This window comes from Lissotriton helveticus, chromosome 1_1 (genome assembly GCF_964261635.1).
Source record: "Lissotriton helveticus chromosome 1_1, aLisHel1.1, whole genome shotgun sequence".
NCBI lineage: Eukaryota > Metazoa > Chordata > Amphibia > Caudata > Salamandridae > Lissotriton > Lissotriton helveticus.
In genome coordinates, this window is record NC_136057.1 from 933335024 (window position 1) to 933407112 (window position 72089).

Consider the following 72089-nt stretch of genomic DNA (forward strand, 5'->3'; position numbering starts at 1 on the left):
TTGCTTAATCTGTGTATATTTGTTGATCATCTTTGTCACCCAGGTTATCAAAAGCGTAATTCGTACACATTTATTGGATAGCTCTGCTGTCTCCTGTATCAAACTGCACAAGCTGTCCACTAGTGTAGTGATAGCTTCATTGCATAAAACTGCATCACTCAGCAGCACCACTGTAGCAAAACCTAAGCATCAATAAGCAGTACCTGAGCACCACCACAGCACCTCAGAACCAGCAAAGCACCACCTTAGCATCACTCAGCCCCAGCGCAGCACCACCTCAACACCAGCGCAGCACCACCTCAGCACCAGTGCTGCACCATCTGAGCACCAGCGCAGCACCACTTCAGCATCAGTGCGGCATCAGCTCTGCACCAGTGCAGCACCACCTCACTACCAGCACTGTTTATGTCCCGTCCCAATAACAACAACAAAACTTTACCAAACAACTATTAGAGCAGGCAGGAAGATGTTGCCAGCATTGCAAGGACAAAAAAACTAGAAGACATGTTTTAAGCTAATTATTTTCGTAATAGGGTCGTTCAGTTGTGCATAATATCTTTTTGGTTATGTATAAGGTAACAAAAATTCTTATAACACCTTTTTATTATAACTTTTCAACATGCTGCGCAGCAGCCACACTGCTCTACAACATAGGTTAAAGACATTGGTAAAGCCAATAACTCTCGTTAAAGGCATATAAGGTCACAAAAGCGAGACCTATTGGCTATGTCAATGCTTGATTATTCTCCCACTGCTCCCTTTTCCAATATCTCCCTCTCATCGCCCAGGCTGTTTCTCTCTGTCTAACATTCTCTCCCTCTTTGTCTGTTTTCACTTGTATAAAGTAAGAACAATGCAGAAGCCAGCTGCTGAGTGGCATATGGGAGCTGTGTTCTAAAGTTTGAAATGTGCTTGCCTCTTTGGCCTGCCGTCTTGCAACAGCCAACCAGACATACGCATTTTAAACCTCTCTAACCCAGCTATTTTAGACAGCTGGGCTAGAGAAAGCACAGGCCTCCAGTGCTCTTGAAAGCGCTGAGTGAGGGGGCGTGGCTTGGACGGCAATGCGGACGGACGTCTAGCTCTGATGCCTCCAGAGCCCCGAGGTTTTTAACCGCGTCTACAGACAGCCAAACAAGTTAATCCCAGGACAAAAACACAGAAAAGGAAGTCGGAACATCGCGGGAAGGAAATGAACATAGCGATATCCCGGGCAAATGGCCAACGGCGCAACATCGGCAACTTTCCCCTCCCGAAACGAAGAAATTAGAAGCCCAAACAAGATGGCGGACGGCAAGCGCGAGTAAAGGAACTATGAGGTGAGCGCTGACCCAGCGGAAAAGAGCCCCACTCATCCCCTCCGAACCTCCAGCAAAGCCTTCAAGGGCCCACAAGGGCCAGCGACCTATACGCAACCTTAGCTAGAGCGCACAAACTAGCTCCTGCAACCGCCCGACTATACCGGGCTACCGAAGCCAAAACAAAAGTGAAACTTAACGTAAGGCGTGGCCATTTTAGAGCCAAACAACAAGGGGCGGAAGAGGGCTGGAAGCGGAAAGTGGGGAACGCCGAGCGAAGCAGGGCAACCCTGCCGCAGGGCACCAACTCCCAAGCAGCGCTCACGGTCCACGCGCAACAGGCGGAGTTTGCACGAGCAGTGCGCCGCAGCCGAAGGCAGGGAACCTAGCCACCAAGCTAGGAACGAAAACAAAACTCGGCGCTGGGCGCCGCCATTTTAGGGAGCACCACATAAGGCGGATCAGAAGTGCACTCATAACAAGGAAGCGCCGAGCGCCGAGCGCCTGCAACCCCAGCACCTCGCCAGCCCCAGGCAAAAGCACCGGAAGTGGCGGCCATACGCAGGCCGGCGGACCCCACACGTACGTGGCCCCGAAGCCACCTGCTCACACCGAAAGACCGGAGCGAGGAGCGGAATGACTCTAAGCACAAAGCACCACCAGCGAGGGACAACACAATAAGGAGGGAAAAGAAAGGCCACCCCACAATCACAAGACAAGCGAAAGTACTAAACCAAGGACCGCCCAGGCGGGGGACCAGCAGACGCGCCGCCGACCCGCGCTAAGGGGAAACAAAGGGTACAACAAAACATACTGGTAGCAAAACAAGTAAGGCCCAATAACCACCACCAAGGGAAAAGGGGGCACTACAATAAACGCGCTGGCAACGAGCAAAAGTGAAAACGAGGACAAGGAACATCAGAGAACCTAGCAGGTACAGAACGCACCACACAGTCCCCACACAAAAGACTGAACCAGCCAAGGCCCTAGCATCAATCCAAAAAGAAGGCAGACTAGGAAGCCTCCAATCCAGAAGAGGTATCTGCAAGATGGCGGGCAACGAAGGAAAATCCACTAATGATTTAAAAAAGCACAGGAAAGAGTTGCCGGAATCACCGCTAAAGCAAAAAAATGAAACAACTACCCTGGACAGGATCCTAAAAAGGGTCAACGAAGGCAACGCAGTGGCCAAACAAACAAAAATAACAATAGATAACATTCAGCTGGAGCTAACAGCAATAAGAGCGGACCTACACAGCACCAACACCAGAATAGAAGCAGCAGAAAGGCGCATAAGAGATATCGAGGATGTAACCATCAAGAACAACACAACTCTAACAGAAAACTCCAAGACCACAAGAGCCCTACAAAAACAGCTGGCCGAACAGGACGATCGGGCAAGAAGGGGGAACATCCATATCCTGGGGATCCCAGAGGGCGCAGAGGATAAAGCTGGGACTTGCACAGCCATGCTAGAGGAAATGCTGCCACAGCTGACTGGCTTGAGATTTGACAGGCAGTTTGAAATTGACAAGGCCTATCGAGTGCCAGCCGCAAAACCACTACAAGGCAAAGGACCAAGACCGATCATCTGCAGCCCGCTCAGATCAAACCACCCAGAAGCCATCTTCACCTTTGCCCGGAAAAACCAGAATCTGAAGTGGGAGGGCAACAAAATAATCCTCACACAGGACTTCTCGAAACCAACGGTGGAAACCAGAAAAAGGTTTCTATCGCTAAGAGACGCTCTACGCAGGAAGAACTTCACCTTCAGCTTTGCAGGACCTGCACGCTTCAAAATCACAGACAACTGGAAGACACTGTTTTTCGATGACCCGGAAGAACTAAGGAGATACTTGCAAGGACCACCAGCAGAAGACATGGAAACCAAGAGCCCAGGAGCAGCAAAAAGAAGCGCATCACCGGACAACGCAGAGAAGTCAGACTAAAACTGTATAAACGCTTACTACGATACAAGCCTCCAAACAACATTGCTACCTCATTGACTATCTACCTCAACTTTTTATCGTTTACGGCCACCTTCCTTAGGACACACTAATCTATACACACAGGTGGCCTCTATCACAACAACCTACCTCGGATACACCAAGAAGCCCGGAATAATGAACAACGATCAACGAGTGGAAGTAAACCAACCATGGAAAGCTGCCATAAAACCAACCATATCCTTTATGTTTATGATTATGTTTATACCCGCCATCATTAACGAGGCATTCTGGGACACAAAGCGGGAAGAACTTAACACTAAGCCTCGGGGACTCCTTTGGAGCAAGGGAACTTTGCTGTCGCACACCCACTCAGCAAGAGACGGGGGAGGGGGGAGGGAAGGGAGGGGGCAGGGGAGTCGGGAGGGGGGCGGGTGCAGACATATGGGGAGCTCTATATCTTCTACTCTTTTTCTTTACTTTCTTCATTTCCTGAACACTACCCTCCACTAAGGGGAGAACACACGCAGCTACTAACAAGCACAGACGGCCAACAATGCAACAGAGGAGATGACACTATGACAAACGGAGCTCGGTACATGAGTCAGACCCAAAACACCACCAAGAAAGCACCAAGCAGAAGGCGAACCCCACAACACATAGAATGACACACAACCGGCAAAGCCATTTCTTAGCCAATATCAAAGTAGTTTCTTTCAACGTTAAGGGTCTCAACCATCCGGTAAAAAGAAGGAAGGTCCTTGAGTACCTTTCCAAACTAAAAAGCGATGTGTATGTCCTCCAAGAGACAAAACTCTCTGCGGATGACATAGGCCGGCTCACAACAAACTGGATAGGGAAGGTAATAGGCTCGCCAGCACGCAACAAAAAGAGTGGGGTCATTACTCTAATTAACAAGAGGGCAAAGCTAGCAATAAAGACTCATACGCAGACGAGGACGGGAGAGTCCTGATAACTAGCCTATCCAGGGGAGAGGAAACAATACACGTAGCCAACATCTATGGGCCTAACACGGAAGACAAACACTTCTGGGAGAGGGTAGAAGACCAACTGAGCACACTGCCGCAAGAGGACCTCCTAGTAGTGGCGGGCGACCTAAACCAGGTCCTTGACCAAGCCACAGACAGACACCCACTAAGACATAGCCACAGCTCACAAAGGGGTAATACTCTGAAAAACATGTGCGCCAGGCTCAAACTCAAAGACCCCTGGAGACTCCAGAATCCAGACGCCAGAGACTACACTTTCTACTCGTACCCTCATAACTCCTACAGTAGGATTGACTACATTCTAATCTCAGAGTCACACACCCACCTCATAGACCAAACGGAAATAGCCCCGAGGTCCATCTCAGACCACTCACACATCAGCCTGACTCTCTCAGGCAGACATAACGAAAGATTAACGCGCAGATGGAGGTTTGACGATGACCTCCTCAAAAACATATCCGTAACGGCAGAAATAGAAGAAGCCATAAGAGAGTACCTCGAGCTCAATGACAACCCAGAAACAGATAGAAGCCCCTTTTGGGACGCCCTAAAACAACGATCAGGGGTAAAATACTCTCCATCAAAGGGTGGATAAATAGAGCGAGGAACAGTAAGATCTCAAACCTAGAAAAGGAGATAAAAGGCCTGGAGACGGGCCACATAGCTAATCTAAGAGACAGGAACACCCTCACAACTCTGACGAAAAAGAAATATGAGCTGAACAAAATTCTTAGCGAAAGAGCGGGAACATGGCTAAACAAATATAAAGCTATCAACCTATGCACCGCCAACAAAGCAGGGAAAGCGCTTGCCTCATACCTTAAAAGCAAGCAAAGACAACACGCAGTAGCGGCAGTGACAGACGCCAAGGGCAAGTCACAGACCGCCAACAAAGAAGTCCTCCAGGTGTTCAAAGACTTCTATGAGCAGCTCTACAAGGAAGACCAGACCCTAAGCAAAGACGGCGAAGCGGCTCTCCTAGATAAGATCACAATGCCCACACTCACAGACACACAGAGGGAGACACTTGAATCAGATATCACAGGCGACGAAATAGAAAAGGCAATAGCAAGCCTCAAAGACAACAAAGCCCCAGGCCCAGATGGGTACACAGCAAGATTCTATAAGCAATTCCTACCGTTAATCAGACCCACAATGACAGAAGTCTTCTCAAACTGCATCCAAAAAGGACGCATGACACCCACAATGGCAGAAGCCAACATCATAGTAATCCCAAAAGAAGGGAAGGACACACAATATCCCAAGAACTACAGGCCCATTTCCTTGATAAATGTAGACTGCAAAATCTATGCGAAAATACTAGCGACCAGACTCAACACATTCCTACCCAAACTCGTACACTGCTCGCAGGTAGGCTACATCAAAAATAGGATGTCCCACGACAACACCAGACTGCTCTGCCACCTAATTAATCATGCATCCAGAAGCAGCAACGCGGCAGTCATGATCACCTTGGACGCGGAAAAGGCATTCGACAGAGTATCCTGGCCATTCCTGGACCGCTGTATGCAAAAATTCGGTCTGGGACCTAACTATAGGAAGATGGTGCTAGCACTCTACAGAGAGCCAAAGACACGCGTAGTAGTCAATGGCGGCACATCAGAACCTTTCACTTTGGAACGAGGCACCAGACAAGGCTGCCCGCTATCATCGGCCCTCTTCCTATTTGCCCTTGAACCACTCCTAACTATGATAAGAGCCAACAAAGACATCACAGGAATCCCGATAGGGGGGGACACAGTCAAGCTGGCAGCATATGTGGATGACATCCTAATCACAACCGAGAACCCAGACCAGTCAATAACCGCACTTATGGCCATCATAGAGCTGTACGCGCGCGCATCAGGATACAAACTCAACAAAGATAAATCAGAGTGCAAACCCCTAAATGTGCACACAACCAGAGTGGTGCTGGGGAACTCGGGCTAGCCTGGCAGAAAAAATCCCTAAAGTACCTAGGCCTGCTATTTGGAAGAGACCTCAAGACCACACTCGATCAGAACGAATCGACGCTACTAAACAAACTGAAAGAAAAAATAGAGGCTTGGTCACCCAAATTCATCACATGGTGGGGCAGAGTAGAGACAGTCAAAATGATGCTGACTCCTATGGTGAACTACATGCTCAATATGCTCCCGCTGACCAACACAGATGAATTCCACAAGTGACTAGATAAACTAATAAACAAGTTCTTATGGAAAGACAAAAAGCCCTGAATTAGCCTACAAAAACTCAGGCTGGGCAAAAGCCTAGGAGGCCTAAACATAACAAACTTTAAAACCTTCCAAACTGCCTGTATAGCTAACAAAGACTGTACTGGCTAACCCCCGAACAAGAATACACCCCAGCATGGCTCTCACTAGAGAAGAGACTATTGAAAGGGCTTGAACCCATCGCCCTCCTCACGGCGAACAAACACCCCGAGATCGCCAATAACCCCATACTCAAGAACACCAGGTCCTCCCTCCTCAAATTAGATAAGAGAATGGACACAGGCATTAGGAATACTGAGTGGGAGTCTAAATTAAATCAAATCAAATCAAATCAAACTTTATTTCGATTGAATTTACAATTATAAAAGTTCATTATATAAAAATAAAAAAAATTTGCAACAGTTAAAAAGACAATGTTGACTGGTATATACAGAAACATAAATTGAATCATTCTAGGAGTCATCTGTACAATGATATCCTGTGTGGCGAAAGAGTACGAGTTATACACATAATAAGCAGAAAATTTAAGATGCAGAAACAGTAAATTGAGAGCGAATTTTCAGGCAAGCCTTTAAAAAACATGCTATAGATTTGGCAACATATGGGGTATCTAAAAACTGTAATGCCAAAAGTGCAGGTCTGCATCTTCTCAGCCCGAATTGTCGAAGTAGTGGGACCAACCAGCGTTTCCGCGGAGTCTCATACAGGCTACAGAATAATGTTACGTGCAAAGTAGACTGAATGGAACAATCGTCACAGGGACATCTACTTAATTCGTGGGACCAATCTAAGGGCTGACAAGACGATAAAAACAGTCGAACCGAAATCTGGTTAGGACATATCTATCATAGTTTGATAAATAAAAAGACAGATATGGTTGAATACCATAGGAGGATTGTGCCATCATTAAATGGATATTTGTTTGTTTGCCGGTTTCAGAACACAGGCGTAGTTCTCTTAAATGGGTGGCACATAGGTTCTTCAGAGTCTTTCTTGATATGGCCGTTAGTGAGACAGGATTAGTGGAAAACGCTGGGCAATTCAAATCATTCAAAAAGTTAAAAACATACAAAAGCCAGGGAATCCTTTTCCAGTGAGCCAATGTCAGGCAATCGGTGATTAGCAGCCGAGTAAGGAGACATTGCTCCTTAGTCCAAATACGATGCCAGAGGAGGATCGGTTGGTATCTAATGGTGTCAGAAAGATAATCCCAACCAAGCTCAACATGGCTACCGTAGTTAGGGGCACTGCGAGGAAGAGCTAATACATATTTCAGGAAATCATTTTCTATTACTTGGAGTTCAGTAACAGGAGCATAGCCCCACACTCCCGCTCCATAGGTGGCCACACTCAGGCATTTAGCTTGATATATTTTCATTAATACAGCAGGAGCGGGTTTACCCAATTTCCTTGAAAAAGAGGTCAGCGCCGTTGTAGTGCGCTGAAACTGCAGTGTCTTACTGGAGGTGGCAGGTTTCCAGGACATACGGTCGTCGATAAGGATACCTAGGTATGGATATTTTCTAGCATTTTCTAGCCTAGTGTTGTCAATGTAGAGAGGTTTGCATTTTTGAGCTTTCTTACCGATTTGCATAACAAAGGTCTTGGACTTATTAACTTTTAGACCAAGAGAAAGCATATATTGACAATACTTATCCAGTTGGAGCTGGAGTTGAATTGGTGTTCTCGCTAGAATGACTGAATCGTCGGCATACAGTAATGCGGGAATTGGCCGGGTGTTTATGCAGGGAAGATCCTTATTGTCTACCAGCATCGCTTGCTCCAATCCATTTGTATAAATATTAAATAGAAATGGAGCAAGGACACACCCCTGCCTAACGCCTTTTGTGATGTTGAAAGAATCCGATAGCTCACCTTTTATGCCGTACCTCACACATGCTTTGGCATCCGAATAGAGCTCACGAATGAAATTCAGGAGTGGAGGATCGATGCCCAAATTATTCAGAATCTCCCATAATTTAGTGTGAATTACGCAATCAAAGGCGGAGCTTAAGTCCACATAGACCAGGTAAAGCTTGCCGCCTTTAGCCCAAGCATATTTGCCCATGAGTAGTGTCAAGTTAAGGGCCTGCTCAACAGTACCCAATCCCTCTTGGAACCCGAACTGTAGGTCTGTTAAGATCTTCTTCTCTATAGCCCAATCCTGGAGACGTTCCAAGATTAGTCTTCCAGCGACCTTACCCAGCGAGTCCAAGAGGGAGATGGGTCTGTAACAAGCCGGGTTGTCGCGTTCTCCCTTTTTAAAAATGGGTAGGAGCACAGAAGAAGACCATGAATCAATAAGACCGATTTGTGAAGCTGCAGACATAACTTGCATGACAATTGGAGCCCATAAGTCTAGATTGCTCACAAAGATATCAAGAGGGACTCCGTCCGGGCCTGGAGCTTTCCCGGTCTTAGAGGAAGTCAGTGCAGCGGTCACCTCCACAAGGTCGAAGTGGAGGTCAATAGGATAAATATTATCCTTAGAGATGACTGCCTCCTCGGAACTGGTGGAGTCAAGTGTTGAAGGGGAGTCCCCAAAGATCTCTGTATAATGTGTTACCCATTTTTCAGCGGGAACAGCCACGTCTAGGTGGCGGACAGCTGTATCGTTCGCTGGACCGGACGTCCAGCTTCCGGTCCGCTCTCCCTGCTGGCCCGCCCCCCGCCCTGCTGTGGTTTTAAAAAGGTCCTTTGCCACTTTCTCTGTGGGACACGAGTATAACGCACCGAGGCACTTTCCTTGTCCAGGACTCCAGCGGCTTCTCCCTTCCCGCCCACATCTCGCCGCACCCGCTTCGCGGGTGCCGCATCGCCGGGTGAGGCTCAGGGGGCAATTTTGGAAGAACTTGCTGCAGGGCGGTACCGGGTGAGAGGTGCTAGCGGGGCTGCGAGCGTGCAGGGACTCCAGGAACCAGGAGTCCCTGCGAGACCGACGTCCAGCTTCCGGTCCGCTCTCCCTGCTGGCCCGCACCCCGCCCTCTACGCCCCTATATCCTCCCACATACCTCCCGCAGCGCGGGACGCAGCTCGGGGTGAAGACCGGGCTAAGACCGGGCCGTTTGAGACCGTTCGAGGTCTGAGTGGTCTGGTCTGGGCCCCTTCTCTTTCGCCCTAGCTCTGCCTAATATAATTTTGTATTGTTTTATCCCATTGCTCATGCAAGATGTCTACATCCTTAAATATGTGTACACGAGCCACTCGAAGCAGGGCTGCTAAGGGGGGGTTGGTTCGCAATGGTCCTATGGATGATTTTATCACACGCACAAATATTGCCATAGACCAAGAGATTACCAAATTGCAAACTCGAGTTTCCCTTGACTTGGCGGCTGCTAGGAAATTGTCGCTAGAATTTGCCAACTCTAAGAAATCGTCTCTAGGGCACATAGCATCAGCCATTACTCCGAAGCGTTTGGATATTCCACACTGTGTAACAACGCTGGCGGTTGTTCAGGACTCCCCGGTTTTGCCCATCCCCCCATCATCCTTGTGTCCCCTGCCTTTCTCCAGAAGCCCGTTTCCATCTGGGGCTAGCCCCTCTCACCAACATGCCCCCACTCCTCCTTCTCCAGATATCTCTGATGCGTCCACTTGTTATGGCACTCTCAATAGTATTACTGACAACCCGCTTAAAAGAAAGCGTACCCCATGGTCGGCTTCCTCATGCAAGAAGGCTAAAAATGTCGGGGCACACCTATCTAATGTTGCCAACATCATTGTGAAGGACGCTTCAGGAGGGCATGTCTCCTCGTTACAGGCTTCTTGGTGCACTGATAAAGATGGCACAGCACCTACAGCCACTAATGATAACACCCCCGAGGAGAAAATAGATTCATATTTAAAGGACCAGGAGGGGAGGGAAGGGGAATTTATAGGAGTAGTCTGGGAAACTTTAAAAAGACTCCTCTCTCCCTTGGATTTAAGACTCTCTCGAATTGAGAACCATCTATTAGAGATGGAAAAAAGTATTATAGCCTTGGCTACTCTTGGCTTACGAAGGCTTGAAAACCAAGGTTTGTTAGAGAATAATATAGTCCCCCAGACTTTAAACCCTTCTCCCACAGCCCAGCAGAGCCTTACCCCTCACCTCACTGTGTCAAACTCCACTCAGCCTATCCCTAAACCGCGCACTAAGTGAGTCGATATTAAAAACCCTGTACACCCGTCTGGAGCTACCAACCCAAAGGCACCCACCTTACAAACTCATACCCGTACCAATATGATAGCCCCTAGGAAGCAGAACACTAGCAGCACTTCTCACCGTCCTACTCAGGGCCCACAGAATAATTCTACCTTCCGTCCTATCTTGGGCTCACATAACAAGAGCAACTTTCGAGGGGGTACATTGATCTCCCTCCAGAAGCCAATGACTACGTGGTGGTATTGACAGGTGTGCCGGAGGCAGCGAATGGCCACCAGGAAAATCATTGGTCCTTAAGGAATAAGGTCATGCATTGGCTTAACACGCACAGACCGATTCCTAATGGCCGGATAAGTAGAGTTAAAATGGTGCGTAGAGTTCCCTGGGTGGGTTCCTCACGAAAATGTATTTCCGGTGACTGCATAGTCGTGACGTTTGAAGACGCTCACACGGCTAATTATATCTGTTCATGGGTCACTGAGGATGAGGGTTTGTCTGTTGCCCCGAGGCCTCTGTCCTTTTTCTATCCACCTCGAGATGTTCATGCCCACGGGGGAAATTGGACCATGGTTCACCATCAGCACAGAAGGGGGTATCATACTAAAGAGCACAACCAAACTAGAAGTTGGTTTGGGATACCAACCTCGAACAGGTTCAACTGTCTCGAGGATGTGGATTGACTGCCCAAGCCCCCTGTTCCGGCATTACCTCCTTTGATATCGATTTCTGCACCCCATGTGGAAGTCGGCTTCCTTCCCTTATTGACTACAGATGTTGTGACTAACCCTCCCACTTCTACCGAACCTAGGGAACAGGCCCTGTCAGTAGACGGTGCGCTTCACTCTCTCAACACCAATACCATTAATGCAATTGTGTGCGAGACAGTCCCTGTCTCGACGTCTCCCACACTTCCTTCCCAGCGGTCCCTGCCTGTCGGCTCTAACCTTGACCTACCTGTCCTGGCCCCTTCGACCTGTCAGAGTTCCATAGATAATTTCTTGTTGAACATCTTAAGCTGGAATGTGGCAGGGCTCGCGCGTAACATCGTTAAGCCTGATTGGAATTCTTTTGTTGACCCGTTTGGGATCTGCCTCCTACAAGAAACTTGGTGCTTGGAGCCCCTCCACAGGGTAGGTTTCACGACCTACTATGTACCAGCATCCAAACCACAGGGCAGTAAAGGCAGCCCATCGGGTGGCCTTCTTATTTGGGTCAGTATTGCACTAGGATTATCCATAAGGCACATCAACACCCAATCTCCTGACCTCTTGAGACTCACTATACAGTGTCCCGGGGGCAGGAAGTTGGAAGTGTTTAACCTGTATTTAAGGGGGGTTGGGGGGGGGAATTCGTTGCTATCCTCAACTGGTGTAGAAGAGGAGCTCAGAGCCTGCAACATTGACTCCCTTGTTATCTTGGCTGGTGACCTCAACTGTTGCTTTGAACCGTTGGCCAGTGAGGACATCCTGGGCATCTGGGAAGATGACGCTAAGAGAGGCATCCCTTTGCTCGCTCTGGATCCGATTAAAAAATGGACCCAGAATGTCATTGATCTCAACTCACTTTGTTTAGAACATGACCTTAGAGCCACCAATGGTCGATCGAAGTCAGACTCTAGGGGAGCGCACACCTTTAACAGGGTGGACCATACCTCTAGAATCGATTACATATTGTTAAACCATAACCTATGGCAGTACTTCCGTGATATGGAAGTCCTGCAAACATTCGATAGCGACCATAATCCCTTGGCCCTAACCCTTACCCTTCCGTGGGAAGTTGGGAATCCATCTTTGTCTCGACACATTTGGAAATCGTCCCACGATGTTGTTCCATCTAATTGTGGTAGGCGGTTAAAATGGGCTAAGGTTGTTGCAGACGAGGGGAGAATGGCTCAAGTTGAGATCATAATGACAAATGTAAAGCAACACCTAGGCACTTTGGATCTCTCTAACGATGTTCTTACGGCATTTACTGAGACTGTTTCAGCCGTAAGTAATTTGTTTATAGTTCCACAGGGTAGGGCTAGGGCTTTTGGGAGAACGGCATCCAGGGGTAGAGACAAATGGTACTCTTCTGCTTGCCGTGCTGCTAAAGGTGAACTTGTCCGGGCGGTTGAAATCAAAGATCCAGCCCAAATTAGACTTGCTAGGCGAGGTTACAATAAAATCCAAGCTGTGGCAAGGGAAGAACACAAAACCAATTTTTGGAGAGACCTAATGGACGCCAGTTCCAAAAAGGACTCAAAGGGTTTCTGGGATTTGCTCAGAGGTAGGGATAGGCCTGTTGATTCACAACTGACTTGTAACATTACAGGGGAGGCCTGGTTTGCACATTTTTCCAGCCTGTATTCCATTCCACCAGGGGCTTTAGGACTGAACAGGGACCTCAGGCATAGAATGCTAGCCACACATTCAGATAATGGCCACATCTTTACGGCCATGGAAGTTGAAGGAGCAATCAGGTGCCTTGTTGTTAACAAGGCTGCAGGTCCAGATGGCGTCCCGGGTGATTTGCTACGGCTCTACCCAGAGGTGTGGAGTGCACTTATTGCCCTACTATTGAATGAGGCCATGTTTGGTGGAGGCCTCCCGGACTCTTGGAGGGGTGCGGAAGTCGTCCCGATTTTTAAGAAAGGCTGTAGGGACGACCCTGCTAACTATCGTCCCATTAGCCTCCTCGATTCCACCCAGAAGGTAGCAGGCAAAGTAGTTTTAGGAAGGATTTTGCAGTGGGCGGAAGAAAACCAGGTTCTGTCTGACTTCCAGGCCGGTTTTCGGACAGGAACTGGCACTATAGAACAGACCTTCCGATTATTAATGCTCTATTGGAAAGTGGTCGTACTGGGCAAAGGCAGTCTGTATCTCGCTTTTATAGATCTGCGGACTGCCTTTGACCTAGTCCCACTGGACCAATTGTGGGACGTCTTAGAGGGTTTGGGTATTCCCCCGTATTTGTTGGCTTTACTTATCAAGTTCCACGAAAGCAACTTTGCACAAATCAGATGGGGCGATCAGGGCCAAAAAACATCTCGCATCTCTGTAGATAGGGGCGTCCGCCAGGGGTGTGTGCTAGCCCCCACTCTGTTTTCACTCTATCTAAACGGAGTGGTGGAGCATCTTCTTAATCAACCATCAGACGCACCCTCCCTGGCGGGCAGGAAGATACCAACTCTCCTATTTGCAGATGATACCCTGCTGATTTCAAAAACCCCGGTAGGCCTTCAAATGTTGCTTTCTAGGTTTGAGGACTTTTGTGTCTCCAGGGGCTTAGCCATCAATATAGGTAAAACCAAATTCCTGGTCCTGAATCCACCTAGGAAGTCTGTCCACCCTCCAACCCTAGACTCAGTCCCACTTGAAAGGGTAAGGGAATTTGACTACCTAGGCATTCGACTCAGTGACTCTATGAGTTGGAAGGCTCATCATCAAAAAATCATTCTGACGCATAGGAGGGTCACAGGGGCATTGTTAAAAGAGCATCGCGCCTCACCCCTTAAACCCATTGGGGCGATACTAGATATTTATAGGGCAAAGGTGGTGACTGCGTCGCTGTATCGGGCTGAACTGTGGGGCACGCAGAAATTCGATACCCTGACCCACCTCGAGAATAAATTCCATAAAGATCTCATGCGGCTCCCTTACAGCACTCCCACGCTCCCTCTTTTGTTCCACACAGGTACACGTCCCATATCCGAGCAAGCAAAGATACGTCCTCTTTTACTGTGGGCTCGCATATGGAATGTTCCAGAACTCTCCAGTTACGCAGAAGCGCTGCGTGAACTTCTTTCTACCCCGGGCTGGCATAAGGTTGGTTGGCTTAAAGAGGTAAAGCGGCTCCTTTGCGAACTGGGCCTGGAAGACGCTTGGGCCAACAGAACATCTCCACCCAAACAACTGCTAAAGAAAATCTTCTGGTCTTGGGTGGCAAAGGAGAGAGCAAGCAATCCCAAAATATGCAGATCGGCCGTGGAGTTCTTGCTAATTAAAGAACTCCCTCTTAGAGAACCCTATCTGGACTTGATCTCCAACCCGATGGATCGGTCACTATATTTCAAATTTAGGGTGGGAGTTTTGCCCTTAGGCCAGTGGACAGCAAGTTGGGAACCACCTTGGCAAACTATACCGTCCTGCCTTTTTTGTGATAATAGGGTAGAGTCTATTGCCCATTTAATGTTTGAATGCCCAGCGTATGTAGCACCTCGCCGTAGATGGCTGAAAGCTCTTTGTGTGAGCTTGGGCACTCGGTCACACTTGGAGGCCCTACGGATCTTAAGATCGGATGCCCGTCCTCTGTTTGCTTGCTGCCTGGCAAAATTTTTGGGCTGGATATGGAGGATAAGATCTGCGAGGAAACTTCTCCTCCAGTAAGGTTATCCCCACAGACTCAACTTGTTTCAACATTTGATATTTTGTTTCCCCACCCGTATAATTTTATCACTGACTGTATCTCTTTGTTTTGTTTCCTTTTCTTATCATTCTACCAATGACTGTTTCTTATTGTTCGTTGTACATAATGTTTAGAAGGTTGAGCTACTTAATGTTTTTATTTGTATCTGTTTTTGTACTGTAACGCTTTTATGAAATGACAAATATTTCGAAATAAAGCAACTACAACAACAACAAAAGTGGCGATCACAAAGGCAGACCTCAACAAGCAGGCCCCCTCAATCCTACAATATGCCACTAATCTAAACAAAACAGGACACCAAACGTCACACCTCTACAAACTACTGAGCCCAGCAACATCCAAACTAAGCAACAAGGCCATAGCATATTGGGAATCACTCCTAGACAGGAAACTTAGCGAGAGAGAAAAGGCGAACCTCTGGACGTCAACCTCAAACAAGAAAGTCACCACCACCCTAGCCCAAACCAAATTCTGGCTCATACACAAGGCATACTGGACCCCCGCCCGCCTGGCGTCCATCGGCGTCCGTGAAAACGACGCATGCTGGAACTGCAACAGGCAGAAAGGCGATCTGGCCCACCTAATTTTACACTGCCCCAAAGTTAAAAGATTCTGGCACAAAATAAGCGAATTCATGAACAGCGTGTTGGGCATCCCCCTACAACTAGAATTCCACAGCTTAGCCACAGCCTTCATGGCCCCACAAATCCAATCCAGAGAAGACAGAGACCTGACAGACCTCCTACTCACAGCGGCGGTCAAGACGGTCCTGAATAACTGGAAAGACACAGGGAAGGCGTCCTTTAAGACCGGGTTTAACTGGGTCACCTTCCTACGAAGAGCAGACACCATAACCTCCAACCATACTCCCAAAACCCACACTAAGTGCGAAATGTGGCTCTCCCTGGATAACTATCTGTCCTCACACAAGCCACCGTAGACAACTAGCCGCTTAGTCACTCCATAACCTCCCGAGTGCACTGTGCTCCTATCAACATCACAGCCATACATCTCTCCTCCTCTACTCTCTTTCTTTCCTGTCTCGCCGCCGGGGGAGACGGTCAGGGGCCCAAGACAAGAACAATCACCGACCACACGAACAATATGTAACCCCACCAGCCCAGAATGTCGATGTGACCTCTCGCTATGTCTCTATACCCCCCCCGCTCCCCCCCCCCCCCCGGGGCGCTCTTTTTGTGACTGTACCCCCTGTATACTGCACCTTGTATATACAAAACTTTTCTTTTCAATAAAAAATTACTGAAATAAAAAAAAAGAAAGCGCTGAGTGAGGACGCTTCCTCCAATCTTGGCGCTTTTCTCATGCTGGTGAAAGTAGCGCCAGGATTGGCTAGGGGCAGTAGTCAAAATGGGAGGATCTAAGGGGCACTATGTGCCAATACTTTTTTAATTGTAGAAAAACAGTTCCCCTACATTTTGTGAAAACACTAGCGTCCTGGGATGTTTCATTCTGAGGGGTGAAATGTAAGCAGGGAGTCTCCTGTGCTGTGACGCCGAGGTAGGGAGAAACAGTTAAATAAGCCTTTTCTCCAGGATGCCCGCTGCCTGAAACACATGTAAATGTGCCCAATTTGTTAATCTGCAAATCCTGGAAGCCTCGTATTGCCTTTGATTGATAGAATCACTCGAGGCTTCATGATGACACACATTTATTCTTTCTCAGAGACATTGTAAAGGAGCTACAAGAAAAGCTGTGAAGTGTGTACTTAAAAGACACTTGTAAAAACATTTGCACTATGTACAGTCTGGGTATTACTAAAATCTATATTTTGGATGCACTTTTTTATCTTAAAATTTTTTTGCACATTTGGTAACAGCCTATCTTTTACTGTGGGTAATGCTCATTTAAAATGGCTTACATATTCACAGTGCTATCTGTCATAGACTAGGACCTCCTAGCACTAACCATACACAAGTCACAATTTTCTACTGCACCAACCAGGATTTAATTATGTGGCTCTGTGGTGCAGTGCATTAACTAATAAGAGGTTTAGTGCAGTTACCACTGATTAACTTACGCGCATATAATTTCCATTTAACTTCGCTTTATTTTCTGAGGTTACCTGAAGGTGAAAGACCGAAAAAAGTTACTGAATATTTTTGGGGGAGATCCGGCCGTGACCAAGCTCCACCCTCACTCGCCCCACCCCCACTGCATGCAGCATCACAGTTCCCATACGTTTGTTAATGCACTTCAACCACTGGTTAGGGGAGCTAGCCGGGTCCCACGCTGGAGCCTGCCTCAGGGAGAGAAGACCGGGCGAGGAGGGCGTCGCACAGCAAGCCTGGAAGGTAAGTACCTTTTTCTTCTGCCTCCCTCTTCTAGTGCCACCCTAGATGGCATTTGAACTGAAATGCAACCTGCCCTTTGCCTAAGTTGCATAGTAAGCGCTAAGCGCTATATATATGCAAATACAAATATGCACAGCTGGGAGCACTGACAGGGAATAGGTAGGGTCACGTGTAAAAAGTACGGTAGTAGAAAATACCGTCAATCATGGAGGAAAAACGACTCCCAATATAAAAGCAAGAGTTATAAAATTATTCACCTGCTATCGAAAACTGCAAAGAAAAAAACGAACAGATCAGACATCAGTCGAAAGCGTATTTTTTTGGCGAAAAATAGAACAAGGTTAGTTCAGGAATCCGAGGGAGTAAATATTCAGGGGAAGATGAAAGGACAGGAAGGGTGGAATTGGATGGAATGTGAAAAAAAACCGAGGCTTAGGTGATTCTTGGGCCAGGTGACATGCGGCGATGGCATGAAACAAGAGATGAAAGCGGAGGCTGCCAATTAGTGAATCAAAGTGCGAGACAGAGAGTTATAAAATAAAGAGGAGAAGCGGGAGAGGAGCGGCAGAGGTCTGTGATCTAATTGAGATTCAGACTAGGGTTGAAACAGAGAATGAAGAAATAAATACGAGTGCTGCAGGGGGGCGGGAGAGTTTAACTGTTTGACTAGCGAAGTATAGATTATTAAACTCGATAACATGGCGGCCCGTTTTGATTCTAAAAGAGCTATTTTTACGTCAGCAAAGCACAGATTGAGAGTCAACAAACCTCATCTCATCGGTAACATCGGCTGAGACGCCAAGGCTGGAAAGATCATTGTGTGCAAACTGCACACAGCTTCCTCAGGCTCATGGACTTGGGAGTGTGTTCAATTATACTGCCTCATACTTCAGCTGAGTTACAATGAAACACGGGGCCTCAACGCTACGGTGTGTTCATCGACAATATTTAAAATATTTTAATACTATTAGATTCGCTCATTATTGGTCAGATCTATCAAAGATTTCTAGAGACGATTGCACCGCAGTCCCAAGTGCAGATGAGAAAAAAAAGGAGAGGCGTCCAACATTAGGTTCCTTCTATATTTGTACTCCATTCTAGAACCACTGAACTCTCCCTGACTGATCTCGCCTTCGCCACGCGCACCGTACACCACCGCCCTCATCAACTCTTCCCCGTCACAGCTAGGTCAAGGACACCAAATAACTTCTCGTCAACTCACTCAGCCCAACCCCTCTGCTAGCGGACGCCAACAGTGCATCACGCAACCTCCACTGATGAATCGCCAACTGCGCCGGCACCCTGGCACCCCTGAAGAAAAGACCAGACAAGCAATGCTCCAAGAAAGCCAACTGGTTTACTCCTGCCCTCCCAAGTCCAGGCCTGCCTGCAGATGACTCGAGAAGAGATGGAGGAACAACAAAACCTCAGTAACTCGCGCAATCTTCAAATCCACCACCAACGCACACCGCCTCCTCTCAAAACCACAAAGAAAACAGCCCTCCAAGACAGAAACAATGCCAAAGTACCCAACAGCAAAGAACTCTTCACCATCGTCAAGGAGTATGCCAGGCCCACAGCGAGACCACAGACGTTCCTCCCTCCCACAACCTGTACAACAAGGGATATTTATGCTCCCATTTGGTCCAACCGGCCATCATTATGTGGTATACACGGTGGCTGGTCATTGGTATAGGAGAGTGTTTTTGTCTTTGACGGATATGTGAGGAGACTCTGGTCTACAGACGATAAAATAGCACTGGTGCGACGGCTACTTGCGGAAGCTGGGCGCCCTGACCGCGTCCCAAAGTTTGGGGCAAATGATGTCCGCCAAGTGAGGAGAGCCTTTGCAAGGGTCGCGTGGTGGTTTCACCTTGCTTGCCACAGCGCCGTACCACGTGGAATCTTTGCCACAGGTGAGGGAATGGGCCACTCTCGACTTCGGAGAGTGGCAGCAAGGGCACGTGCAGCAGACCACAGAGCAGGGTCTGAGCCCGCGTGGCCTGCATTGGCAGCACAAGGTATGCCAGAATGCGCCCAGACATGGTGGTAGTAACAGGGAAATACCCTTGGTGTGGTCAATGATGGGGGAGCAGCATGTGGTGAACTGCCCCCTCATCGCTAGAAAATCAGTGAGGCAGTGCAATTGGAGGGCTGGGCATATAAGGGTGGATGGTCGTATGCCGACTCCTTAATTTATCCAGGAGTAGAGCTTTGCCTGGTGGCACTTCACAGCCATAGTTTAATGCGGGGCAGGAAACGACAAATGCCAGAATGCGAAGTTATGCCGTTTATAAGAAACCTATCAACTCAGCATTAATAGGTGGTTTTTATCCTCTTTTCAGTACTATACAACCTCCTGAGAAGCAGCATTGCTCCTAGTTACTTTTTACTGGAGTCAACCAGACAATCACTGTGTAGCTGCAAGCCTTGTTTTTAAAAGTCTTGATTATTTAGTTAAAAACTGATGTAAGGTGTGCTGTTAAAAAAGGTTTTTGAGAACTGCTGCCACATTAGTGATCCTGCACTTGGCACATACTACTTTTGGGAGCAGTTCCTTAGCTTTTACCCGGAGCGGAGTACCATTTGTACTCCCGCTCCCAGGGCATTTATCTAAACACCCCTGTTTGATTGTTGAGTTGTTTTGTATTAGACCTGCTCCAAATAGGTTATTTAAGGGAGCAGCACACACCCAGGAAGATCTATGGGAAGGGAACTAGGTGGGCACCTAGTGCGAGTGTCCTGGGGGTCAGGGTGGTTAGGGAGTGGGATAAGTTCAGTGGAAAGATAGGCAAGGGAAAAGGCCAGGTCAGGATGCAGTTAATCACCAGCACACTGGACCATAGTTAACTTTGCGGCTGAATCATTTCAGCAGCGTTCCAGACTTGGGGGAGCACCGTGCGGGCTCCATTTCACTGTGATGAAGAGAATGCCGGGCCCAGTACGGGTGGGCCTGAAATCAGTGGGGGACAAATAGATCGCCACCCTACGAAGGCCTGGAACAGCCTCAGTGGTGCACCTGGCCAAGGGGTCAGCCCTGTCCCTGGTGGAAGTGGACCGGGAATGCGGCGTTGCACAGCAGTTGAAGAGTTGGGCCTGTAAGGTGCGGCCCTCCAACGCAGACATGAGGTGCCCACAGATAATAATGAACAAGTTAGGTCATGGGGCAGGCGGCAAATGCTTCTGCACGTTAGGTGTGTGGTGACACATCGGTTGTCACAATCCTGACTACATGGGAGTGTTTAGATGATGATGATCAGCAAGAGGTGGAGAGTTGATGGAGCAAGAGGATTGGGCATGGGTGAGAATCTCACCAATTTGTTAATTCCATTTTCCATGGTACTACAGCTGGCTATCGGCGACTGTAAGGGCAGCAGCATCAGGACAGCCATGGACAGACCCCAAGAGCACAAAAGGGGCCAAATGGCAGGCTCCAGACAGGGCACTGGTTCAAGTAACAGGTAAAGAGTGCAGATGCATAATCAAGGTGGCACCAATGGTATCAGTGGGTGTGGGTGTAAGGGAGTCGCATGCTGGGGGTTGCAATGTGGCTGCGTAGGAGTTGGTAGGTAATGACTAATCGCTGGAGATGTGTCACACTCCAGCAATGCGTCATCAACATGAAGTTAAAACAATGAAGAATCATTGTACACAGTTAAAACAAGAAATTAATATGAGAAAGGGGTATGTAGCGATGTCTGCAACTACTAGCCTTTGCATTAGTTATATCTGACACGTTGTATCCAATAACAAAACTTTATTTTCGTTAACTTTATATTCTCCAAATATAGTACCTGTATGGTTTCAAATGCTGTGGTAACAATATCTGGTAAGGCTCGGAGAGACCACACTCTAGAGCAGGGGTACTAGCAAACATTTCCCCTAGGGCCACAAAGTTTGGCCTGTGATACAACCGAGGGCCACATCAATGCGAGCATGGTGGCGATCGGGGCCAGGGCGGTAAGGTGGATATAGGAGAAGCGAAGCACATACATGTAGTGGCTGAATTGCACAATGTGAAGCAAAAACACCTTGGCTTTATCCCAGCTACCTAAATTGTGTGATCCTAGGCAATTGTTTTTTTTCTTCACTTTTTCTTTTATTATCACATATAAGAGGACCTCAAAATACATGGCTTCAGGATGTGTGCTGTGGAAAATCTTCTTCTGTGTTTGATTTAATAAACTATAATGATGTTCATGTATAATAGAAGGCTAGGTACCCTAAGAGTGCACATACAACTGACTTTCATCTTAAGTTCAATAATGGCATGGTTGTCAGTGTGGGAGGGAAGAATAAATGTTTCTAAATTCATATTCGAAAACTGTCACTTAAAAAAATACTTCTCATTGCGCAGATATACTAAGGTGAAATGGTTCTGTATGTTATTGAAATGGACTTTTTAAAATTTGAAGCAACCTTATCATTTTTTTACACTTTTGCTGCAAGATGGTTTTTAAAATGAAGGTGTTCCCAGAGTTAAAGTGGTGCAGGCTAGCCTAGCAACTTGCATTCTCTACCTTCAATTAACCTTTAATTAAAGGCTCGCCTGTATATTTAACATCTTTTTAATGTTAGTGTGGAGTCGAGTGAACAGTGGTACGCAAACAAATGATGGATGGAATGATGAATAAATCATACATTCACCCCCGTTAAGAGATCTGGGTTAAATCCATTGTTCATTTGCTCACCATGTCACCCCAGTGTAGACCCAGCCATATGCAAATCAGTCTTGACCCTGTGCCTCATGGGAACAGTCCAGACTGAACTGCCAAGCCAGGTCCTCCTTGGACCGGAAACAAGCATCCTGAGACCGGTTCCTGGGTATTACCCTTCATCAGCCAGGCTAGGTTGAATCCAGTGGCACAGTGAGCAAGGGATTTGAGAGAATGGCATCCCAGCGCTGCTGTTGATCGGGGACTGCATGTAAAGCTCAGGAGGGCCATACTTTGAGTACCACTGCTCTGTAGTGATCCTATAACGTAATGGTCGGGGGTGCCAAGAAAAGGGGACTCAGTAACAGTGGTATTTCTAATATGTTCCGCCAAGGGTTCATTGATGAGAACAAGCAATACTGGTGACAAGGGACATCCCCAGAGCACCCTTTCAATACCGTCTCTGACACGGTTTGCTATGAGTGATTCTAGCTCAGTGCAACAGTTTTTTCGATGGAATGTCACAATTCTTATATTTAATAACTAGCAGCCTGCCCCGACGTCGTCCGGGGGCAATGAGGCTTTAGGGCCAACCGCCCGCCCGCCCCGACATTGTCCGTGTCCCGGAGCCGGAGCCTTACCTCAGCCGCCGTTCTTCAGGGCCAACCGCCCGCCCTGGCCCCGGCCCCCTCCCGCCCCGACATTGTCCGTGTCCCGGAGCCTTACCTGAGCCGCCGCTCCTCCCCGTGCTCCTGACTTCACCGCCGCTCCTTGCCGATCATCACCGCTTCTCCCCGCCTGTCCTCCTATCCTCCCCACCTGTCCGCTGCTCCACCCCGCGCTCATGTCCGCCGCTCCTCCTCGTCAGCACGAACGTCGCGGCCAGCGCTACGTCGCGGCCAGCGCTCCTTCCAGGGGACTATTTGTTTTTTTATGTTAAATTTTTTAAATAACGTTTAATTTTTACTTTATATAGCCTATGTCCATCTGCACACCCTGACAATTCCAACGATGTATCTGGTGTGTGGATTGGCGCTGTGGTTCCCGAGCTTACCTGCCTCAAAGCTTCAAAGTTCTTCCTTTATTATAGTAGTATAGATGTAGTAGGTCGGTATGACCGCTGTTCAGTTTTGCGCTTTCCTAGTTTTAAAAGGTTGAGGAAAGCGCCCCTATGGAATGAAAAGAGAGGCTTTTGGCTTGTTTAACATGATCATACGCTGACGCTGATTGTCCTCTCAACTGATCTCTAAAGATGAAAAAAATATGGCGGGAACCCCCCCTCTCCTGCCGAGAGACCCCTGTTATAGTAAAAGGCTGAGTTAGAAGTGAGGATGTCACTCTCTTTCCTCACAGACCTAAGTATGATCATTTACAGCTTCGGCTTGGCAGTAAAAATCTTTTGGTGTTCTCCTAACATCTTCCAAGTGAGCACACACTACTCTGGATCTGTGCCCTGAAACATCTATTCTTGGCACTGGAGCTCGTTCTGAAGCTGGCTCCTGCATGTTAGTGTGGGCTGGAACTTACTATGTAAAATTAATTGCCCTGAGGGTTTGGCTTTATATGATTTACAGAAAATAGAAGCATCAACGGTGGCAATGTTTTCACAAAAACCTCCAAACATTGGTGTGGACGAGGTGAGAAGAGATTTATCAAAAGTTCCATCTACGCGCCGCTTCGGATTGGACTTGGTCTATTTTCAAACAAACCATGGTCGGAGGTACATATCGGGAAGTATAATGTTGAATATTAGTTGATTTTTATTTTCAGTGCTGATGAGGGTTATCCTGAAGAGCATGAATATGTCCTGAATTGCAGATTACCTCTATTCCATACACCAATCAAATCTAGCTTGCCACTCATGTGAGTAAATGCCTGCGAGTTTACATCCATGGTCAATTTTAGAGGAATGCAAGAGTACTTAAGAAAGGAAATTGAAATTACCCTCTATTATATCCTACGAAGAAGCTGTGAGAGCTGCCAGCCCAAATCATATAGCAGTATGGAGTAATCACGTTTGGATCAAAGTAGCTAACAATATAATATGCTCGACCTTTAATCGATTTTGGACATCTCTCTTGTGCTTCGATGACAATGGGCATGGCTCTTATCTGCATTAAATAATAGTAGGGAACTTCACAACGAGTGGCTGAAAAAAAGGCAAAGCACTTAAGGTTCTGACCATGCACATTTAAATTGAATTCCAGCCCTTTCTTCATTCAAGTGGCTTTTCTGCAGCAGGATTATTGGGGGCTGCAGATCTTTCAATTAGAACATCGCTGAATTGGAGACGCGCGAGCGCGTCAATCAAGATGGCCGCCGCCACCGGAGCTCCGTAATTTCCAGGAGCTTTAAGCTCAATTAAACGACGATTTCCTGCACAAATCACGGCGAAATTGCCAGCGCTAGCCTGCTGAAGCCTTCCCTCACCTGTGAGTCTTTTTTCCAGCGATTTGGCTCGATTGAACTTTTCTCCTCATGCCCCATGCTCCTGCTCCACTCTGCTCATTAACTTCCTGCCGAGATAGTGAACCTGGGGGCGGAGAGTTCATTAAGACAGAGGCTGGCTTGGGGCCTAGCTCCGCCTACAGCTGTGTTTAGCTGCTGCACCTGGGCTTTTTGATGCTTTTTACTGCATTGGTCCATATTCACAACAATTCTTCATCATTTTTTGAGGAATTTTTGCATTAATCTGTTTTATTCATAATAAAGAGCATTTATTCTCCTCAGAATGGATTTGAAAAATGCTCCTACAAATAAAAGGAAGCAGCAGGTTTCCCCTCCTCCCACAAAATCTAAAGTGGTGGAATCGTTGGAACCTTCTTTGGCTCTGATTTTGGAGGAAATTAAAGCCTTGCGTTTAAATACTGACTCCATTGCCTCAGAAGTTAAAAATGTGCGTAAAGATATGGCTTCTATGTCCATGAAGGTGTCAGATAATACCATCAAAATCCAAGATAATAAGAATAAATTGGATGCTTTTACACCTTTAATGGCCAGAATTATTCCAATGCATTCCCAGCTGCTGGACTTGGAGAATCGCAATCGGCAATACAATCTGCGCATCTTTAATTTGCCTGAAGAAATTGAAGGGACTAATTGTCGGCTTTATCTTGAATCTCTTTTGCCTGGTCTCCTAAATATTAAGTTTGCAGAAAAATTTGAAATTGATAAGGCTCATAGAGTTCCGTCACATCGTAATCCTCGTCATTCAAAACCAAGGCAGATGATATTTAAGGTCCTACGTCACCATCATCTGGTTCTTATTCGGAAAGCTGTTCGTGAAATACCGTCATTACTGGTGAATGGAACCAAAATCTTCATCCATCAGGATTTTGCTAAAGAAACTGTGGCTATCCGTAAAGAGTTCTCTTCTCTTCGTCCACAACTGAGAAGCCTTGGCTTCAAATATGGCCTATTTGATCCCTCTACAATGCGAGTCTGGAAAGACAATGTCTCTAAATCTTTTCAGCGCCCAGAAGACCTTCGTCTCTTCCTCGAACAGCAGGTTCCTCCAGCAATGGATACACAGGACCCTAATTCTTGACTGCTTCTCGCTGACCTTTTGTTGCAGGTTCCTAACTAATTCTCCTTATGGGCTCCAACGGTAACTGGCCATGCTTGAGGAACGGGTGTGCGTTTCCATGTCTTTATTTATGTTGTATGTTTGTGCTTTACTCTCTCCTTTTTATTTCTCCCTTTCCTATTTTTCAGTCAGAGTTACTCTCTTAACCTGTCTTCACTCACCTTCTTCTTGTTCTCATCTCTCTCTTTTCTTTCTATTCTATCCTAATGGCTAATGTTCATAATATTAAAATTGTTTCTCTTAATGTCAAAGGTTTAAGACATCCAGTAAAACGTTTAAAAATTTTAGATTATTTAGGTAATTCTAAGGCAGACATTTGTTTTGTCCAAGAGACACATGTTGATGATAAAGTTTTGAGTTACATGAACAAAAAATGGGTGGACTCTATTGTCTCTTCACCTGCTGCAGGTAAAAAGAATGGGGTCGCTATTTTCTTTGCCAAAAAGTTGCATTGTCAGGTATTGCATAAAATCTCAGACTCTGATGGAAGATATATTATAGCTAAAGTTAAAATTCATGACTCGGTCTTCTTTTTGATTAATGTTTATGGCCCTACGTCAGAGGATCCTGTTTTTTGGTCCACTGTTACGTCGGAAGTTTTAAAGTTGGGAAATGCTCCGTTGATTTTTGGGGGTGATTTCAATATGTTTGTGGACCCCTTATTGGATAGACTGTCCACATCTAGATTTCGACCATCCAAAACTTTTTATGCCTTTAAGACTTTTCTTCAAACCACCAAGTTAGCTGACATTTGGCACTTGCACCACCCAACTGGTAAAGAATTTTCCTTTTTCTCCAATCCTCATAACTCCCATTCCAGAATAGACTATTTTTTCCTTTCCCCTTCCCTTATTCAATTTGCTACTGACCCCTCCATTGGTACTATCGACATTTCAGACCACGCTATGATTTCTTTTGCTTTAAATGTATCCTCTTCATTTACTAAACAGTCCAGATGGCGTATGAATTCTGACATTGTCCTTAATGACACTCATAAGCCCAAAATACTCCAGGCAATTCAGGATTATTTCACTTTCAATCCAGAAGGGTCTACATCTATCATCACTCGATGGGATGCATTTAAAGCCTATATTAGAGGTACCACCATTTCTATCATGGCTCATGAAAATAAGAAATTTAACTCACAGGTTAAATCCTTAGAGAAACAAATAGCTCATTTTGAACGTTTATTTATTACTTCTCATGATCCCCAATATAAAGAAAAATTGCAAAAGCTGAGGTATGAATTCAATGCTATTCTCAGCACTAGAGCAGGGATACAACTCTCTAAATCTAATGCTAAATTTCGTTTTAACTCTAATAAGTCTGGTAGACTTTTAGCCAATTATTTACGTATTAAACGAGATAAAACTCAAATCACTTCCATTAAATGCCCTCAAGGTAACATTGCTTTTTCCCATAATGAGATTGCTAATGAATTTTTGAATTTCTATTCCACTTTATATAATAAACCAGATTATTGTGATGATTCTTTAATTGAGTCCTTCTTACAATATTCTGATTTGCCTCACATTTCATCCTCTGATAAAACTAAGTTAGATTTACCCATTAATACTGAAGAAATTCTTTTGGCCATTAAATCACTTCCCAAGAAAAAATCCCCTGGTCCTGATGGTATCCCTGCCGAATTTTATAAAGAGTTTCAACATCATCTTTTACCTTTTTTGGCTCAGATTTTTTCTCATTTTTCCTCATCGGGTACCATTTCTGGTTCCTTCTCTGAGGCCTTAATTGTTGTACTTCCCAAACCTGACAAAGACCCTACCCTAGTTGCTAATTATCGGCCCATTTCATTGATTAATCAAGATTGTAAATTATATGCTAAAATTATTGCTTCTAGGTTAGCACCTATCCTTCACTCAATTATCCACCCAGACCAGTCTGGTTTTATGAAAAATCGATACTCTGCTAACAACACGAGAACGTTATTACATGTTATTGAGCAAAGCCCCTCTATCCTTAGCCCTGCTGGTGTTATGGCATTAGATGCTGAAAAAGCTTTTGATAAAATCCATTGGCAATTTCTATTTAAAACTTTGTTGTCTTTTAATTTTGGCCCCTCCTTTATTCGTATGATTTCTGCCTTATACTATGCTCCCACAGCTAGATTATTTATTAATGGCCAGATTACTAACCAATTTTCCCTTTTCAGAGGAACTCGTCAGGGTTGTCCCCTCTCCCCTCTTTTATTTTTACTTGGTATAGAGCCATTTCTTAATTACATTCGGAAATGTGATAATATTCAAGGAATTACTATCAATGACATTACTGTTAAGACTTTAGCATATGCTGATGATGTGTTATTATTTATTAGTAATCCGGTTTCTTCTGTTCCTTTTTTACTTGATATTATTTCTAAGTATTCTACTGTATCTGGTTATAAGTTAAATGTTACTAAAACTGAATTTTTTCCACTAAATATGCTGTGTACTCCTGATATGCTACCCTCACCGGATATAGTTTGGCAAAAGAGCAAATTGAAATACCTTGGAATATTATTTTCATCGTCCCTTCCTGCTACTTTAAAATTGAATTCTGATTTCCTTCTAGAATATGTTAAACAAAAAACATCCAAATGGTCCTCCCTTCACCTTTCTTGGTGGGGGCGAATGGAATCTATTAAAATGACTATCGCCCCTAAAATATTTTATTCTCTTGCAATGATTCCGACTCAATTTCCACTCAAATTTTATAAAGATATTGACAAGCTCTTATCGAAATTTTTATGGAATAATAAACCTCCACGTATTGCTTATAAAAAATTAAAAATCCCCAAATGTCATATTGGTTTTGCACTACCTGATTTTCTTCTGTATCATAAAGCGTTTATTCTTAAACAAAGTTCGTTATGGTTTAATATATCTCCTATGCTTACTACCCCTATCTGGTTTCATATTGAGACTTCCCTTGTCAAACCTTTTCCTTTATTATCCCTATTAACCATGTCCCCCGTATCTAAAATTGTACATTCTTCTGCCATAATTAAATCATCAAGATTAATTTTTAATGATATAGATTCCAATTTTGAATCCCCCTTACTTTCTACAGTACACTTGTCCTTGTGGCATAGTGCCTTGCTCAAATTAAATAGAAATATTTCCTTTTGGTCTTCCTGGATTGCTAAAGGTATTTTTTACCTTGGAGATGTTTTCAAGGATGATGAATTTATTCCATTTATACAACTCCAAAAGAAATATAATCTGCCTTTGTCCGAGCTGTCAAAATATCAATACCTCTGTAATTCTATTTTAGATTCCTTTCCCAATGGCATCCCTTCAAAAATGACAACTGATTTACTGCTTTATGTTAATACTGTTTCTTTATCCTCTAAAGCGGTGTCTGTATTTTATAAAAAAACTTACCGTATCCTTAGGTTCCAATGTTGATACCATTTCTAATTTCTGGAACAATGAGTTATCCCTATCATTGCCAAATGATTCCTGGTCTTCAATATGGTCCCTTTCTATTTCTGGATGTTTACCAGTCTCTATTTATCAAACTAATGCTTATATTTTATTTAACTCCTTATGGACACCATTGCGTTTATTTAAAGCTCACTTATTACCATCCAATATATGCTGGCATTGTAATTTACATCCTGGTTCCTTACGTCATATGTTATTTGATTGTCCGACTATTTTGAAATTTTGGTCTGAAGTATGGAACGTGATACAGAAAATTTTGCCTGTTTCTGATTTACCCTCTTATAATTTAGTTATATGTAAATCTGTTGCTCTGAGTGTACCCCTTGATGATATCGAAGCAAAATTATTTAATTTTCTTGTATCCGCTGCGTTAAAATCCATCACCTTTTGTTGGAAGGATGCTTCCTCTCTTTCAGTCCATGCTTGGTGGTCCTGGATTGTCTTTACAAGAAGAGGTGCACAATTGTCATTACAGGGTATTCATCATAATTCTTCGACTTTTCAATCTTTTTGGTCTCCTGTAGATTCATATGTACAGGTTTAATTATTGTTGTTGTATTGCTCATGTAGTATTTGTAACTCTACTTATTTAAGTATTTATGCTATGAATTGTATATTTCCATTCCCTTCTCCCTTCCCCTCCCTTCCTCTCCTTTTCCCTTCTTCTGTTTTTCTTTGAATGACAAATTTTGTTATGTTGCGATACATTTTATTGATGACTGTATTTTTATGATTATTCTTTTTCGCTTCTTTGTATTTTAATTAATTTTCTTCGCTTTTTTGTATGTCTTTATGTACTACTTCCTTCTTAAAAATTCAATAAAAACTTACTGAACACAAAAAAAAAAAAGAACATCGCTGAATTGTGTTTGTGTGTCACGGTTTCAATTCCTCAGAAACAGTACCTTCCACCAGGACGGAATCTGTATTACTGTTACTCAGATTATCACTATGGTTATATCAGGGGAGTACTTTTATTGATGGCAGAGTGGGGAAGGAGCTCTGGATTAAGAGGTTGTCACAGGTAACTATGGAAACAACAACAACATGGTTTTTAAAATCAATGCCCATTGAATGGAACCTGTTTTTTATGGTCTGCCTTGACAACACTGCTGCCACCAGACAAGTATGTGAGAACCAACAAGAAAGTAGTTTGGCTCCATCCACATGTTGGGAGCCAAGAGTACATGTTTTGATTGGCCAGATGTTGTGTGCTTCCACACAAAAAGTGCTTGCCCCCACACAACTGTGATAATTTTGCTTATTCATCCAGCTGCCTAAGCTTGAAGGTTAAGGGGCACACACATGCCATTTTAATGCTATTAAAGTAGCTTCGATGACTAGATAATTTATGGTGTTTTTCTCTGGCAACAGCACAGATGAGGAGACAGTAATTAAAGCTAATTGATTTTTAGATCTGGCCTGAAAGTGCATTCATATGTCAGACCCATTCATAAGTCAGGCATTGCCAAAGCTTCTTACATGTGGGATTAACCTCTTCGCCGCTGCGGAATTTGACGGTGCACAGACATAATATCGACCCCAAAATATCGTTTGGACAGAATATCGAGTTTTAAATATCGTTTGGACAAAATATCGACAGGACAGAATATCGACAGCCAAAATATCGTTTTTAAGGTAAGTGAAGTAATATCGACTGTAAATAATATAGAAAGTGAAAATATCCAAGTATATAATCTAGATAGTAAAAAATATCGTTTTTTAAATAATATTTAATTATTTATAGTGTTTTTATGTTATAATATGTGTGAAAAGTGTCATTGTATGTTATAATTATTTTTAATTAATGATTTTTTTTAAATTATTGTGTAATTTTATTCTGTAGCGGGTTGTGGGTTTATAGGGGAATAGGGTGGGAAGTAATTTAATTATAATTAATTAAATATGTAAATTTATTAATTGGTAGTAATAATTAATTAATTGGTAATTAAATAATCTTTGTTAGTTATTTAAAATTTAATTGGTAATTAATTTAATTTAATTGATTAATTGCTAATTATGTAAATTAAAATAATTTATTTCCTGTAGCGGGTTGTGGGTTTATAGGGGAATAGGATGGGAAGTAATTTAATTATAATTAATTAAATATGTAAATGTATTAATTGGTAGTAATATTTAATTAATTGGTAATTAAATAATATTTGTTAATTATTTAAAATGTAATTGGTAATTAAATTAATTTATTTGATCAATTGCTAATTGTGTAAATTTAAATAATTTATTTCCTGTAGCGGGTTGTGGGTTTATAGGGGAATAGGGTGGGAAGTAATTTAATTATAATTAATTAAATATGTAAATTTAATAATTGGTAGTAATATTTAATTAATTGTTAATTAAAAAATATGTGTTAATTAATTAAAATGTAATTGGTAATTAATTTAATTTAATTGATTAACTGCTAATTATGTTAAATTAAAGGGGTATTTTTAGGGTTCAGGGTCAGTTTTTGGTTTTTGGGTAAAGGGGTATTTTTAGGGTTCAGGGTCAGTTTTTAGTTTTTGGGTAAAGGGGTATTTTTTGGGTTCAGGGTCAGTTTTTAGTTTTTGGGTAAAAGGGTATTTTTAGGGTTCAGGGTCAGTTTTTAGTTTTTGGGTGAAGGGGTATTTTTAGGGTTCAGGGTCAGTTTTTAGTTTTTGGGTAAAGTGGTATTTTTAGGGTTCAGGGTCAGTTTTTAGTTTTTGGGTAAAGGGGTATTTTTAGGGTTCTGGGTCAGTTTTTAGTTTTTGGGTAAAAGGGTATTTTTAGGGTTCAGGGTCAGTTTTTAGTTTTTGGGTGAAGGGGTATTTTTAGGGTTCAGGGTCAGTTTTTAGTTTTTGGGTAAAGTGGTATTTTTAGGGTTCATGGTCAGTTTTTAGTTTTTGGGTAAAGGGGTATTTTTAGGGTTCTGGGTCAGTTTTTAGTTTTTGGGTAAAGGGGTATTTTTAGGGTTCAGGGTCAGTTTTGGGTTTTTGGGTAAAGGGGTATTTTTAGGGTTCAGGGTCAGTTTTTAGTTTTTGGGTAAAGGGGTATTTTTAGGGTTCAGGGTCAGTTTTGGGTTTTTGGGTAAAGGGTTTTTTTTAGGGTTCAGGGTCAGTTTTGGGTTTTTGGGGTACAGGGGTACAGTGTAAAAATAATTTAATTTAATGAAATGAAATTAAATTAAATTATATTAAATTAATTTTAAATAATTTAAATTATAAAAATTATTATATACTTACCAATACTTACGTTGTAATGGTAGTGCGTTGTAAAAGTTGCGTTGTAACGTCATATATCCACTGTTGCACTCTTTGGAGTGGGAATAGTAATTTTAACCCCTACGCTATCCAACGCTTTCCCTACTGTTGCACCCACTGGAGTGGGAATAGTAATTTTTACTCTTTTGTATTTGTACGTTAATAATATTGGCTATTATTTAATTAAATTTTGTTACTATATATATATGTTTTAAGAAATATGATTAAAAAAATATAATTTTTTTACTTTCATTAATTATTTAATTATTAAAAGTTATTTTAAGTATTGTTAAGTATATTTTAGTAATTAATTTTTTATATTAATGTAATTAAACATTGTTTTTATTAAAGTCGATATTTTTTACAACTATATTTTTGTAAACGATATTTTTAACTCGATATTTTTGTACTTACCTGTTTGTAGATAGAAACTCGATATTTTGTCTCTCGATATTTTGTCAACGATATTTTTGTTGGTCGATATTCTGTCCCTCGATATTATTTCACTGATCCGGATTTTGACGCGTGCACAGAACAGACGGACCCCGGACATCCAACAAATACGCCCACCATTGTGTCAGACGGCCGGGGGCCATCCGACACATTGAAGACGTTAAAAACACTGTTCTCTAAACAAGCTTTCATACACAGAAGATGTTGAAAGCTTCACACTTTGTGTTTGTAAGAAATTGGGTTTTTGGTTGACTGAGGTGTGAGCCTTGGTCAAGCATCAACCACAAGTGCTTGTCAGAGTAAGATACAAGCAAATACCAAATTAACTTGTGATCAACCCCCTAGTAGTTTGGCACAGAGCAGTCAGGCTTTGCAACACTTCAAACAGTAAAACAGTGAAAAAACCACGTAAAAGATACCACAACAGGTTAGAAAAATAGAACTAAATTTAATAAATTAAAAAAGGCTAAAACAGAAAAAATACTATCAGTAGAACTTGAGTTGTTACTTTTTAAAGAATAAAGTGTAAAAATAGCACCTAAAAGCCTAAAGCACCAATCCCGGCTATCTGGTGACGCTGGACAGATCCATAATAAAAAGTTAATGCCTACCGCGATGGAGCGCAGGCCGGACACAGTCCCACTTTAGTCCAGCTGAAATTTTACCTTCTCATTTTTTGTGTCAACAGCCCCGTTCACATTGGAGAGGGTCGAGGGAAGCAAGGAGAGCATTGTGGGTGGTTGGTGTGAAGAGCAGGCCAGGCATCGTGGACGGGTGGGCTGGAGCTTCGTTTTGACAGACCCCTGTGGGCTGTTGATACTGCTGTGCGAAGAGACGGGTTTGCGGTATCTCATGCTGTATTTTGGTGTGAGCAGTGCGGTCTCAGTGCGAACATACCCATAAACAGTTGCGAGAGCTCCCCAGGTGTCCAGAGCCTGAGAGGCACCACTTGGGGGTTAGGAACTCACTGCAGCTGGTCTTGTTTGAGAGCGTTTTATGTCCCTGAGGCTCAGATCAGGAGGCCAGCAGACAAGCCCTTGGAGTCTCTCTTGGGTTCTGGGTTCAAGATGAAGATGCAGGTCCCAGTCCTTCTTCCCTAGGCAAGAGAGCAACAAGCAGTTGGTCAGCCCAGCAAGACAGCAGTTATTTTGGAATGCCAGTCCAGCAGAGTGGCAGTCCTTGTAGCAGTACAGCAGTCCTGGCAGAATATCCACAGGTCCAGAAGTGTACTTGAGTTGGTGTCTGAGGTCCAGTATTTATACCCCGTTATGTCTTCGAAGCGGAGGAAATGCTTCTAGAGGTTTTCCTTTGAAGTGCCCAGGCATCCCGCCTTCCCTGCCTTGGCTGCAGACTAACTACAGAGGGTATGCAGCCCTTTGTGTGGAGGCAGGACACAGCCTATTCAGGTGTAAGTTGGGCTGTTCCCAGGTCTCCAATTTAGATACAAGTTACAGGCACTAAATGGCTAAGCCAAAAAAATGCCAACCTCCTAAAAATGGCATTTTGAGAGTTGCAATTTAAAAATCCGATTTCACCACGAGCCAAGATTTTGAATTGTGCTTTCAGAGACACCAAACATGAACTTGTTATTGCTTTCCATTTGGAAATTACACTTATAAAATGTAATAAGGCAACTCCACCAGTGGCGGCTGGTGACCTTTAAAAGTGGCGAGCCCTAATCCTTGGCTCGAATTGCAAAGAGCTTTTTATTGAAGGGGTCTATCACACTTTCTTGCACTAAGTTTACTCTCTCACTGTGATTCACCCAGTATCACTTGGTCTCAATAATTTACACAGTCTCACTAATTTTACTCTGGCCCACTCTGCCTCACTATGTCCCACTCATTCTAAATTACTGCTTCTTACTGAGGCTTAGTCTCACACACAGTAACACTAAGCTACACCCACATCCCATTAAGGAGAGCCACCACTGGTCCAGGAGCACCTATCCATTAAACCAATCCATCAACTCGATCATCTATCCTTTCACTTATCCATCCCCCCTTCATCCATCCATCCATTCAATCATCCATCCACTCTTTCCACCCTTTTGTTCCATCTATCCATCCTTTCACTCCATCCATCTATCATCCTCCCTTTGGCTATCCATCCTATCCAACCTTTCATTCAGTCATCCATTCTCACACCCACCCATCTACCCTTCATCCCATCCATCCATCCAGTCATTCATACATCCATCAATTCACCCTTTCACTCATCCATCTATCCAACCTTGTCTATCCTACCTTGTCTTTTAGTCATTCATCCATTTATTTACTCATCCATCTTTACAGACATCCTTTCACACATCAATCCATTCACTTCATCCATCCATCCCATCATCCATCCATTTACCCTTCCATTTATCCATCCATACTTTCACTGATTTACAATCCATTTATCCTTTCTCTCATCATTCATCGACCCATCCTTTCCATCCTCCATCCATTCACCCTCCCTTTTACTAATACACCTTCTGTGCCTTTCACTGTTCCATTCTTACATCCATCCTTTCACTCATTCAATCATGCAGAGATCCATCCACTATTTCATCCAACCATCTATCTACCCTTCCACAATTTCATCCAACCATCTATCCACCCATCCATCCTTCCTTTCACTCACTCACCCTCCCAAGTAAATGATGAACCTTTGACTGCCAAGCTGCAGACGGAAGAGGCCCATTAAGAACCTCACCCACTGTAGCTGCTAAAGGGGGGTGGGGGGAGGGGTTGACAACACCTCTGACACAGGCAGACGCTTAACTGCACACTTCCTATTAGTTCAAAAGTGCAATTGTTGTCCCCAGCTGGTTACTTCACTCTCTTGGGCCTCTATGCTTGAGATAAGGAGCACTCTTTTGTGCTCAGCTCCATAACATTTTTTTCAAAGTGAAACCAAATGCAGTGCTAAATATGTGCTACTGCCAGGAGAGCAGCCCCTGCACCCCGCCCCCCCCATAGCCTGCCCCTCTGTGATGACCAACAAGTTGTTGCCACCCACTCCCTCTTTGTCTGATCGGTCTATCCCACCCCCAGCCATTGAAGTGGATGGAGTTTTGTAACTTCTCCCAGAGCCACTGTTTATGCACCCCAAAAGCAACCGGATCACTCGCATTTTAATTCAGCACTCCCTCTTCTGTAATGTCTCTGCTGTAGCTTTTGCCTGCAGGTCAAAGAAAACCACGCCCTGCTGGCACATGCACAGTAGGACATCTGCAAGGTTTACTAGAGTTCACCCAAGAGTTTCAGCACACTGTCACAGAGCAGTGATTTATTTTCAGCTGCTCTGTATTTATTTCCCTATTTTTGCCTCTCCCCGGGGGTGGCAGGGTAACACCCCTTTTGCCCATCAACACCAGTCGCCGCTGAAATCCACTGTTATCCTATGGGAGAGTGAGGCCTTGCAGTAGCGAAAAATTAATGTAAGAGTTTTTCATTACCAGGACATGTAAAACTTAAAATACATGTCCTACTTTTTAAATATATTGTACCCTGCCTACTGAGCTGACTACGGCCTACCCTGGGATGACTTCTATGTATTGGGCCTGTCAAAAGGTTTATTTTGCCAGGTCGAAATGGCAGTTTAAATGGGTGGTGCTGCACTCCCACTAGTAGCATCTAATTTACAGGCACTGGGTACATGTAGTACCACTTTACTAGTGACTTATACATGAATTAAATATGCCAGTTGGGGATAACCAGTATACACCATGTTTGGATAAGAGAGCACTTTGGCACTGGTTAGCAGTGGTAAAGTGCACAGAGTCACAAGGCAGGCAAAAATGAGATCAACACAGAAAAGGAGGAGGAAGGCAAAAAGTTAAGGGGAAGACCACCCTGGGGTTGGCAAGTCTAACAGTGTTATTTCCAGATTAGTATTTCTTTCTCTTCAAAATGATTTAAAACAAATATACTGCTACGTGTTGAATACTTCACACTCTTGCCCACAGTGTTATTGCCTATTCTTTGTCATCACATTAACCTTGTCTTGTAAAAAATAGCCACACCCACATGCCACTATGTTCATTCACTCATTATCATATGTTCGAGCTATGTTCAAATAATATGAACTTCCATGTCTTCTCGAGATTGGTCTTTTCACAACTTGACTATTATTAATTCAGAACTTTCCTGAATCTTTTTTTATCTTCCTCTCATTTGTAGATCTGGCCATTTGAAAAGAAAACAAAGGCTTATTAACACCCTATCTTAATCAGTAAAACAAGTAGAGTTCTCTTCTAGTTTTCTGAATCCAATTGCTACAGCAAACATGTTCAGTATGTCCTCTGCACCCGGCCAGTTGGGAGAGTACCACTACTCCTGAGAGTAACTGATGCTGGGGCATAAGATTCTGACACATTCGCAGGTTTGCGACACTTTGTAAATCTGGGAAGGTGTTGGGTTCCATGGATGTTGCGTGGGAATACCAGCAGCAACACCCATGGAATGCCCCTTTCAGGCAGAGAACTGAATGAAAGGGGCCCATATTTACTAGCCCATGAAAAGTCATGCAGGGTTTGTAAGTACGGGCAGGCACACTGTGCCGTACGTGCATAAAAAAAAGTGCAATGGGCTTGTAAATACACCCGAAGTCTTTACTGCTTGCTGCATTGATGCTGTTGTTACCGTCATTGTTCATCTGTACGCACAGAAATAAGGTCTTAATGTGCAAAAACGGTTGCAAACCAGTTGGTGTCTCTGCACACTGACTGGTGGAGACCTGCCAGCACTTTGTGACTTATGTCCTAATCAGTTGCATCAGAAAAGATATCCACACGAAGTTGCAAAAACCTATTGCATCATTAATATTGACACCAGGATGCATTTTTCTATCCCTCTATGAATATGTGCAACCCCTTCTAGGGAGGCTTGCGAGGCACAACAGGCCTCCATTCCTACATTGGTGTTTTCTGACTGTAATTCAATTTTTGTAACAAGATCCTGTGTCACTTTCAGGGACAGAAGATCCTTTAAAAACATACTGACATCCAGAGAAGATATTGAGGGGAATAGACAGTGGTTCTTGGGACCCTCAATTTCTTAAGACCCTCAATTTACTTTTGTTGCTGCCCCACCATGGTTCCACTAGGACACATTCACCTTTACGAATTAGTTACCACACCAATTGGTTGTCGGTAACTGATCAATTGCTTGCGGCTATGATTCCTGGTGCAAACCACTGATGCATTCTATTTCGACTTGCAAACAGGGAGAAGATGCCTCTTCCATGCCCCCTCCTAATTGCATTTTTGAATGTGTCACAAAAGTTGCTTGTTGTTGTCAGAAATACCTTTCCAACTCACAATAGTTACTTTAGTACATTGTGACTTACATTTTTGCATTCACAAAGCCTATGATTTTGTGAATCAGACGGTTTGCAATTGCCAAAAGCTTTTGTACAACGTGCTCTTTAATCCGCGAAAGAGGTTCAGTTCTGTAGATTAAAGTTGATCTCTGAGTGAATGAGTGGATAACCACATTGCACAGCACATGAAAAGGGATAGCCATCTTTAGTCTGTATTCTGATAACCGCATTGCACAGCACATGAAAAGGGATAGCCATCTTTAGACTGTATTCTGATAACCGCATTGCACAGCACATGAAAAGGGTTAGCCATCTTTAGACTGTATTCTGATAACCACATTGCACAGCACATGAAAAGGGATAGCCATCTTTAGGCTGTATTCTGTTCCCCACAATGTGAGAAAACTGTTCAGAAATAAAAAAAGCTTTGCAGCAAGTTCCTACATTTTTGGGGGAGAGTTCCTGTCCTAGGAAGTATGCAACAAGTTCAAGAATTGGGGCAGGCAATGGTGAAACATTAGTCAACCAAGCAAGTTAAATAAACAAGCATTTGCAATGCAGTAGCTCGCGCACTTGCGAGATTGTAAGCTATTGGCATTGTAAATGACAATGTATTTTATTAATTTGTTTTGATAATGAACACATAAATAAAAGGCATTGTCAGTTACAATGCCAATAGCTCAAACTCTTGTAAATGCGAGATCTATAATTTCAAGGAAGAGGCAGCCATTGTCCTGGGCCGCTTGGAAAATGAAAGTGCGCATGGCATGCTGAATGTTGAAGGAAAGCATGTCGTGACTGCAGTAGGAGAAACTCATTAAAGAAAATAGTGCTTACAGACTAAATAATACATACTATGTCACAACAGACGTAAAAGGGCCAGTCTTCATGGGAGGTTACAAATGAAGAAAAGGCAGTACTATGGAAGGACTAATGACCCCATTAACGATTCAGAAGCCAGCATTTACAAGGACAATGACACAAGCCAATGCAAAATATGGGCGGAGAGTGGGCAGGGCTTCAAGTGTATACTCAAATACAGTATGCCTCGCAGAGTAGCGCATGTGCTGCACAGGCTTGACCTAAACAGGGGCTGAGCCAACAGATGTTTAAAGAGTAAAAGTTCCTTGCCCGTTGATAATTGATAACCACATCTCCTACCTGTTTTTGGAATAGAGTTGGATACCCATTTAGGAATGATGCAAATGTTTGAATTTGACTCTTGCATCAACTTTCGACCAATGAGAATTTCCCATGCAATTGGCATATAATGGTGTCTGCAGCAGATGCATCCTGCAAGTCGGACTCTGGCAGTTTGAGCAACCTGCTCCCTCCTCAGGTGTCTCTTTCTTTGAGGGTGCCCTCACCTGTAACACATTACCCCTAGAGTCTAGTCTTTCATTTCAACCAGGGCATGCACTCTAATACATCACCCAACCACTGATGTTTAGAAGAACTACCAGTGTACGCAAGTTATCTACTGCATTTTGCACATATGTTCCTTTCCATACTTCAGTGCTCTTAAACTCAAAATCCACTTCGGTGCTTGATTTGTAAGATACATAAGTGCAGGGAGCCACAGCTGGGTTTCCAAATTACCAAGGTTGCCTAGTCTTGATTTCTCCTTAAGCCTTGCTTTTACGCCACACTACATTTTCTGTCAATGTGTTCCGTTATATTATAGGAATTTATTCTGCTACTCAGAAAAGGGCAACCTGGCACTTGACCGCGCAGAATGAGGACAGACAAAGTAGTTAATTCTGAGTGAAGTTTTGAATGTTGTTCTTTATGGGTAGGTCTCGCCTACGCAGCACGCAAGAGCTGCTTAGAGGGACCTCTTCGAATCGCTCAGGACTTTTGTTAAAACTCGTGCATGTTTTGCACAGTTCTCTATTGGCATTTTGGCGTTTCTCTTGCAGGATCGAGCAGCAGCACCATCTGTTTGGAATTATCGCGAAACAGATGGCACCCCTGCTCGCTCCCGCTAGTGAAACACTGTGCGAGTCTCGCCCCCATTTGAAACCTCATCTCCTCATCTCCGTGCTTTGTCCCTAATGGCGGCCCTCTTCTTGTTGTGTATGTATTTTTTTTGGGTAGTTTTATAGCGCGATCTCGCAACACATACGTTCAGGATCCTATTTTTAGGCATTTTTTTCCTATCTTCATGTGACACAGTAATAATGTTTTCAGTTTATAGTGCGTCATCACGCACTTCTATGGTTTCTAGGTGCTGTAACCACAATGATGTGGGCATGTACTCCCTACAGAGTTTACAGACACACATAACATAACGTCAGTCCTCTGTGAGCGTGGGTTTATTGCCTGAACCACAGTTAGTAGGTTACTTTGTGACAACCAAAAACTTTAGCTTTCAACGAGTTTCTACAAACTTGCCTATTCAACCCATCCTTTGCATGGCCAGAGTCTCCCCTTCCCCCCGACCTTCTTTCCCACCTCAAACTAGTGTCTCAAAGTGCTTGCACAACACGTGATCCTTCTAAATAAAGTCCACACTCATTGTGGAGCTTTGGGATGAATGCATGACTCGATGAAGTACCTTCCGCATAAAACAATCCAGGGAACAAGCCCATAAGTACTTGCGTAAAATATTTTTTTTCAGGAATTCATTAATGGAGTGCTTCATTTTAATTGGTTTGTGCAGCAGCTGGAACAGTACTTTTACATTTCTTTCCTTGTTTCTTTAGCTATTTTATTTGATTCTGCTCTTAAGTTCGAATGACAGTATACAGGCCTGTGGTCCGGAGGCTAACTGGCTGACGTGGACTGTAAGGATTTCAGTTTTTTTTGGCAGCCTAGTGCCTTGAAGGCTGGTGTGGTGGTGTCAGAGTCGTGCAAGGCACTGGAGTAACACCAACCCTTCAGATGTATGACATCCATAATAAACATGCACTTTATGGTTCTGTTCGGCAGACGTGTTTCGTAGCGAAAAGAAGTGACCCCAGAGGCCTTAATTTACTATTTCGCGTTAAATCTGGAACTGATGAGACCCTTCTAAAACATAATTGGTATTCGCAGACCTAAAAACCACCCTATTAATTACTACATACGTGTACACATACACTTCTTTCTTGTTGCGTGCACTGGTGTATGGTTATCACAAACTGTTTTATTGGGAGTTAGAAAGGCTGGTGTTAATCAAATAGTAATCCTCTATGTCTATTAAAGAGAGAATCCTTATTTAATATGTCTATCGTCTAATGCACTGGGCTTCCTTTTGTATCAAGGTGTTTTAAAATGGCTATTGAATGGGCCACACCACTTGCTTTTCCTTAGTCACATAGTTTAGTAAATTATGCCACATCATTAGGTCTTCCTTTAATGCATAAATCAAGGAGCCATGCTTGTAATGTTGCAGACCTTAAGAACACAAGCTTTGCAGAAATGCCATTGGGATCTCTTGTGCAGGGACTACGTAAGCTCTGTGTATGGCGTGCATTGCTTCCTTTTCCCTCAATGGGTGGGTGGTAAAGGCTTTTGAAGTCGTTGAAAATAATTTATGGCCGCAAAATAATGCCTCAGATGTGTGGTTGTTCTGCATCAAAGACAGGATCAGGCGACAGAGGCTTACTTAGACCACTCACATTTTGAAAGGTGCCATAAAGAGGCACTTTTTGGGGTTGTTTGGTGGAGTGATGTGGGTTGATGGTTTGCTGCATATGTTTTTTGATCGTGGGTGTATTGTGCATGTGTTGTTAAGGATGCAGGTTGCCCCATTTTAAGGCATGTGTACTATGCTATGTCCAAGGCGGGTGCATGTCCCACCTTCTCTGTCCCATGGCCTAGGGTGCTCGGGAGCAGCGGTAGCGCCATCTGTTTCCAATTATTGCGACCGGTCGCGTTAATTGAAAACAGATGGTGGTCGCGCTGGCCCTGGTGCACTTTTGCTTGTTTCTAAAGTTACTGAGTGACGAGGAGGATCTTGTACATCAATGGAACACTAATTTTTACAACAGCACTTGAGTCCTTGTCACGGCTGTGTGCGCAATAACACAAAATATGTTTCCAAGGCCAACTTACAACTGCTTTGGTGGGAAATTGTTCATTGCATGTTCATTTAAGTCTCCTCCTGAGGCACACTCATTTTCATTGAAATCCTAAAGCCTTAATTCACTGTGTTGGATCATTACTAACAGAGTCATACATTTGTTTAAAATTAGGTGCCATTTCTCCCTTTTTGGACCCTCAGTTGTCGGGGAAACATTTTACACTCCTAAAATGTACCCGTCCCAGGCTGTAAAAGTCTAACAAGCTTTTTTTTTCCTGCACCGATTGTGCGAGGGTACCCGTTTACTTCTTTGCATAACATCTTTAAATGTGTGCAAGAGCCCATAGCATTTTATTTATACACTAGTTAAGGCACTTTGAGTAAGTTGGTAACAGACCAGCGGCGCCACTGTGACATAAGACCCTCTTTAGACTCTGCTGGACTCCGAGCCCCCACAGATTTGTCAGACACTGTAAAACATGAAATATGCACATACCTATTCTCGGAATATTATTTAAAAATAAAAGCTTATTTACTGTTGCATATCTATTAGTTCACTCAGGCAAACACTTGAAACATTGAAGAGTTTTGCATGCATAACAGAAGGCTAATGTGACTTTAGTTGATGCTTCTGTGGTACAGAAAACAAGCATTGGCATAGGTAATAGGTCTCGCCTTTTGGACCTTACAAGTGTGTAGCCATGCAACAGTTGATGTTGTTGCATCAAGGATATTGTGCTGCATAACTAAATCATCATACGGTTCCAAAAGCGAGGCCTATTGGCTATGCCAATGCTTGTTTAGTCTTGCATTCTCCCTGTGTGAGGTTGATATTCTATGATTCTCTTTCACCCCTTTTCATGTGTGCCTCTTACATACTCCTAGTCAATGTCTGATGGTATGAAATAAGTCCTGTCCCCAAAATTCTGTGGTGTTGTCCCTCACTTGCAAACATTGATATAATCAGACACTGAGCTTCTCATGTTCAAGAACACCTCACCTACAGTCTGCCTCACAAAGGGAACACTGCCAATATCCATCTGCTCACCAAGGCTGGTAGCATAGGTGTGCAAAGAAGGTCCCATGATTATCTCTTTAAGGACAACAACATCTGCCACTCCAAATTAACACCCTTTTAGCAAGAACATCAAATTATGGAGATCTGAAGAAAAAGTGGGATTTGGTTTGGCAAAATTCACTTTTAAACTAAGCACAGAATTCATATGGTCTTTGCCTTATAACAATTTATTTTTTATCCTTTCATTAACATTGTGCCAGGATAATGTACATTCAACAAAGCTCATTCCAAGTTTCTTTGAGGAAGCGTGACCCAGATATAAATGCAAATTTCTACAGAGAATTATTCACTTTCTGCTGTTCTGTCTTTATCAAGCCTTATTCACTGTGGAGCTGTTCATGTAAAATGGCTCTGTGCATACACTAATATTACCTCTCAGTAGCTCTTTTTCAGACAAAGGCCTCCATTACAAGTTACCAGGAGCAATAACCTCCTCTGAGAAAGATATTTTGTGGTCTGGAAATACCAGAATGAGTTTATAGGGTAGGTATCTGCCAGTGGAAAATCTGGGGCAGTGGGTGCAAGGCAGAAACATAGCTCTTGCCTGCCCCCTCGGGCACCACAAGGAGGGCAGACAATGATCCTTCAAAGAGCCGACAACCTCACTACCTGCATGGACGCTCTCCTTGCCACCTGCCTCACACCTTCCACCTCACCTTGCCCCCCCCAGCCCTCCCCAAATAGTTACTGTCTTACCAGATCAGGTGGCCATATTTGTGTTAAACTCGCTGGAATTGGAAAAATCTGTACAAAATGACCTGGTAATTCTAGGTCCAGCAGGGTTTTCCCCATTCCAAGGCCTTTAACTTGTTATTCCCGTTATTTCACTTCCATAGTTCCGATCCCAATATCTGCAGCGGAGTTAACAGAGAACTTGACATTGAAATCTGTTAGGTCTTACCAGGAGGTTGAGTCTATTTTCCCAAACTCCATTTATTCATAGAGCAATATGGAGAAAAAATATTGTGCAGTAAAACAATGGGATCATTTTTTTCCTTTTGAGTGCCTTGTAGTTAGGCTGATGGTTGGTTGAGAGATGTTTCAGCACTTCCAGGCGATCAGGCCATACTGGGCACTGGGCATTTTCCTGGTGGGCTGGAAGGCTGGAGGTGGGTTTTGTTGCACGGTTGACAGCAGTTCTTGCCTGCAGTTCTTCGGCTCAAACAATGCATAACACATGGTTTTGAAATGTTCCCAGTGAGACTATGCTAGCTTCAAAACATCTAATTTGGCATTTCGGTTGTTTCATATCTCCTGCAGGGTCCTCAAGAGCAGCACTGGCCTTCTGGGAGAAGGGAGAAGGGCTCTTCTATTGCTAGGCTCAGAAAGTCCAGTACACATATTTAGACTCTTTAAAATTTAGAACAGTGTATTTCTTTAAAATCTGAGTGTTGCAAAACATGTTATATTAGTGCATTAAATTAAAATATTGCATTGATTGATAGAAGTCATAATTATCATGAATTTAGAAACAGTCATGCCCCTCCACCACTGCCAGGGCAATGATGCTATTAGTGGGGAAGTCCGTTGTCTTTTCCACCTATATGTGGCCTATGATCTTACTTTAGTTGGAGTAACATTACAGTTGTGTTTTTGTGCAGCGCATACCCTGAACTAATGTAATTAAAGGTGCTCTCCTGTGACGATGAAGGAAAAGGAGGTGCTGTGAAAAAGTAATTTTAGGATCACATAATGTAGTCAAGTAGAAGCAGGGATTGATGCAAGGTTTCCTAATTTCACATGTGAAATTCATCCACAACAAGGTTATCTCTTTCAAAGATCACAGCGTAATGCTTTGTGATGGATGCTAAATCAGCGTCCTGTGTTAATCCATCTGGGCTATGCATGTTTTGTAAGGACTGGTGATGGTTGTGTTTGGGGAGGGTGATGTTTTAATGCAGAAGCTAAAATGAAAACCAGAGCATCCACTCTGTCAGTGTATTGAGACTATTTGCTCCTCCAGGTAGCTAAAAGTCTTTATTCATTATGATTCATTCTTGAGTTAGTTCATCCAACCACTCTTCACCCATCCAACTATTTATTCGCTGAGGCACACAGCTGTGTCTAAAATCTCTATCCAACCACTTAATGATTGGGCACGTTTCTTTTTGAATTTCAAATACATTTTATCAGATTTTCAAACAAAAATAAAGATTGTTTAGTGGAATGGCATAGTTAATGATAAGTAAGTATAAAACCAATGAGCGAAAAACTTAGCTGAGCCTTTGAAAAGAATAATGTGGTAAGTATTTAACTGTTTATATCAAATCTAGAAAATGTGCTCCACATTGAGAGAGAACATTAAAGTATCAAAAGAGTAGAAAGAAGGTAGAGTAAGGGGAAGGAGAAAAGGGGAAGGGGGAAGAAAGAGTCGAGAAAGAAGAGAGTCACTGGTCAAGGGGTGTGGAAAAGGTTGGTGGAAGGACACCTGGAGTTCATTCAAAGTGAGAATCTGTAGGTATGCTGCCATTAGTTTTGTTGGAAAGCAAGGCTAATTAGAGTTTTGGAGACACTGTGGTATAGTCATGTGTTGGCTTACATCCTATTGAGCTGTTACATGTTGAATGTTCTAGGATGAGATGCCCTGGTTTTATTTGAATCTTGTGATGGCTTCAGAAGAAGGAACGAAGCCATTGGATCTGGAGGGGCCCTCCTGGGCTCATTTCCTATATAACTTGTATTGGTACGTATTCGATGAATAAACACTCATTGAACTTCCTTGTGATTGGCCACACTTAAGATTCTTTGCCAACTAATGATTTAGAAGGTGATTTAATTTAAGGTAGCTTCTGGGTGGACATATATTTGTAGAGTTGTTTCAAAAGTTTCGTTTCTTGTGCCATTTTTCCAGACGTGTATGGCAAGGGAGTTATCCGCCTCTGTGATAAATTGTGTCCAAGCCACCATGAGTTTACTGGAAGTTGGTTGAGATCTTTCCATTCTCAGAGAATGGATGTGAGCCTTGTTTGCTACGAGATGAGCTCTTATTTAAGGAGGATGAAATTATAGTGGGCAGGAAAGGTCAAAAACGCAATAGATGCAGGGTTAGGTGTCCAGTTTACATTTAGTTTATGAGAGATGGTTGTACTCACTTCTTTCCACATGTTTTCAGGCAGTTGGCATTGAAGTAACACAGGTTTAAGTCACCTTAGTTTTCTTTACAAATCTAGCAGAGATCAGATTCTGTTAACTCTAACTTGAAGAGTTTGCCTGAAATCCAATGTGCCATATGACATTTATATAGTCTGCATCATATTTGCAATGTTTTGCAAACATTTCCTGGCCAGAGAATCTCTAAAGCCTCCCCCTTGCAGTGGTCAGTTTGGTCGCTGCAATCGCTTGCTATGTGCAGCATGAGAGATGGTCTAACAAACTGTGGAATGCTGCTTTTGGTTCTCAGCCTGGTACTGCACGGGATAGGGTCTTGGCTAAACCTTCTCCTTTTACCTCTTTGAGGTTTTCTCATAGGGACCAGGCTTTGAAGCTCCCACTCTTGGAGGAGCAGTGAACACAGACTCAGGTATGGGGAAAGGTATGGTATTTTTAGGACTCTACAGAGCTTGCTCCTTTTCTTTCGCCACTGTTCCTGTTCTTTCTCTTTAGCTTTCTATGAGTATTTTCCCTGGTAATTAATTTCCACTTTCTTTCTCTTGATGTGCAACTCTTCTCCCATATTCCCAGTGAGGCTCCCTCAAGAGAATGGCCCTTTTACTCTCTTTTATATAAGGATCTTCCCCTTTCTCAGACTTTCAAAGATGGCTGTGTTTGTTCCTCCAAAACACTATTTACACTCACACAATTCAAATCATCTCGCTATATGAGATATCTTTTCTCTAATTAAATTCTAGAGTAGGTCCATTAATACCACTGGGTTTGTATGGCCCTTTAATGGCTTCTTATCGGGGTCCAATGCTGCCTGGTCCCCTGTTTCTTTGCTCATATGCCCTCTCCCTGCTCATTGCGCATCTGCACTAGTGCAGAGTACCACCCCGTATCCTGTCACCTACCTGGCTGAGCCACGTTTCTCTGGGAACGCAGAAGGAGCTTATTGCAGGTCCTGTCCCTTTTTAAGTTGAAGCATACCAGACAGTTTAGCTTTGATGTTGCTAAAGACTTCTTGGGGACATTCTGAAAGCTGACCCAACATTGCATTCCACTCATTGATTACCAGTGGCTTTTTATCTCACATTTGCTTGCATTCTATTTGCTGGCTTTATTTGTTTTAGGCTGTCTGGAATGTCTTTGTCCCTCTTGGGGAGCATAGCCTGTGTACTGTATTCTTCCATGAGTGGTCGCTTTCTGTAAACAGGCTTTTAAATGTATTCTTATCATGTCACATTTGCTGTGCATTTAAAGACAGAGGTCAAATGTCAGGCTTTGCCTTCCAAGGGAGCTTGGTGTTTACTATTCTTTCTCTGAATTCAAAGTGAGAGGATTTATCTGACAACCTAGGGTGTAAAAGGAAGGTTTCTATCACACAAGAAAATGTAAATGTCTATAAATGAACTGTGCAAATATTTCAGAATAAATCAGAATTAGGAAAGCACAAATGATGTATATTCTTTTCTAATTCTGAATTGTGCTGGAAACACATATTTTAATATGTTCATAACAAATCAATAAACTTGGTGCAGACATTTCCACATATTATCATTTGGGTGCTGTGTGGTATTATCAGTAAAACTGTATTCCGGTGCAAATGTATTGGTCATTTAAATTGAAAATGTGTTGTCTGTAATGGCAATGCACTACCATTCCATGCATACTCCCCAACACTCTATTCAACTCTGACACTCTACACCCCTCCACTCTATGACACTCCATTCATTTCTACACCACCCTATGCCACTCCATGACTCTCTATGCCACTCCACTCTACACCACTCTACTCCACTCTACTGTAAGTCGCTCCACTCTACGCCACTCCACGACACACTACTCCACTCCACTCCACTCTGACACTCCATTCTACTCCACTCTACAACACTTCACTCTATGACACTCTATATCACTCAACCAACCAATCAATAAAATCTTTATTCGATCTATATACAAACAGATCATAAAAGCGCATTTTCATCAATGAAACGTAATCAACAATTGTTACTAAAACCATAAAAACAATTCAAATCTTATGGACTTTGAGAGTCTCTTGGGTCACAATCTCTTATTACACCCACATTTGTGTATGGTTACAATGATTTAAAGTGACAAATCTCTCAGCTTTCTCTTCCTCAGACAAGCCCACAAAAAAAATGCTACCGAAAAGCAGATAAAAGGGTCAGAGAGAGCCTTTAGAAAATACAATGCCATCCTGTATTTGGGTAAAATTATAGCGGCTTAAAATTGGGAGGATAAAAACTTCTCTTTCAGTTTGATAAAACTTGCTGAACAGTACTAAATGTAGATCTGACAGGGACGAGTGGTTGTCACACAGCCATGGGCTCAAGTCTTCATGCTTGAATTTCTTTTCTGGAAACTGAAGCATCAGGGGTATGAGGTTCAAACGGAAGGGTAGCAGAATACATTTAAGCTGAGCAATAGCGATACGGGAGAGATATGAATATCCTCCCGTAGGTCTTGGCTGGATATGATCATATGCAATAGATGCCTTTTGGCTCTGATTATTTTCCCTACGAATGAAAATGCCCCTCAGTATTAATAGCTCGATTTTTTTTGCTTTGAGACCCTGCTACACGAGGAAGTGTCCCTGAATAGTTCACCCTGCCCAATTGCATTTAGTTCAACCTCTACGTATCTGAGCCAGCCAATCCAGCTATGGCCCTCCAGGTTCAGGCAGTCACCAATTATGCGTTGAGTTAGATTAACGGTGGTCCTGCACCAAATCGAGATCCACAGCAGGATTGGAACCAATCTAATGGTAACAGATAGGTAGGGTAACGCCAGTTCAGAGTGCAGTATGTAATTGGAGAATGAGTGTGGGACCGAGACCCTGTTTTTAAAGAAGCTAGCTTCCATTCTCTGTAGTTGGTCAAAATGGGCCATCCCCCAACCTCCCACCCCATAGGTTGCTGCTGCCTTTGTTTTTGCATAATAAATGTTTTTAATCATGTCCAAAGGGCTGGCTTCCAGCTTCTTGGTAAAGCCCTTTATTGCTTGATGGCTTCTTGCCATACCTAAGACTGGCAGCCACCAGATTTGCCCAGGAGTGGTTTTTGTCGAACAAGACTCCTAGGTTGGAAAAAGACTCAACCACTTCAATTTTCTTTGAAGCCAGCTGGAAATAATGGGATTTCGCTCCTCTGGCAGCTCCCGCTATAATGATGAAAGATTTTGTTTCATTCACTCTAAAATCGAATGAGGCCATGAATGAAGTATATGAAGTTATCAGGCTCTGGAGGGCTACCCCTGTCCTAGCGATTAGGACAGCGTCGTCAGCTACGCCAATATTGGAAAGGGGATGTTATCAAGTATAGGCATGTCTAAGGTTAAGTCAGACAGGGCCGCATCCACCCAGTTTGTGTAGATGGAAAAGAGAAACGGGGCGAGGACGCATCCCTGCCTGCCCCTTTTCTCAATCCTGAATGAGCGCGTGCATTCCCCATTTATGCCATATCGAACGCAGGTGGTGGCATTAGCATATAACTGACATATAAACCAGAGGATCAGGGGATCAATCCCCATCTCCTCCATCATGGGCAACAGCTTCTGGTGAGACACACAATCAAAGGCCACTGACGGGTCCATAAAGGCCATGTAGATCTTACCGTCTTTTGCTTTAATGTATTTATCTACACAGAGGGAGAGATTGAGTCATTGATCCACTGTCCACTTCTGGAAGCCATATTGCGCCTGCATCAAGATGTTATGGTTTTGCGCCCATTCCTCCAGTCTAGCTAATAGGAGCAGACACATGAGCTTGGCTGTGGTGTCCAGAAGGGAAATGGGTCTGTAGTTCATCGGGCTGCACCTATCTCCTTTCTTATAGATTGGAACTATTACACTATGGTTCCAGGATGGTGGAGGGCCCTCTACGGCTATTCATGACATTTGTTAGTAGGGGTACCCACATGTCATAATTAACCTGGAAAAGGTCGATCGGGCACCATCTGGACCCGGGCCTTGACTGGAACACAAGCCTCCAGCCCTCTTCTAACTTCATTCAATGAGAATGTCAAGCTGCTTTGTGGTAAAGGAAATAAATCAGGTGGCAGAGGCACAGGGGGAGTTTAGACCGAACATGCTTTTAAAGTGTCCCACCCAAGCATCCTTGTCTACATGTGAATCCATGGACGGATCCTTGAAATCTTTAAAATAGGGGAAATGTATAACTTTCCAAAAGTCCCTACTATTGCCTGAGCTGGCAGCTTGTCAAGGTCATTCCAGGCCTTCTCCTTTATATCCTTCACTCGTTTATTTCTAGCGGACTTGTAGCCGCTGGTTAGTGATCTTATTAGTGCTGGGTCTCTCGGATGATTTTTTTAAAGCATTGATAAGGACTCTTCTGGGTAGGGAAATTGAGGAATCATTCCAGTGACTGGGTGGGTTACCATTAGCCAGCTTAGGACGAGTGATTGCCAGTTTTAGTTTTACTATGAGGGCTCTGAACTGGGAGACTAGTCATTCGGGGGAGGGCACCTCTACCAGGCAGCCTAACATATCATCCCTTACTTGAGCTATTATTGCAGGAGCCATATTCTGCTTCACAACCTATGCCCACTATAATTGGTAACCAATATTACTGGTTAGCACAATGTTATCTACTGTCTGTTGGCATTTCTTCACATTGTGGGGTATGGATAGATAGGATAGCATGATCACTGTGACTTGACACTTAAATAGGTTATCTCTATGGTCCACTCGGTCGCCTATTGTGGAGGAGACTAGGATAAAATCAATTGTGGACTCATAGTTGTCCCGCCTAAATGTTTTCTCTATCTGGCCTGTTTTAGAGCTGTTGGTTATGCTTAGGTGTCTCATATGTTGTAGTCTGTTAAGGCTATCATCATATTCATTGTGTGAAAAGTGTAGGAGGGGGTTACCCAAAGGGTCGTCCAACCCACACACCCTAGCCTCATTATACTTATACAAATGGCTGTTAAAATCCCTCACCCAAATGATATTGAATGGGGCCTTTTGTGAATGTGAGTTTATTGTTTCTAACTCATTGTTTAGTGCTACTAGCTTCATGTTTCGCCCAAGTTCATTATTATAGAAATTAATTAAAAAAACAATGCCCTTCATTTTTAAGCTCCAGTTGGAGAACGTGGAAGTGATTATTCGGGGCGCCAACCAGCCTTGTGTGTATAGGCATGATGTTAGAAATTAAAGTTATAAGTCCCCCTTTCGCTCTACCCAACGCTGAGGGCACTGCGGGTGTATAATAGGTACCGTACCCTGGGAATAAAACTGGCTACGTGTTCCAGGTTTCCTGAAAGCAAATAATCTCTGTTGCTTGCCCGAAACTACACCACATTGCCTACCTTCGTAGCGATTCCTGCCACATTCCTCAACACTAGGCTAATCTTGTTTCTGACCGCTATACTCTGGGGTTGGGAAGTTGTAGGAGGGTCCTGCGTAGCAGACACCGGATTAACAATGAGGTAATTCTACTGCAAGGTGGATAAGTGGATCTTGGTAGGCAGTTGCAAGATTCCAGGTCAGAGAGGGGAGCAAATCTGTTATATAGTCTGACCCCCGGGGTAAACTGGAGCCCACTGCATGTCTCTAAATAAATCAGCCTGATCTTATCCTACCCCTCTGACCGTTTCCTGAGATAACACCCAGTTTATAAAAGTGATCCAGTGGCAAAGGAATAATCTGTGTGCTCCTAAGGGATAATCTATGTGAATTTTTGAGGAGAGAAGTACCCATATATACATTGTTTAAGTTTATCACCACACAGTCTCCGGTAAGGGATTTAATGGAGCTGCCCACCCACCCCACTCTCCTAGCCAAAATGATTGTCTTAGGCAACTGGTGGCTGGTGGCTGGTGGTTCTCGGGTCCATAAGATGATGTGAAAGCCAGTGCAGGTATTTATCCATTAGCTGCAAGGTGGATTCGTACTGTTTGTCCTGCAAGGGAGGGACATTCGCCAGGACCAACACTAAGGGCGAGGCTGCTGGTGGAAGGTGGAGGGCCTGATGTGATTGGTTTTCCATTGCAGCTGTGGGGGTATCTTGAGTTCCCAATGAATTAAGAACCATTCTTGATTCCCCCTCCCCTAGTGGAGCCTGGTGTGCTAGGCCTCTTGTGTCGAAAGGCTGAGAAGATTATGCCTCCCGGTGTATGTTGGAGTGGTCCGGAACTGTGGGGGGGCAAATTGCCCCGAACGTTAGTGCTGGAAGGCATACCCAAAGTCAGTAGATTGGTCGAGACCCGGTCATCACCTGCAGCAGTACATGTGGGGACAGTAATCAGAGGGACCCTCGGGGGTAGGACGGGTAAGATTTGTGACTCTAGGCCAGCTAAACATTACTCAATTTCTGTAAATTGGGATAGTATAGGGTCCAATAAGGTGTTCATTATCTTTCTTACTTCTACCCAAAATGCATTGTCCAGAACTGCATTAGGGGGTGAAGTGTTTATGGCCATTGGCCTCAATGGTGTTGGTGGGCTCGCTATTACTGCCTTGGATCGAGCATCCTTAGGTTTAGTGGGAGGAGTGATTTTAGGTGCTTGGCCTTAGCAGTTCCGCCACCCCTACGACGCTTCATTGGAGGATCAATTTCTGAGTCAGTATGGGGTGAAGGCACAGTGCCCCTCTTATTAATGCTGGGTGTGGCTGGAATGACAGGCGAAGGTTCCCGTTGTCCAGGTAGAAGGTCACCAGATGTTGCTTGATGTGTCAGTGAAGTGTGTGAAATGTTCGCAGGCACAGTCCCTGAAAGTGACATATGGGGGAAAAGAAGGGGTTCCATGGATAACGCTCACTGCTCTGGTCAAGAACGCATCGAGTGTAGATACAGTCCCACCAATCCCAGCACCCACCTTCTCCATAGTGGCTTTCCATTTCACCATATTGACAGGAACGAATAAACTGGGGAATTGCAACAGTACCTTTAATCCAGTGAAGGACGTTAGAGAGGAGGGGCCCAGCCCAGCCTCCTCCGGGCATTGATATGCTGGCCCTTTGCCCGGGCATTACCCGTGCGCGTCCCCAAGCATGTCCCAGGCTCAGGGCCGGCGTCTCCTTTGTATGCGCGTCCGCACGCTGTGGAGGTCGGGAATTGAAGTCCCCCTCAGGTGCACAGGTGTCAATATCAGCTGTGCCCAGGATTCCTGAAAAAAGGCTATGAAAAGCCGGGGGCCGGCATCTCCTGTGTATGCGCATCCACGTGCTGTGTAGGTCGTGAATTGAAGTCCTCCTCAGGTGCGCAGGTGGCACTGTCAGCTGTACCCAGGATTCCAGAAAAACGGCTACGAAAAGCAGCAGGCCGGCTTCTCCTTTGTATGTGCGACCGCGCGCTCTGGAGGTCAGGAATTGAAGTCCCCCTCAGGTGCGCAGGCGTCAATGTCAGCTGTGCCCAGGATTCCAGAAAAACGGATACCACTCAATTTTATGCCACTCCACTCAATAACACTCTACTTCACTCTACTCTTCAACGCTCTTTGATGCTCTACTCCACACCAGTATATTCCTCTCCACTCTATGCCACTTTATGTAATTATATGCCACTTCACTTTATAATACTCTATGACACTTCACTCTAGACCACGCTACTCCTGTCTACACCACTCAAATCTAAGACACTCCAGTCTACAACACTCCACTCTGCAACACTCCACTCTGCAACACTCCACTCTGCAACACTCCACTCTGCAACACTCTACTCTGCAATACTATTTTCCAGTCTGCCATATCACTGTACTCCACTCCACACCACTTTACTCCATTCCACATTATGCTACTCCACTTTATGACACTATATTGCACTCTATGCTATGCTACTCCTCTCTGTGGCACTACACTCTACTTCACCCTATGACACTTTACCCCACTCTATGACACTTTACTCCACTCTACAACACTTCACTTTCAACTTCTCTACTCTACTTCACTCCACTCCACTCAATGACACATTACTCCACTCTACGACACTCTACGACACTCTACTCCATTCTACTCCACTCTATGCCACTGCACTCCCTGACACTCAACACCGTTTAACTCTAGGCCACTCCATTCCACTCTGTGTCACTCCACTCTATGACTCTACTCCACTCTACGACACTCCACTTTACACCACTCTACTCTACAATCCTTTACTCCATTCTACGCCACTCCCCTCTACGACACTTTATTTCACTCTACACTACACCACTCCTCTCTACTCTATGCCCCTTTACATCACTCTGTGTCCCTCCACTCTACACCCCTCCATTCTACAACTCCCCAGTCTGCTCCATTCAATGCCAATCTATGACACTCTACACCACTCTACGACCCTTTATTCCATACCATTCACTCTACAACACTCTATTCCACTCTACAACACTCTATGCCTGTCAATTCTACAACACTTTACTCCACTCCACTCAATGACCCTCCACTGAACCCCACTCCACACCATTCTATGACCCCACTCAATGCTAGTCTACTTCACTCTACGACACACCACATAATTCCATGACATTCCATTTTATGACACACCACTGCACTTTACTCTAGGATGCTCCACTCTATGACACTTTACTCCACTGTATGCCACTCCACTCTACGACACTCTATGCCACTCTACTCAACAATACTATAGTTCACTCTACTCTATGCCCTCCACTCTACGACGCTCCATGACACTCTACTCTTTTCTGCTCTACTACTCCACTTTTTTTGCTACAATACTCCACTCTACGGTACTCCACTCTATGAAACTCCACTCCACAAAACTTCATTTTGTCTAACTCCACTCTATCCCTCTCCACTCATTACACTCCATAACAATCCACTCTACAAAACTCCACTCCACTCAAAGACACTCTATTGTATTGTATTGTAATTGCATATATCACTTACTACCCTTGACAAGGCATCAAATTGCTTTTTCGGCGAGTAGCATGCTACTTGGGAACCAATAAAGGATTAATGGTGAATTAGTATAGTGAAATATGAAAGTAATTTGAGTGGTAGCTATGTTAGTCAGTTATTTAGATTCAGAGGTATAGAAGAGGGAAAAAGGTTTGCATTTATATAGCGCTTGCTACCCCTGATGGCGTGTTGAAGCGCTTTTTCGGTGAGTAGCATGCTACTCTGGAACCCATCAAGTAGAAGTGGTGAATTAGTAGAGTTACATATGAAAGTAATTTGAGTGGTGGATATGTTAGTCAGCTATTCCGGTTGAGAAGGATAAAGGAGGGATTGACGAGAGAAAAAGGTTTGCATTTATATAGCGCTTGCTACCCCTGTTGAAGTGCTTTTTTGGCGAGTAGCATGCTACTCCGGAACCCATAAAGAAGTAGTGGTGAATTAGTATAGTGAAATATGAAATTTATTTGAGTAATTTGAGGACATGATAGTCTGTTATTTGGATTGAAAAGGTTAGTGCAGGGATAGAAGAGGGAAGGATTTAGAATTTCTTTGTTTGTTTGTTTTGGGGTTCATAGCAGTAGGAGGAAGGTTAGGATGAGTAAAAGGGAGGTGGAGGGGGGAAGAGTCAGAGGGAAGGGTTTAGAAAGGCTTGTTTTGGAGTATCGGAATAGTAAAAGAGGTATGAGATGATACAAGGAGGGGTAGAGAAGGGAAGAGTCTAGAAAGGGTTATTTTGGGGATCATAGTACTGGTATGGGGTTTGGGATGAATGAGAGAGGAGGGGTAGAGGATATATTAAGCAGTATTGGGTGAGAAATAGGGTAGTTCATTAGATGTGCTGAATTAGAAGAAAAGTAATACATATATAGATCCATAAGTACATGGAAGGTATATAGATGCATAAAGGAAGGTAGTTTATGTAGATTAAAGATGCATTAAATAAACTCTGGCTTTCAAGTGTTGTTATACTTAAAATTAATTATATTTTATAAGCAATTGTAGATAAATAGTTATGATAAAAGATTTACTTATGTATGCAGTCACGTATATACATGTTAAAACATAGAATAATGTAACTATCAGTAATATGTACATTTGATAACCAGAACTAATGAATATCTAATTTTATTTTAAAAGATAATTATTCTACATGTTTATGCAAAGCAATACACATATATAGGTACCTATCCATATTACAAATAAAATGCTTATATACAGAGGGATATGCTGTATATCCCTGTTTGTGTATGATGGTTATGTGGGGAAGAGCTAATACTTGAGTTGTTTTCTGAAGATAAGGTGGATATTTTTGAATCTTATGTTTGGGGGTAAAGAGTTCCATGGTTTGCCTGCTTGAATAGAAAAGGATGTGCCACCCATGTTTTTTTCTTGTATCTTGGGATTTTGAGGCGAGGTGCCACTCTGGAGTGGAGGTTCCTTTGATGAATGTGTTTGGTGATTTTATTCCTGATAAATAGCGGTTCGGTTCCTTGTATCGCTTTGTGGGTGATACAAAGCAGCTTGAACGTGGATCTTCTGGCAACCGGTAACCAATGCAGGGATTTCAAGGCAGGGGTGATGTGGTCTTGCTGTTTTAAATGTAAGAGTTGTCTGACAGCCGAGTTCTGAATCCGTTGTAATCTTTTCATAGTTGTTAAAGGTGATCCGTGTGAGAGGCTATTGGTGTAATCGAGTTTGGACAGAACAAGGGAGATAGTAGCTTGGACCTTGTGTGGAAATCCCAAATGGAGGAAGATTCGTCACAGAGGTTTTATAGTAACAAAGCTTGATCTTGTTGGTTTGTCCACATGGGCATTTATTGATAGCTTAGAGTCCATTGTCATGCAGAGGTTTCTTACTTCCTTCAATACTTTAGGCAGTGTTTCCAGATAATCAGGCCACGTGGCGAGTGGGTCATAATGTTTCCAATCGCCACACATGAGTATTTCCGTTGTGGAAGCATTCAATTTGAGATGGCTCCACATCACTAATTTATCCAAGCCCCTGAGACAACTGAAAATTGGTGAGTTTCAATGTCTTTGGGGCATTTCAGTTGAAGGAGGATGTGTGTGTCATCTGTAGTTATAGCACGTGAAGTGAAATTGATTGATCAGTGCTGGTAATGACTTCATGTAGATGTTGAAAAGCATGGGTGAGATCATAGAGCCTTGAGGGACCCCTGCTTTTGTGAAGTATGGTTTGGACGAGAAAGGCGGGCTATGGATGACATTAGTTCCATTGCGAAGGTAGGATGTGATCCAGTCTAGAGCAGTCCCCTCTATGCTAGCTTCATAGAGTCTTTGTATCAGAGTGTCATGGTCAACCATGTCAAAGGCAGTCAAGAGGTCCAAGTGAAGTGGCGCAGAAAACCTGGTGCAGTCAACTGTGTTCTTCAGGTCATCCCAGATGACAAGGACGGTAGATTCTGTGCCTCTTCTTGGACGGAATCCCATTTGGAAGTCTGAAAGTATGCCATTATCTGTAAAGAATTGTGACATCCGGGTCAAATGCTGCTCTTTCTATCAGTTTTCCCAGAAAAATGGTTCATTTATAATCAGTCTTTAGTTGTCAGGGTTCAGAGGGTCCAAGTTTGTTTTCTTCAGTAATTGACGTATGTATGACTTTTTGAGTTCTGCTGGAAATATTCCGGTAGTTAAGAAGTTGTTGATGATTCTTCTTACTGGAGTGGCAGCAGAGGTTGTTAGAAGAATTGTCTTGAAGGTTTGCAGTGGACATGGGTCAGAAGGGCTGCCGGCAGGCCTGCTTGCTTTGACCAGGTCCATAAATTCATTGTGTGAAACATGTTGGAAGGAATGGAGAGGCTGGGTTAGAGTATTCTGGGATTGTTGGTTTGTAAAAGGGTCAGTGCTGGTGCTTTGGCTTTGTTTTATGTATGAGTTCAATGTGTCAGCTTTGGCCATGTAATGATTAGCCAGTTTGTCTGTGAAATCTTGAGTAACAGGATGCGCTCCTTCTAGGCAATTTGGTTTAAAAAGTTTTATAGAATTCGTTATTAGCACATTTAGCATTTTGATTTCTGTCTGATCGATGACTTGTATAATCTGTTGATTTTCTGTAGGCAAAATCTGTCTTGATTGGTGTTTGTTTTGAACTACGCGCGTTGCAGCTTTCTTTTTTTTATAAATCTTTTATTAGCATTTAGCAAATATGCACACCAATAATACAGTAACAGTACTTTCTTTTATCAAACATGAATTTTCAATATTTACCATTCCATACGCGTCTTATCTATTCATGTGTTGTACATTTGTACGCAATCTAGTACATACATATCACTTGACTTCTTGAGTCCAGTATTCAAATCTTGTGTTTACGTTTTCCCATCTGTGAATAAAGACAAGTATCTTTTGCAGGAGTGTCCACTGGCAGAGTTACACCACAAGAGTAGACAAAAAGGTGGGAGGAAGCTCTATTGGGAAGTTCTCCGTCTCTCCAAAAAACGGGTTCAATTCTACCCCCCACACTTATACTTCCTATCTGCGTAATTCCTATCTCAACGTGATGTTGGGTATCTATTCATCATCCAACATCTGCATTATTCAGTACAACATTAATGGGTCCCAAATATCTTTTGGGCGTGATGATGGTGAAAGTAATTCTGCATATGTCAAAGATTGTTCCTGTGAAAATACAAGATCCGGATCCAATCCTTGAATTTAGGGGCCCTTCCCCTCTACCATCTGCAGGCAACTCTTTGCCTAGTTTGCAATAGCCCCGATACCACGTATTTCCTACATCCAACAGCTATATGATCAGTATGACCCAGGAGAGCCAACAGTGGAGATGGCAGTATTAGCGATAATGTCATTTGTGTGAGTGCTGTGCACACTTGTTGCCAGTTTTGATTAATTTCGCTACATTCCCATGCAAGGTGCATAAAGACCGCCCCTTCAGTACCACATCTGTCACATAGATCATTGTCCCTTCGTTTGAATCTATGCATTTTTACCCGGAGTATAATATATACGATGCAAAAATTTATCATGGATAATGCGTAAGCGCCTGCTTGCAGATAAGCGCCCAGTTTGTGCGCAAAAGTACTCCCATTGTTTGTCTGTCAGCTCATATCCCAGCTCCGCCTCCCATGCCACTCATGAGGCGCAGTGATTTGATTCAAGGTTGGTCTATATATTATGATATAGTAAGGAGATCACATGTTTAGGTGTTTTTAACTGCAATAATATATGTAATGGAACCAGTATCGGCGGCTCCGAAGGATAGTCCGGCGTGTATGTTTTAATACTTTGTCTAAGTCTCACATAGAAGAAAATATCCATAAATGTGGAGGGAGTTACATTGAAGAATTGTTCCCTCATGCGGAATTTGCCATCTACATAGAAGTCCCCCAGTTTTGTATATTCAGTTTACGTAGCATTTGTCTAAAACCATTTACTTGCAATATCTGCATATGTGGGTTGTAAAGGAGCTGTAATAAAGGAGAGTATATCATTGGGACCTTTATTATTTCCCTGATGTGCTTCCAAGCGACAGCAGTGCATGCCATAGTAGTAGGGTCTTTTTCCCAAGGTTTATGAACAGTGGTAATGGCCCCAGCTAGGGAGATCAGTGTAGCTTTGTTTGACCGCTATATGTGGCACATATGGAGGCAGATTGAACCAGCAAGCTGCATACTGCAATTGAGCTGTATTATGTAATACAGCTCCAAGTTTGGAACCTGAAACCCGCCTTGCGCATATGTCTTGGTGAGCACATCCCATTTTAATCTCGGTTGTTCAGCTCCCCATGTCAGACGTATTAGTTCCTTCCTTAGTGCAGCAAAGAAGTGCTTACCAGGGTAGCACGGAATATTCATAAAGAGATATAATAGTTTAGGGAGAATGTCCATTTTAATGAGGGATGTCCTTCCTGCCACAGACAGGGGGAGGGATATCCAGCTTGATACCCAATTAGTAGTCGAGTTTAGCACTGTACCATAATTAAGCCTCAGTAGTTCCTCCCGATCAGCTGTTATGTGTATTCCCAGATATTTTATGTCAGTCTTACATCAAGGTATCAAATATTCTATAGAGCATGCTTCTGTAGCGGGCGTCAAAGGGTATATCTGTGATTTCCCCCAATTCATGTGTCCCCAATCCCCCCTCCACAGCGGCACCCCAACATTGCCAGCCGTACTATTCCCTTCCTCACCCAAAAATCCCAGATATTTAAACTCAGTAAACCACCCCAAACTGTGGGGGAATTCCCTCTTGGGGTACGTATGGGGCAAGCACTGTGTCACCCACCCTTCTACCAAGCTAGGTCTTTATATCTCAACTGAGTGGTGGGGGGTTGCTCAGTTACAGTTTGCCTATTCATCCCTGGAGTTCACTTATCTGGTGAATGCTTCTTCACCTGAGTATGGTTTCATCAGCCACCAGCTTCTTCCTACTGCCCCTTATCTCTTTCAGATTTGCTGGGTGTTTGCGTTGCATCTTTATTAGCAGTCCTGTATACATATCCAGTTCGCTTTTTCCTATCAGTATCATTTGGTGAGAATTCCATTTCTTCCGAAGTGGGTGACGTAGCTCTTGAGCGGGATGTCTCCAAAGGTCGATTTGGGCCTTTACGATTGTGTCGCTTTAAAAATTCCTCCACCTGTTGTACCTGTATTAAAAAATGTTGTTTCCCTTGATACATGATCCTCAGGCATTAACGCATAGGCTATTTGTGCCTCCCTCAATTTCTGCTTTACTTGGATACATTTCTTTGAGTTTCTTGCACTACTAGCGTAAAATCTGGGTATAGTGTGAAGTCGTGTCCTTCAAAGTTGAGTTTGCGTTTTTCTCTGGCTAATTTCAACGCCATGTCCCTATCATGGTAATTTAGCAGCAGTGCAATAATTGGTCTTGGCGAGGTACCTGGAGGTGGTCGGGGTCCCAAAGTACGATGTGCATGCTCTACTACCATATGTTGGGAGAATCAGGCATCTTCAAAAACAGTGCGAAGCATGCGTTCAATGTATTCTTCCATTTTACCAGTATTTGCACTTTCAGGTATTCCAATAACACTGAAATTATTGAAGCGCAAGTGTGCTTCTAAATCTTAGTTTTTGGCAGCTATCACCTTTAGTACCTTGCCCATCTGCACTACTTGTTTCTGGACTCCATTTGCCTTATCTTCAGTGTCCGATATACGGCGTTCAGCTTCGGTGATGTGCGTGTCGTGTTTTTCAATTTTTAATATTATGGAATCCTTTCTGCTTGTCATTGAGCCCATTTTGGTTTCAATGGAGGTTAGGCTCTGTCTCATCGTTAGAAGGAGAGTTTTCAGTTCATCTTCCTGATCTTGCCCTGAGCCTTGGGATTGCGCCAGCTCGGTATGCTCCACTTCCTCATGCTTGGATCGTCTCCCTTATTTGGGTTCAAAGTTAACCTTTGTTTGCTTTCCGTCTGTTTTACCTATGTTTTTTTCTTTTTTTTTTAAATTCTTTTTTATTCAGTAAAGAAACAATCACAGTCATTTAGTTGCAGTCAGTGTGAGTCTGTTACAGCACCAGAAATACATTTGAAATGTATACATTTTTGCACGTATAGCAATATGAAAAACATTTTAATCTATGCCTTATGAGCCGGGGCGCGGGACATGTGGAGGCTCACACAAGTCGCCCCTAAAGACGTTCCAGCTGGACCAGATCTCTCCCCATTTGCGGGGGCATCCTCTCGCTATAAATACAGTCTTTTCTTGCAGCATGCACCAGTCCATGTCACTTTGCCAGTCTATAAGTTTTGGTGGATTAGGGGCTCCCCACAGTCTAGCAATGTTTCTTTTCGCCACCATCAGCCCAAGTGTCACCCATGTCTTCCCTTTTGAAGGCAGGTCCGTGGGCTCCCAAATGTTCAGGAGGCATCTCTTGGCCTCTAAACGGATCTCCACCTCCCATACCTCCTACATACACTGCACCACTCGTCTCCAGTATCTTTGCACCTTCGGACAGTCCCACAGTATATGGAAGAAGGTGCCTCTCCCTCCACATCCCCTTCTGCAGAGTCCTTCTCCTCCCCTCCCCATAGCTTGTATCCTGGTACAGGAAATATACACTCTATGCAAAAATTTTAATTGGATTAAACGCAGTCTGGCCGAAATCGCCACTTCCCTAGGGGAGGCAAGAGCACACATCCATTCTTCCTCGTCTATTTCTAGCCCATCGGCGCCCCATTTCTCTTTGAGGGGAAGGAGCATTGTCAGGGGGGGTTATTAATTAGCTTTTTGTAAGTGAGAGAGATGACGTGATCTGGTATGTGCCCATCAAGTAATCTGTCCTCGAGTGGGGAGGCCTGAGGCAGTGTGGTGTCTGGTTGAATATTCGCTTGCAGGGAATGTCGCACTTGTAAGTACCTAAAGTGTTCTGTAGGGGCTAGTTCATACGTGTCCTGCATGTGGGCAAACATGTGGATTCCCGTAGGGCCCCAAATGTCTCCGATCCGTGAGATCCCTATCAGGTCCCAGTTACGGAACCCCTTGGTGCGTCCCAGGTTGCCTAGTTTTTCGGACGCCCATAGTGGAGTGGCCATAGTAAGGACACCCGACCATCCCATTTTCCGCTGAGCAGTGTGCCATATCTGTACTGAGTGTTTGGTCGGTCCCGTGAGTTGGTGTTTACCCGGTTTAGAGTAGAGTGCAATCTCATAGTTCCCCCCAGGAAGTAGCCACCTGTCCATCCCGTACCCTGGGTCATTTCCGTCACTATATGTACCGTGGTTAATCGCTGAGAGGTGGGCAGCCCAGTAATATTTGCGGATGTCGGGGAGGGCAATTCCACCGTCATACCACCCCAGCGTGAGTTTGTGTAATGCTATCCTAGGCGTCCCTGCCCATAGGAGGTCGCGCTGCGCCGCTTCAACTGCTGCAAAGTATGTGTTCGGTTCTAGGTCCGGATAATTCTGTAATGCGTAAAGAAATCTGGGCAGTGCCATCATTTTGAAGAGGGCTGCTCTGCCCAGCAACGACAGTGGGAGTTGCCGCCAGGATTTAACATCACGTTGGAGCCGTTTCAGAGGTGGCAGTAGGTTCCACTTGTATAGTAGAGCCTTGTCTGCGGAGACAAAGACTCCCAGATATCTGAATCCTTCCTCCGCCCTTGCAATGGGACAATTAGCGGGGAGCCTCGGGGGGTCCCCTCGGAGTACCTAGAGGTGAGATTTGCTCCAGTTGATCCGGAATCCGGAGTTTCGCCCGAAGCTCGTAAAGATATCAAGCGCCGCCACGATAGATCTACGCGGTCTAGAGAGGTAAAGAAGGATATCATCGGCGTATAGGGAGGTTTTGTCCTCCCAACCCTCCGTCCATGCTATCCCTTTAAGGTAGACGTCCTGCCTTATCCAGGCCGCAAGCAGCTCGAGGGAGAGCGCGAATAGGAGGGGAGAGAGAGGGCAGCCCTGTCTTGTCCCTCTCTCTAGGGTAAAAACTTCGGATGCCTTACCATTCACTACCACCTGGGCCAGCGGTTCAGTGTATAGGAGACGGATCCAGGATATAAAATTCGCCCCAAAGCCCAATTTACTAAGTACCGCGATCAAATATGGCCACTCTAAGCTGTCAAATGCCATAGTGGCATCAAGGGAGAGCACAACTGCATCTTCCTGCAGCCTATGTCGTTGCCCGAGTACCCCATTGAGGCGTCTGATGTTTAGTGCGGTGTTGCGATGGGGCATGAACCCTGATTGGTCCGGATGGACCAGGGCAGAGAGGACCGGCTGAAGTCGATTGGCCAATGTTTTAGCCAGAATTTTTGGATCCCCGTTGAGCAACGAGATCGGCCTTTACGAGGTACAGGTTTCTCTAGGTTTAGCCACTATAGTTGCTAGGCGTTGGTCTCTAGGCAGCATTCCCGCCTCTCTACTTACATCAAACATGTGTTTGAGGTGGGTGCTGAGGGCATCTGGTTTCAGCTTGTAGAGCTCTATTGGGAGGCCGTTGGGTCCCAGGGCTTTCCCCGGGCGAAGGTCGGCTATAGCGCGTTGAAGCTCAGCGACCTCAAGTGGGCTCTCAAGGGTAGTCCGATCTTCCTCCGACAGACAAGGCAGTCAGATATCCGCAAGGAGGGCCACCGAGTCCTCCTCCGGGCGGTCGGACTCACGGCTGTATACCTGTTTGTAGTGCCGGGCGAATTCGGCCACTATCTCCCGAGGTTCAGTTACAACAGTCCCTGCGGCCGTTAGTATTTCCGGCACCACTTTACTGGCCTGTTGCTTTTTATCGAGCCAGGCTATAAGTTTCCCAGCTTTGTCGCCTTGGTCATTTAACCTCCCCATCTTATGCATGGCTGCCGTCTTGGCTTCTTGTGTAACCAAGTCCCTATATTCGGCTGTCTTTAGCCGCAGGCGGTGTTGCACGTCAGTCGCCCCAGTCTCACACGCTTCTCTCTCTAAATCTGCCAGATCCGCTTCCACTGCGACAACCTGCTTTTCTTTATCTTTCCGCCTACCTTCTATAGCTGACAACGCCTCCCCCTGTTCACGGTTTTGAAGGCCTCCCACAGGGTTACAGGGGAGTCAACCGACCCTACGTTATCTTCAAAGTATTGGGTAATGGACTTAGATAGCTTCCTACTAGTCTCCTCATTCTTCAAGTGCCAAGCGCTGATCGGCGCAATGCAGCCCTCCCGTCTAGTCCCGAACGTTATATGGGTACTAACCGGCGAGTGGTCAGATATGCCACGAGTAAGGTGTGTAGCTTCAAGCACCGTCGCGTCTTGTTGCAACACTGTGAGGATATAATCAAGACGAGAGAACGATCTGTGCGGCCCGGAAAAAAAGGTGAAGTGAGTATCTGCGGGGTGTAGTAGTCGCCACACATCCGTGAGCCCGAAGGCGTTCAGGAAGTCCGCCAGCCACCTCTGCCCCTGTGGTATGTCTCGCGGGGGGTGTCTGCCTAGGGTCCCTGACACCACAGCGTTGTAGTCTCCTCCCATTACCAATTGACCATCCGGGAGGGAGAGAAGCAGTGTGCCCAAATCAGTGTATGCTTGAGTCTGCAGGCCAGGCGGGATGTACACTGAGAGTAGGTTAAGGTGATAGCCCTCCCATCTGCCGGACACCACTGCAAAGCGGCCCTGTGGGTCCGAGGCTGTGTGATCTATGTGGAAGGGTAGTGAGCGACGCAGCAGGATCCCGACACCCCTGGAGCCTGCAGTAAAGCCGGAGTGGACTGCAAGGGTGTATACCCACCTATTGAGGGCCTGACATGTGTTACCCATGAGGTGTGTTTCCTGCAGCAGGACTGCGTCCGGCTGGTACCTTTTAATAAATCTCAGGACTATGGTGCGCTTGAGCCTGTCTCCTAATCCGTTAACGTTCCAGCTCAGAACCTTGAGGCTTTTTTCCCATTTCCTAGCCATAACCGTTGCTGTGTGACATGACTCGCTTCTGCATTCTGGCGCTCGGATCAATTCTGATAGTGCTGACTACACATGACTTTAAAACTTCCCCAACTCCCCCGTCCTCCCCGCCACCCCCCCAACATCCATCTTCAATACAATCTTTGATCAGTACAGCGTGAATGGAACTCTCTGGTGCCCAACTGTTCCCAACCCCCCCCCCATCCCTCCCTACCCCCCACCCCAACTCCCCGAGTACCATCCCCCCTCCCTGCCACGCTGCTCTGCGGGTTTAGAACTACCCACATCCCCAATTAGCAGAGTGCCTTTCGCCCCAGAGATACCCCCCGAAGAGGAAACTACAACAGTGAACTATCCACCCCCCCCCCCCCCGTAGAGGACTTGTCACGGGAAGCGTGTACTGGCCCCGTCCCCCCCCGCCGCCCACACCCCCCCGCCTCACAGCAGGACGGTACTTAAGTCCTGCAACTCAGAATTCCAGTGTCTATAGTCAGTCAGTAATGTCTTATAGGCAACAAACCCCCCAGGCAAAATCTAAGAGTTTGGGCAACATAACTATACAATACAGGGACACTTATCCGTTCCTTGAGTCTCTTGGAGGCCGTCTTCCGGCTTTTCTCTCCCGTATCCTTCAGCTCGGACTTGCGGAGCGGGATCTCCATGAGCGTTGACTTTGGCCATCTCGATCAGATCTCCCGGTCGCAGAGCCCGGAGATGCAGTCTGAGTGTCTCTTCAGTTCTGGTCGTGCTTGTTGGCGAAGGTTTGTGGGGTTATATGTGTTAGCCCGCTGTCCTTGCCAGTCAAGCAGGTCCTATCCACTCTTAGTTGGCCAGGAGCTATTCGCTGCGGCTAAGATGGTTTCTTGCAGCTTTTACCATGTGCGCATGCAGATTCGGCAGTTTCTCTGCTGGGATCTGCCCCTGTCCTGATATTGTATAAAGCGCGCTCCTATATAGGCGTTATATGCCTTTCTACGGTCTCAGTGAAGTTTTCCAGCTGCACCCGCGTACAGCTCACTCACCCCATGATGGCCTCCACCTCATCGATACCGCATGGCGTCTGTCAACAATGTGTATCACTAGGTTTCTTTCTCAGTGATTTCCCACTGCGTTGTCTGCGAACTTTTCCAATAGGCGCTTTTTGCCTTTTCACCCACGTTTTTTGTCCTTTAATAGATTTGCGCAATTATGCCAAGGTGCGGTGCTCCGGGCCGGCCGCCTGTCTCCCCGTGCTTCACTATGCCACCCTGTTCACATTTTATTTGCGGGGCGGTGTCATTTCCCCAGCTCGGCCCAGATGCTGGATCTCATCCCCCAGCAGAACCTCATCTTGTTTCTGCGTCAGTGTCGGGGGGTTCTCTTGCTGCCTCACGCCTATTTCTTAGCTCCGGCGTGTTCCGCTACCTTCCGTCCGGGTGCCTGTGCCACGCTGGGCCTTCCCCAATCGCGGCGTCCTCTGCCTTGTGTGAGGATGCATCTTGCTGACCTGGGCTGGTGTCAGGGGAGCCGGGCCTGTTGCGCAATGCCGATCCAGTATTTAGCCCGCTCTCACCGCAGTTTAATCCGCTGTTTTGGTTAGCAGGGCTCACAGCATATATGTTGCCACCGTTTTCCTTCGTCTTAGTGAGATCTTTGGGCAGGATTTTAATGGATATATCCCTGAGCTGCTGGAGCCTCACAGAAGTGCGGGCATCTTGCTCATGCGCTACCTAGCGGCCCCCACGGTGCAGCTTTCTAATTTGTTGTTTCATCTCTTTTAGTTCTGTATCTCTCTAAGGTGCTTATTTTCTTTTGTTCTGTTGTGTGGTTTTAGTGGTATCAGGATATCAAAAGCTTCTTGCGGCCACTCACATAGCTTTGAACAGAATGTATTGTTTCTAGATCTGTACTGGATGTTAGTTGTGTTTCGAAGTGTTCCAAATTGAGTCTGTTTCACGGTTGATATGTGGATGCATGTAAGGTGGTTTAGGTGCGTTGTTTAGTGTTCATTTATGTTGGAAAGCAAGCAAATGGTGGTCTGACCATCTGACCGGAGTTACTGTCTGAAAGGTAACTAGATCTGAATTAGCAAAAATGACATCTAGGATACTACCCTCCACTAAAATGAAATGAAATGAACTGGCGACTTATAGACCGCGAAACATTCACCCGAGGGTGTCAAGGCGCTTACTCATTGAGGCTGACGTTCGACAGACCTTAACGACAAAACAGCCAAGTCTTTAGTGCCTTCCTGAACGCTAACAGATTATTCTCGCGTTTCAGATTTGTTGGGAGAGAATTTTACAGCCTAGTAGCACCCACCAAAAAACTTCTCCCTCCCCATGAGCATTTGTTCACCCTGGAAACAGCAAGATCATTGGAAGAAGATGAACAAAGGTTACGTGCTGGAATGTAGAATGACAGATTCCGTTTTAGAAAACCTGGTCCTATGTCCTGAGTAGTCTTGAAAACAATACATAGAGCCTTGAACTCTATACGTTTTTTTATTTGCAGCCAATGAAGATCCTTCAGTGCTGAAGAAACTGATTTATATCTTGGGATATTCAGCAGGAGCCTGGCCGCGGCATTCTGGACGACCTGCAGTTTGGCTAAGCATTTTTTGCAGAGGTTAATAAAGAGCCCATTGCTGTAATCGGTTCTCGAGAGGACAAGTGCTGAGACCACCAACTTACGAAGCTCAGCTGGGATCAATGGGTGGATTTTTCGAAGGATTTTTAATGTCCAAAAAGAGAGGGAGGTAACCTGATTGACATGGTATTCAAATGAAAGTTTAGAGTCAAAAGTGACTCCCAAATTCTTAACCTTGGTCACTGGTGTAGGTAGTGGTCCCAATTCCAGGGGCCAGAGATCTGGTGACCAAAAGTTGGTGTGAGCCCCAAAAAGTAAAACCTCCTTATTACTGGAGTTCAGTTTTAAACAATTGGTAGCCATCCACTCCCCCACCTGGCGAAGGCAGGAGTGGAACTGCTTCACAGTGCCAGTAGGGGATCCTGACACTGAGACGATAATCTGCGTATCATCCGCATAGGAGACAGCAGAGAACCCCAGGGATCTAATCAGATTCGCCAATGGCGCAACATAAACATTAAAAAGAGTGGGGCTCAGGGATGATCCCTGTGGTACCCCACAGGGTAATGTAAAATTTGGTGACCTAAAGTTATCTAAAGCCACAAACTGTTCTCTACCAGGCAGGAATGACTCAAATAGGGTAAGAGCCTTCCTTTTGACACCGATCCCCCTCAGGACTTTCAAACGTTTCTGATGGTTCACGGTGTCAAATGCCTCAGAGAGGTCAAACAGCACAAGTGCTACACTGCCCCCCGAGTCAACTGTTTGCCTAATCATTTCGGAGGCTGTGATTAGTGCCAATTCGGTACTGTGATGTTTACGAAACCCGAATTGAGTATCATCAAAGAAATCATTCTTTTCAATGTATTCTGATAGAATATTGTTCATGGCTTTCTCCGCCATCTTAGCAGGTAGTGGAAGTCTAGAAATCGGACGATAATTCTTAGGATCAGTGTCATCTAGGTTTGTTTTTTTCAGAAGGGGGAGCACAGAAGCCAGCTTCCAACAGGTAGGGAAAATACCAGGTAAAAACATTTTATTAAAAATAGGCATCAAATGAGATGCAAATATCTCAGGAAAGATTTTTCGCAGGACAAAGGTACAGCGGAGAACCCGATTTGATCGACTTTATCAGGTTTATTGTTGCTTTCATTGTCACGGCAAAAAAGTAGATAATTCAGGAGTATTGCTACTGTTACTACACTCAGCACGGATGCATGACGCAATGCAGTGCAGTCCATTTTACAGTCCATTTTACGCTACGCCCCTCCACTCTACATCCCTCCACTGTATGTCCATTTTACGCTACGCCCCTCCACTCTACATCCCTCCACTCTATGTCCCTCCACTCTACGTCCCTGAACTCCACGACATACCACTCTATGACATTCCACTCTATGACACTCCACTCTATGACACTCTACTCTTTGACAATCCACTCTACGACACTCTATACCGCCCTACTCCACTCTATGCCACTCCAATCCACTCTACACCACCCTACACTACTCACTCTATGCCACTCTACTTCACACTATTCCACTCTATGACCCATCACTCTACGACACTTCGCTCCACTCTACTCTATGGCACTTCACTCTATACCACTCTAAGCTATGCCACTCTATGCTATTCCACTCCACCCCACTCTACTCTACTCTCCAGCACACTAGTCCACTCCACAACCCTCTGCTCTATGACTCTTCCCTCTATGACAGATGCATTTAGAAGTTCAAAATCACTCAAAGAGGCACTTGCGCCCTCGCAGACAGAAACACACACACACACACACACACACAAGACACTGACAACCCCCAGAGAACTGTCAAATACAGAGATTTGCAGAGAGAGATTTAAAGATAGAGACAAAGACATGCACTTTCCTACTTGTTGTACCCTCTCCCCTTCTCTTTCTGCTCTACTGTTTCTCTCCACTCCTTACCTGCCTTTCTCAGTGGCCTCTCCCTCTCTTCATATTGCTCCCTTTCTCCTTTCTATTATTACTATCTTTCTCCATGCTCTCTCTTCTTCTCCTCCTCTCTCCTTTCACTCTAATTTGCTTTAAATCTCCTTTCTTCTTTACCCTCCTTTCTGTCTGCTTGTTCCTCTTCCACTCTTCATGATCTCTTTCTCTCACTCCGGGGCATGTTTGCAAGCCCCTATCATCACTTGAGTGTCACTTTTTTGATGTTCCGGTGGCCTTGCAACATTCCCCATATTTACAAGGTTGCACTTAACGCCACCTTGTAAATATGTCCCTTTCTGAAGCAGTCTGTTATGGCAGAGGGGTGGGCAATGGGTGTTGCTGTGGGTGTTCCACTGCAACACCCATTGCTTTTTGACACTGCCCCAGATTACAAGGCTGGGGCAGTGAGACAAACTAAGGCCAGGTAAGACCTGGTCTAAGAATGGTGATACACAGAGAAATTGTTACTCTTTCTATGTCAGCGGCATTCAGCAGCAGACATAGAAAGAGCAAATCACCATTATTGATTCGAGACGAACGGATCCCTCAACCCCTCGCAGTCCGGTTTCAGAGCCAACCACAGCACCGAGACCGCCCTGATCGCAGCCACCGACGACATCCGAGCCCTGCTCGACAACAGAGAAACAGCGGCACTCATCCTCCTGGACCTCTCCGCAGCGTTCGACACTGTCTGCCACCGCACCCTAGTTCAACGCCTCAGAAACATCGGCATCCAAGAGAAGGCACTGGAGTGGATCATCTCGTTCCTCGCCGGAAGAACACAGGAGAGTTCGCCTCCCCCCGTTTCGATCCGAGGCCACCGAAGTCATCTGCGGCGTACCACAAGGATCATCACTCAGCCCCACCCTCTTCAACGTCTACATGAGACCTCTTGCAGCCATCGCACGCCAACACAACCTCAACATCATCTCCTACGCCGACGACACCCTGCTGATCCTCTCCCTCACCAGGGACCCCGACACCGCCAGAACCAGCCTACACGAAGGGATGAAAGACGTCGCCGAGTGGATGAAGAACAGCCGCCTAAAACTGAACTCTGACAAGACGGAAGTCCTCATCCTGGGACCATCGCCCTCCGCCTGGGACGGCTCCTGGTGGCCTCCCGCCCTGGGCACCACTCCCAAGCCAACAGACCACGCACGCAACCTGGGCTTCATCCTGGACTCTTCCCTCTCGATGACCAGACAAGTCAACGCCGTCTCCTCATCGTGCTTCAACACCCTACGCATGCTCCGCAAGATCTTCCGATGGATCCCGACCGAAACCAGGAAGACGGTCACCCAGGCACTCGTCACCAGCCGACTGGACTACGGAAACACCCTCTACGCCGGAACCACAGCCAAGCTACAGAGGAGACTCCAACGCATCCAGAACGCCTCCGCCCGACTCATCCTGGACATCCCCCGACGCAGCCACATCTCCGGCCACCTGAGGGACCTGCACTGGCTCCCCGTCAACAAGAGGATCACGTTCAGGCTCCTCACCCACGCACACAAGTCTCTCCACGACCTGGGCCCCAAGTACCTCAACGACCGACTGACCTTCTACACGCCCACCCGCCAGCTACGATCTACTAGCCTCGCCCTCGCCGCCGTACCACGCATCCGAAGAGCCACCGCCGGAGGCAGATCCTTCTCCTACCTGGCGGCCAAGACATGGAACTCCCTCCCCATCCACCTTCGACTGACCCAGGACCATCTCGCCTTCAGGAGACAACTCAAGACCTGGCTGTTCGAGCAGTAGCGGACCCCTTCCCCCAAGCGCCTTGAGACCCTCCCGGGTGAGTAGCGCGCTATATAAGTGTTATGATTGATTGATTGATTGATTGTTTATGAACAGGACGGTGTCCCTTCCTGCAGATAAACAATCGCCCCTCTGGCATTTTTTTGTACATTTTGTAAATATGCCTTCTGTCTCTTCACTCTTTTTTGCCTCATTTGTGACCACCATCCAGAACTACATGGGGTCCTTTTTCCACTGTAGATCCTTGATCCTCCCCTCTTTTTTTGAGGCCTTCCTGCCTTTCCTTTCCATTCCTCTGCCTATTTAACCTCTTCTCTAAGGATAT